Genomic DNA, 59,003 nt, shown 5'->3' on the forward strand with positions numbered 1-59,003 from the left:
TCTTGTCCATCACATCATTCTCCTAATGATGTGATCCCGTTATCAATGACATCCAATGTCCATGGTCAGGAAACCGTAACCATCTATTGATCAACGAGCTAGTCAACTAGAGGCTTACTAGGGACATGGTGTTGTCTATGTATCCACACATGTATCTGAGTTTCCTATCAATACAATTCTAGCATGGATAATAAACGATTATCATGAACAAGGAAATATAATAATAACTATTTATTATTGCCTCTAGGGCATATTTCCAACAGGTTCCCCCCGGCAGGGTGCCGAAACGGGTCTAGATCGGTTTTCGGTGGCTACGGAGGCTTCTGGCGGCGGAACTCCCGATCTATTGTGCTCCCCGAAGTTTTTAGGGTATATGGGTATATATGGGAGGAAGAAGTACGTCGGTGGACCTCTGGGCTATCCACGAGGCAGGGGGGCGCGCCCAGGGGGGTGGGCGTGCCCCCACCCTCGTGGGCAGCCCGGGACTTTCCTGGTCCAACTCCGATACTCCGTGGGCTTCTTCTGGTCCAAAAATAAGTTCCGTGAAGTTTCAGGTCAATTGGACTCTGTTTGATTTTCCTTTTCTGTGATACTCTCAGACAAGGAAAAAACAGAAACTGGCACTGGGCTCTGGGTTAATATGTTAGTCCCAAAAATCATATAAAATAGCATATAAATGCATATAAAACATCCAAGGTTGATAATATAATAGCATGGAACAATAAAAAATTATAGATACGTTGGAGACGTATCAGCATCCCCAAGCTTAATTCCTGCTCATGCTCGAGTAGGTAAATGATAAAAACAGAATTTCTGGTGTGGAATGCTACCTAACATATTTCTCTAAGTAATTCTCTTTATTGTGGCAAGAATATTCAGATCCATAAAATTCAAGACAAAATTTTAATATTGACATAAAAATAATAATACTTCAAGCATACTAACAAAGTAATCATGTCTTCTCAAAATAACATGGCCAAAGAAAGTTATCCCTACAAAATCATATAGTCTGGCTATGCTCCATCTTCACCACACAACGTATTTAAATCATGCACAACCCTGATGGTAAGCCAAGCAATTGTTTTCATACTTTTGATGTTCTCAAACTTTTTCAATCTTCACACAATACATGAGCGTGAGCCATGGACATAACACTATAGGTGGAATAGAATGATGGTTGTGGAGAAGACAAAAAGAAGAAGATAGCCTCACATCAACTAGGCGTATCAACGGGCTATGGAGATGCCCATTAATAGATATTAATGTGAGTGAGTAGGGATTGCCATGCAACAGATGCACTAGAGCTATAAATGTATGAAAGCTCAACAAAAGAAACTAAGTGGGTGTGCATCCAACTTGCTTGCTCACGAAGACCTAGGGCACTTGAGGAGGCCCATTGTTGGAATATACAAGCCAAGTTCTATAATAAAATTTCCCACTAGTATATGAAAGTGACAAAACAAGAGACTCTCTATCATGAAGATCATGGTGCTACTTTGAAGCACAAGTGTGGAAAAAAGGATAGTAGCATTGTCTCTTTTATTTTTTTATTTTTTTGGCCTTTCCCTTTTTTTATTTGGCCTTTCTCTTTTTTTGGCCCCCTTTTTTGGGACAATGCTCTATTAATGATGAGCATCACACTTCTATTTATTTACAACTCAATGATTACAACTCAATACTAGAACAAAGTATGACTCTATATGAATGCCTTCGGCGGTGTACCGGGATGTGCAATGACTCATGAGTGACATGTATGAAAGAATTATGAGCGGTGGCTTTGCCACAACTAAAATGTCAACTACATGATCATGCAAAGCAATATGACAATGATGGAACATGTCATAGTAAACGCAATAGTGGAAAGTTGCATGGCAATATATCTCGGAATGGCTATGGAAATGCCATGATAGGTAGGTATGGTGGCTGTTTTGAGGAAGGTATATGGTAGGTCTATGATACCGGTGAAAGGTGCACGGTATTAGAGAGGCTAGCAATGGTGGAAGGGTGAGAGTGCGTATAATCCATGGACTCAACATTAGTCATAAAGAACTCACATACTTATTGCAAAAATCTATTAGTTATCGAAACAAAGTACTACACGCATGCTCCTAGGGGGATAGATTGGTAGAAAAAGACCATTGCCCGTCCTCGACCGCCACTCATAAGGAAGACAATCAATAAATAAATCATGCTCCGACTTCATCACATAACGGTTCACCATACATGCATGCTACGGGAATCACAAACTTTAACACAAGTATTTCTCAAATTCACAACTACTCAACTAGCATGACTCTAATATCACCATCTCCATATCTCAAAACAATTATCAAGTATCAAACTTCTCTTAGTATTCAATGCACTTCATATGAAAGTTTTTATTATATCCCTCTTGGATGCCCATCATATTAGGACTAAATTCATAACCAAAGCAAATTACCATGATGTTCTAAAGATTCTCAAAATAATATAAGTGAAGCACGAGAGTTCAACTATTTCTTCAAAATAAAACCACCGTCGTGCTCTAAAAGGATATAAGTGAAGCACTAGAGCAAATGACAAACTACTCCGAAAGATATAAGTGAAGATCAATGAGTAGTCGAATAATCATGCAACTATGTGAAGACTCTCTAACATTTAAGAATTTCAGATCTTGGTATTTTATTCAAATATCAAGCAAAGCAAAATAAAATAAAATAACGCTCCAAGCAAAACACATATCATGTGGTAAATAAAAATATAGCTCCAAGTAAAGTTACCGATGAACGAAGACGAAATAGGGGATGCCTTCTGGGGCATCCCCAAGTTTAGGCTCTTGGTTGTCCTTGAATATTTCCTTGGGATGCCTTGGGCATCCCCTAGCTTAGGATCTTGCCACTCCTTATTCCATAATCAATCGAATCTTTACCCAAAACTTGAAAACTTCACAACACAAAACTCAAAATAGAAAATCTCGTGAGCTCCGTTAGCGAAAGAAAACGAAACACCACTTCAAGGTACTGTAATGAACTAATTCTTGATTTATATTTGTGTTAAACCTACTGTATTCCAACTTCTCTATGGTTTATAAACTCTTTTACTAGCCATAGATTCATCAAAATAAGTAAACAACACATAGAAAACAGAATCTGTCAAAAACAGAACAGCTGTAGTAATCTGGATCAAACATATACTTCTGGAACCCCAACAATTATAAAATAAATTTCTGGACCTGAGGAATTTATCTATTAATCATCTTCAAAAATAATTAACTAAATATCACTCTCCAATAAAAAATGGCAGCAATTCTCGTGAGTGCTAAAGTTTCTATTTTTTTACAGCATGATCGCAAAGACTTTCCCCAAGTCTTCCCAAAGGTTCTACTTGGCACAGACACTAATTAAAAGTATAAAACCACATCTAAACAGAGGCTAGATAAATTACTTACTACTAAACAGGAGCAAAAATCAAGGAACAAAAATAAAGTTGGACTGCCTCCCAACAAGCGCTATCGTTTGACGCCCCTAGCTAGGCATGATGATTTCAATGATACTCACATAAAAGATAAGAATTGAAACATAAAGAGAGCATCATGAAGAATATTACTAGCACATTTAAGTCTAACCCACTTCCTATGCATAGGGATTCTGTGAGCAAACAACTTATGGGAACAATAATCAACTAGCATATGAAGGCAAAACAAGCATAACTTCAAAACTTTAAGCACATAGAGAGGAAACTTGATATTATTGCAATTCCTACAAGCATATATTACTCCCTCATAATAATTTTCAGTAGAATCATGAATGAATTCAACAATATAACCAGCACCTAAAGCATTCTTTTCATGATCTACAAGCATAGAAAATTTTCTACTCTCCACATAAGCAAAAATCTTCTCATTCGGAATAGTGGGAGTATCATAAGAGACTCAAATACTATAAATTGTTTCCACATTAAAAGAGTAATGTTCAAAAAAAGGGTAATCATAATCATGACAATTTTTATAAATATAATCATCACTACTTTTTATAGCATATGTATCATCACAATAATTATCATAAGTAGCAACTTTGTTCTCATCATAATCGATTGAAACCTCTTCCAAGATAGTGGAATCATCACTAAATAAAGTCATGACCTCTCCAAATCCACTTTCATAATTATCATAATAAGATTCAACATCCTCCAAAATAGTGGGATCATTACTTCCTAAAGTTGACACTCTTACAAACCCACTTTCATCAGTATAATCATCATAAGCAGGAGGCATGCTATCATCATTATAAATTTGCATATCAAAATTTGGGAGACTAAAAATATCATCTTCATTAAACGTAGCATCCCCAAGCTCGGGACAAACATTAATTGCAGCAAATATTCTCAAAAACATCATCTTCATCAAACATAGCATCCCCAAGCTTGGGCCTTTTCATATCATAAGCATAATCACCCTCATCATTAATAGTATAGATAGCACCAATAGTATAGCAATTATCATATTCTTCCAAGCAAGTGCCAAAAAGATTTTCAAGATCATAAGAAGTATCATTATCTTCCCAATCATAATCATCACAACAAGCAATAGGCATAACGAGATCATCTTCAAGTGCATCATCTTCCACAATTATATTTTCATGAGGCACAACAGTAATAGGAGCAGCATTATTTGGGAGAGATATCTTTTTACCTCTCTTCCTTTTTCTTTTCTTCTTCTTCACCACATCATGTGTGGGTTCAATCCTCTTTTTGGAGCTCCTTATTAATGAGATTGGCTGAATAGAAGGCTCCTCCTCGTTACCTGATTCATCATAAGAAATAATAGGAGGATATTGGGAAGTCTCTTCCCTTTCATTAGTATTATCTTCATCTTTTATTTGTTTTCTTTTCTTTATGTAATTGGAAATATAGGGGTTTTCAATGCAATTCACCACACAATACATATAAATTTCCTCTAGATCAAAATCAAGAAATTTATCGAGATTAAATTTTGGAATACCCTCAGTTATACGTTTCATTTCTTCATAACCCAAAAGAAGACTAAGCTCTTTATGATGCTCAAGGGTAATCAAGTTATCACAATTTTTGGACACGGCTTGATCATGAAAAAAAATAGCATTGGAGCTTTAAATGACCATGTTCATTGCAAAGTTCAGAAGGATGGCGATAAATATTGAATCTTTCAGCACACACATCTAGACTTTCTTGCAACAATTTAGTTTCTAAAAGCTTATGCCTCTTGCAATATCTATCTTCCCTATTTGGTGTGTACTTGCAAACCCAATGCACTCCACAAAAATTGACATGTTTATAGGAGACATTTTCATCATAACTAGTGCAATCATCATTAGTACTATGAATATTCAAGGAGTTCATACTAACAACATTGCAATCATGCTCATCATTCAAAGATTTAGTGCCAAACATTTTAATGCATTCTTCTTCTAACACTTTGGCACAATTTTCCTTTCCATCATACTCACGAAAGATATTAAAAAGATGAAGCGTATGAGACAAACTTAAATCCATTTTTTGTAATTTTCTTTTATAAACTAAACTAGTGATAAAATAAGAAACTAAAAGACTCAATTGCAATATCTAAAGATATACCTTCAAGCGCTAACCTCCCCGGCAACGGAGCCAGAAAAGAGCTTGATGTCTACTACACAACCTTCTCTTGTAGACGTTGTTGGGCCTCCAAGTGCAGAGGTTTGTAGGACAGTAGCAAATTTCCCTCAAGTGGATGATCTAAGGCTTATCAATCCGTAGGAGGTGTAGGATGAAGATGGTCTCTCTCAAGCAACCCTGCAACCAAATAACAAAGAGTCTCTTGTGTCCCCAACAAACCCAATACAATGGTAAATTGTATAGGTGCACTAGTTCGGCGAAGAGATGGTGATACAAGTGGTATATGGATGGTAGATAAAGGTTTTTGAAATCTGAAAATATAAAAACAGCAAGGTAACTAATGATAAAAGTGAGCACAAACGGTATTACAATGCTAGGAAACAAGGCCTAGGGTTCATACTTTCACTAGTGCACGTTCTCTCAACAATAATAACATAATTGGATCACATAACTATCCCTCAACATGCAACAAAGAGTCACTCCAAAGTCACTAATAGCGGAGAACAAACGAAGAGATTATGGTAGGGTACGAAACCACCTCAAAGTTATTCTTTCCAATCAATCCGTTGGGCTATTCCTATAAGTGTCACAAACAACCCTAGAGTTCGTACTAGAATAACACCTTAAGACACAAATCAACCAAAACCCTAATATCACCTAGATACTCCAATGTCACCTCAAGTATCCGTGGGTATGATTATACGATATGCATCACACAATCTCAGATTCATCTATTCAACCAACACATAGAACCTCAAAGAGTGCCCCAAAGTTTTTACCGGAGAGTGAAGACGAAAACGTGTGCCAACCCCTATGCATAGGTTCATGGGAGGAACCCGCAAGTTGATCACCAAAACATACATCAAGTGGATCAATAGAATACCCCATTGTCACCACGGGTATCCCACGCAAGACATACATCAAGTGTTCTCAAATCCTTAAGGACTCAATCCGATAAGATAACTTCAAAGGGAAAACTCAATCCATTACAAGAGAGTAGAGGGGGAGAAACATCATAAGATCCAACTATAATAGCAAAGCTTACGATACATCAAGATCGTACCACCTCAAGAACACGAGAGAGAGAGAGAGAGAGAGATCAAACACATAGCTACTGGTACATACCCTCAGCCCCGAGGGAGAACTACTCCCTCCTCGTCATGGAGAGCGCCGGGATGATGAAGATGGCCACCGGAGAGGGATTCCCCCTCCGGCAGGGTGCCAGAATGGGTCTAGATTGGTTTTCAGTGGCTACAGAGGCTTTTGGCGGAGGAACTCCCGATCTATTGTGCTCCCCGAAGTTTTTAGGGTATATGGGTATATATGGGAGGAAGAAGTACGTCGGTGGACCTCCGGGCTGTCCACGAGGCAGGGGGCGCGCCCAGGGGGGTGGGCACGCCCCCACCCTCGTGGGTAGCCCGGGACTCTCCTGGTCCAACTCCGATACTCCATGGGCTTCTTCTGGTCCAAAAATAAGTTCCATGAAGTTTCAGGTCAATTGGACTCCGTTTGATTTTCCTTTTCTGCGATACTCTAAAACAAGGAAAAAAACAGAAACTGGCACTGGGCTCTGGGTTAATAGGTTAGTCCCCAAAATCATATAAAATAGCATATAAATGCATAAAACATCCAAGGTTGATAATATAATAGCATGGAACAATCAAAAATTATAGATACGTTGGAGACGTATCAAGGAACCAAGTGAATGTTGGAGATATGCCCTAGAGGCAATCATGTATGATGATAGTTCCGATGTGTTTATGAATAAAGATAGTCCTTGGACATTATCAATGATGTATATCAGCAAGTACGTGACTTGTTTGTGGGACTATGCATTGTATGATGACTGTCCTAAAAGGTCCCTATTCGAAAGGGCTGTGTGGACACGCAGCCAACTAGACTAGCATATGACACGGTCGATGACTTGGTCTCACTAGCCATGGAGCATTGGATGCTAACCGGATAATATGGACTTGGAAGGATCTGGTCGGATTCGACGTAGTCGGATCCGAGTCAAGATAAGGTCCGAGTCAGACAGACCCAACTATGAGACGCAGCGATGTGTCATCTATGAGTCTCTAGTACAACATATGTTCTATGTCTTAAGACCTGAGCTGACGCATGTACTCGGGATGGTGACAGACTTGCTTTGGGCCGACCAAACACTACTCCGTAACTGGGTAGTTATAAAGGTAGGTTTCGGGTTTGTCCAGAACCATGCTGCTATAGGATTTGGATTCAGTTTGCATGCATATTAGATCTGTGGAGGCGATATATGAGATCTATTGTCGTTGATGAGATTGGCTGTGTGTACGGTTGATGAGACCAACTGCACATGGGGATCGATGTGGCTATGTTTTCTGATGATCGGAATCGATGAGGTCATGACACAACCTACCCCTACCGGTCGGTATCCGCCATCGGGGTTAACAGTGAAACGTAAAACCGAATCGGGCTTGCGATGATCGATAAGATCGGTCAGATCAGAGAATTCGGCGTGATCGGAGTTCAGATGTGATCTGTGATTTCCAAAAACGTCGGGCGCTGCCCGCACCCGCGAGGGGCGCTGCCCCTTCGAACCCCGCCCGCTAACCGGCTAGTGGGACCGGCTTGTGCGTAGCGCCTTGTATTTCGTACACGATCACTCAAAACCGGTAGAATGCGATTATATGCATAACTTTATTTTGCAGGGTTTGATGTGAATAGTATGGCTCATGTGTATGTGATGCATGTATGTAAATTATACATGGCCTGCGTGTCATGTTTGTCAGCCGGCAGGAGCCAAAGTGCTATCATTATATTGTATAACAACCTGCGTGTCGACTTGTGACTCTATGTAAAATTCATTACTAGTTGTAGTATTTGGATAATAGAGATCAGGTTAGCGGCTTGGCGGCCTGGCGTGACAAACAATATGGAGTTTCTAGATGGTCATCGGAGTTGGAGCCGACCTGGAAGAACATCCATGAAGGAGCCATACTATTTCACAATATATGTTTTACTTGTGATTGTTATGCTTCTTTGTTTCTATGCATGTTAGAATGGTAGAAATATCTCTCATGAATATCAAGTAAATTGCCATTCCCGATGTTGCACCTTCGCACGCCAAGTACGGCTAGTAGTGGGCTCATAAAATTGGGGTGCTGCTAGGTGTCCTTGAACTGAAGGGTTCGTGTCGGACACGGACATGCACTTCATTAGGTTAACTTGACAAGGCTATCAAAACGGTTTTGGGCCTTGCGGCAAAAGAGGTCAGAAGCCGGGGTATGAGATACCTACCCGACCGACAGGAGTCGTATAGAGATACGATTAGTAAGGAGTTGCTTACCGGATAGGCATGTTATTTAGCAGTGATGCTAAAGCTAACTAGTCACATGTGCTAGTCGGATCCTGAATCACTGAGACTTCGCGGAGGGATGCTGACTTCAGTGGGAGTATTTCTGTTTAAGGCTAGAATTACTCTATATAAACACATTGCTTAGTGATTGCATATTTTTCTATTGTAGATCAATGGCACCACCTGCTCAACCTAACTTTGTATTGAAATCAATTCTGGAAAAGGATAAACTGAATGGAACAAACTTTACTACCTAGTATAGAAATTTGAGAATTGTTCTCAAGCATGATAAAAAGGAACATGTTCTAGAGGATCCGCTTCCAGAGGAACCTGCCGATAATGCTAGTACCACAACCAAGAATGCCTACCAGAAACTCGTTGATGAATCAAACGAGATCAGCTGCCTCATGCTGGCTTGTATGGAGCCCGATTTGCAGCAGCATTTCGAAAATGTTGGGGCTTTCGATATGATCGAGAGTCTCAAGAGTATGTTTCAGGTGCAGGCTAGGACCGAAAGGTTCAACGTCTGGCGATTCTTGATGGATTGTAAGCTGAAGGAAGGTGATCCACTGAGCCCGCATGTGATCAAGATATCGGATATGTGCAAGCTTTGGATCGGTTGGGCTTCCTGCTCTTGGATGAGCTGGCTACTGATGCAGTTCTGGGTTCTCTTCTGCCCAGCTATGGGACGTTCATCTCGAACTATCATATGCATGGCATGGATAAGAATCTCACTGAATTGCATGGGATGCTCAAAGTGGCAGAGCAGGATATTAAGAAAGGCACGCATCAAGTGTTGATGGTGCAGAAATCGGCTAAGTTCAAAAAGAGTTGGTCCAAGAAAAAGGCTAAGGCAAAAGGCACGGAGACGGTAACCTCCTCCGCTGCGCCGAAGTCTGGACAGGACTCAAAGACCATTTGCTATCATTGCAAGGAAACTGGTCACTGGAAAAGGAACTGTAGCAAGTGGCTTGCAGAGCATGGCAAGAAGGCCGGAAATGCTGCTTCAGGCAAAGGTACACTTGTTGCATATGTTATAGACATTTACCTTGCTGACATACCTAGCAGCTCTTGGGTATTTGATACCGGATCAGTTGTTCACATTTGCAACTCGATGCAGGGGCTGGTAAGAACTAGGCGTGTGGCGCAAGGGGAGATTGACATCAGGGTCGACAACAACGCAAGAGTTGCTGCGTTGGAGGTCGACACGATGCAGCTCCAGCTTCCTTCTGAATTTATTTTGGAATTGAATAATTTTTATTACATTCCTGCACTTAGTCGGAACATTATTTCTGCCTCATGCTTGATGAGTCAGGGTTATGAATTCAATTTAAAGGAAAATGGTTGTTTGATTTATTTGAATGGTATGTTCCACGGCTATGCACCCATTGTTGATGAGTTATTTATATTGAATCTAGAACATGAACCGGTCTATAATGTGAATGTCAAGAGGCATAAGCCTAATGAGATAAATCCGACATACTTCTGGCATTGCCGGCTTGGACACATTAGTCTGAAATGCATGAAGAAGCTCCATGATGATGGGCTCCTAACTTCGACCGGCTTTGGGTCGTTCGAGACATGCGAATCATGCTTGCTCGGCAAGATGACTAAGTCTCCTTTTACAAAGAGTTGTGATAGGGCATTCGAGCTGTTGAGGCTGGCTGCCAAGGAAGAATTACCATCGCTCGAGGCTGCAACAACTTCTCTGCCATCCGATTGATCTCAATCTTGCCCGGCTTCACAGTCGAACCAGCGAACGAACCGGTGGTCCGACCGAGCCGACGCACACGTAAAATAAAATGCTGAATAAAGAAAACTATACCTAAAAAGAATCACGTTTATGAGAGAGATAAATCAGTTCCATCCGCTATAATTCTCTTCCTCCCTTCTTTCCCAGATCTGCATACATCCATTTTACAAAATCCGCATATTAGCAAGTCAAAATCAGAGAGTAAGTGAGAAGCAAAGAGAGGAGCAGCTAATTCCTAACCTTCTACTTTACACTTCGTCGACCAGGTAAAACCTATAACAATCACACAGTAGATGGATGAAGTCAATCATGCTTGCAGACAAGGAACATTTGGCATCTCAAAAGAAACAAATCTAAAATTATTGATGGATATTTCATCGAACCCTAAATAATCTTTAGCGTTGCGAGACCACCAAAACTTGGATCGACCACCCTGCAACGAGCACCACCGCCATGCACGCGCTCATGGTGGAGCAGATTCTGCACAACCATGATCGCTATGACAATGACCGGCAAGGATGGGACGTGCATGCGACGAGTATTATATTATGGTGGATCCGAAGCTGTGTGCGCTCATGGTGGATCCGAAGCTGTGTGCGCGCCCATGTTGGGATGGGTTATGCACGACCCTGATCACATGCATGCCTGCCACCGCTAAGGTCACATACTATGATTGTTCGATGTCAACAAGAAGAACATTGGCATAAAACAAACCATGGACATGAGTTTAAAATGTAAAAAGAAGGTGATGCAATCTTCTATTTTTTTATCGTTTGAAGTCACCCCTAGAAATTATATTATGGTGAAATTGGACGATGCTTTCAGTAAGCTTCTTAGTTTTTCGTTCTGACTAGTCTTATTGAAGCTCAAATCATGTTTTGTCCTCGTCACTGTAGATTTTGTAGTAATAAACCTACTCGTGCTCTTGAGTCTTCTGATGTTGTCGTTGTTGGGGAACGTTGTAGAAAACAAAAAATTTTCCTACTCGTTTCATCAAGATCCATCTAGGAGTTCATCTAGCAATGAGTGATTAGATGCATCTACGTACCTTGTAGATCGCGAGCGGAAGCGTTCAAAGAACGGGGATGATGTAGTCGAACACGACGTGATTCAAATCACCGATGATCAAGCACCGAACGGACGGTGCCTCCGCGTTCAACACACGTACGGAACGGATGACGTCTCCTCCTTTCTTGATCCAGCAAGGGGGGAAGAGAGGTTGATGAAGATCCAGCAGCACGACGGCGTGGTGGTGGATGCAGGGCGTCACAGTAGCAGGGCTTCGCCTATACTACGAGAGAGAGACGTAACGGGGAGAGAGGAAGCACCAAAGGCTGAGGTATGAAATCCCTCCTCTCCCCCACTATATATAGGAGGGCCAAGGGGGGTTGGTGCGCAGCCTAGGAGATCCAATCTCCTAGGTGCGGCTGCCAAGGGGAGGTTTCCCTCCCCCCAAGGCACCTCGGGGTGCCTTCCACCACTTGGACTCCTCCGTGGTGAAACCCTAGGCGCATGGGCCTATAGGGGGTGGCGCCCCAGCCCACTATGGGCTGGGTTCCCTCCTATTTCAGCCCATGGGGCCCTCCGGGATAGGTGGCCCCACCCGGTGGGCCCCCGGGACCCCTCCGGTGGTCCCGGTACAATACCGATAACCCCGAAACTTGTCCCGATGGCCGAAACAGCACTTCCTATATATAATTCTTTACCTCCGGACCATTCCGGAACTCCTCGTGACGTCCGGGATCTCATCCGGGACTCCGAACAACATTCGGGTTACTGCATATTCATATCTTCATAACCCTAGCGTCACCGAACCTTAAGTGTGTAGACCCTACGGGTTCGGGAGACAAGCAGACATGACCGAGACGACTCTCCGGTCAATAACCAACAGCGGGATCTGGATACCCATGATGGCTCCCACATGCTCCACGATGATCTCATCGGATGAACCACGATGTCGAGGATTAATCAACCCGTATACAATTCCCTTTGTCAATCGGTATGTTACTTGCCCGAGACTCGATCGTCGGTATCCCAATACCTTGTTCAGTCTCGTTACCGGCAAGTCACTTTACTCGTACCGTAATGCATGATCCCGTGATCAACCACTTGGTCACCTTGAGCTCATAATGATGATGCATTACCGAGTGGGCCCAGTGATACCTCTCTGTTATCCAGAGTGACAAATCCCAGTCTCGATCCGTGTCAACCCAACAGACACTTTCGGAGATACCTGTAATGCACCTTTATAGTCACCCAGTTACGTTGTGACGTTTGATACACCCAAAGCACTCCTACGGTATCCGGGAGTTACACGATCTCATGGTCAAAGGAAAAGATACTTGACATTGGAAAAGCTCTAGCAAACGAACTACACGATCTTTGTACTATGCTTAGGATTGGGTCTTGTCCATCACATCATTCTCCTAATGATGTGATCCCGTTATCAATGACATCCAATGTCCATAGCCAGGAAATCATGACTATCTGTTGATCAACGAGCTAGTCAACTAGAGGCTTACTAGGGACATATTATGGTCTATGTATTCACACGTGTATTACGATTTCCGGATAATACAGTTATAGCATGAATAAAGACAATTATCATGAACAAAGAAATATAATAATAATGCTTTTATTATTGCCTCTAGGGCATATTTCCAACAGTATCCCACTTACACTAGAGTCAATAATCTAGTTACATTGTGATGAATCGAACACCCATGGAATTCTGGTGTTGATCATGTTTTGCCCTAGGGAGAGGTTTAGTCAACGGATCTGCTATATCCAGGTCCGTATGTACTTTACAAATCTCTATGTCTCCATCTTGAACATTTTCACGAATGGAGTTGAAGCGACGCTTGATGTGCCTTGTCTTCTTGTGAAACCTGGGCTCCTTGGCAAGTGCAATAGCTCCAGTGTTGTCACAAAAGAGTTTGATTGGCCCCGACGCATTGGGTATGACTCCTAGGTCGGTGATGAACTCCTTCATCCATATTGCTTCATGTGCTGCCTCCGAGGCTGCCATGTACTCCGCTTCACATGTAGATCCCGCCACGACGCTCTGTTTGCAGCTGCACCAGCTCACTGCTCCACCATTCAACATATACACGTATCCGGTTTGTGACTTAGAGTCATCCAGATCTGTGTCGAAGCTAGCGTCGACGTAACCCTTTACGACGAGCTCTTCGTCACCTCCATAAACGAGAAACATTTCCTTAGTCCTTTTCAGGTACTTCAGGATATTCTTGACCGCTGTCCAGTGTTCCTTGCCGGGATTACTTTGGTACCTTCCTACCAAACTTACGGCAAGGTTTACATCAGGTCTGGTACACAGCATGGCATACATAATAGAACCTATGGCTGAGGCATAGGGGATGACACTCATCTCTTCTATCTCTTCTGCCGTGGTCGGACATTGAGCTGAGCTCAATTTCATACCTTGCAAAACAGGCAAGAATCCTTTCTTGGACTGATCCATTTTGAACTTCTTCAAAATCTTATCAAGGTATGTGCTTTGTGAAAGACCTATGAGGCGTCTTGATCTATCTCTGTAGATCTTGATGCCTAATATATAAGCAGCTTCTCCAAGGTCCTTCATTGAAAAACTTTTATTCAAGTAGGCCTTGATGCTGTCCAAGAGTTCTATATCATTTCCCATCAAAAGTATGTCATCTACATATAGTATGAGAAATGCTACAGAGCTCCCACTCACTTTCTTGTAAACGCAGGCTTCTCCATAAGTCTGCGTAAACCCAAACGCTTTGATCATCTCATCAAAGCGAATGTTCCAACTCCGAGATGCTTGCACCAGCCCATAAATCGAGCGTTGGAGCTTGCACACCTTGTTAGCATTCTTAGGATCGACAAAACCTTCCGGCTGCATCATATACAATTCTTCCTTAAGGAAACCATTAAGGAATGCCGTTTTGACGTCCATTTGCCATATTTCATAATCATAGAATGCGGCAATCGCTAACATGATTCGGACGGACTTCAGCTTCGCTACCGGTGAGAAAGTCTCATCGTAGTCAACCCCTTGAACTTGTCGATAACCCTTAGCGACAAGCCTAGCTTTATAGATGGTCACATTACCATCCGCGTCTGTCTTCTTCTTAAAGATCCATTTATTTTCTATGGCTCGCCGTTCAACGGGCAAGTCAGTCAAAGTCCATACTTCGTTTTCATACATGGATCCTATCTCGGATTTCATGGCTTCTAGCCATTTGTCGGAATCCGGGCCTGCCATCGCTTCTTCATAGTTCGAAGGTTCACCGTTGTCTAACAACATGATTTCCAAGACAGGGTTGCCGTACCACTCTGGTGCGGAACGTGTCCTTGTGGACCTTCAAATTTCAGTAGGAGCTTGATCAGAAGTATCTTGATCATCATCAATAACTTCCTCTCTAGTCGGTGTAGGCACCTCAGGAACATTTTCTTGAGTTGCGCCATTTACCGGTTCAAGAGGCAATACTTCATCAAGTTCTACTTTCCTCCCACTTACTTCTTTCGAGAGAAACTCTTTCTCTAGAAAGAATCCATTCCTGGCAACAAAGATCTTGCCTTCGGATCTGAGGTAGAAGGTATACCCATAAGTTTCTTTAGGGTATCCTATGAAGACGCATTTTTCCGACTTGGGTTCAAGCTTTTCAGGTCGAAGTTTCCTGACATAAGCATCGCATCCCCAAACTTTTAGAAACGACAGCTTAGGTTTCTTCCCAAACCATAATTCATACGGTGTCGTCTCAACGGATTTCGACGGAGCCCTATTTAAAGTGAATGCGGCAGTCTCTAAAGCATAGCCCCAAAAAGATAACGGTAAATCGGTAAGAGACATCATAGATCGCACCATATCTAATAGAGTGCGATTACGACGTTCGGACACACCATTACGCTGAGGTGTTCCAGGCGGCGTTAGTTGTGAAACTATTCCACATTTTCTTAAGTGTGTGCCAAATTCGTGACTCAAGTATTCTCCTCCACGATCTGATCGTAGAAACTTGATTTTCCTGTCACGTTGATTCTCAACTTCACTCTGAAATTCCTTGAACTTTTCAAAGGTTTCAGACTTGTGTTTCATTAAGTAGACATACCCATATCTACTTAAGTCATCAGTGAGGGTGAGAACATAACGATAGCCACCGCGAGCCTCAACACTCATTGGACCGCACACATCAGTATGTATGATTTCCAATAAGTTGGTTGCTCGCTCCATTGTTCCTGAGAACGGAGTCTTGGTCATTTTACCCATGAGGCATGGTTCGCACGTGTCAAATGATTCATAATCAAGAGACTCTAAAAGTCCATCTGCATGGAGCTTCTTCATGCGTTTGACACCTATGTGACCAAGGCGGCAGTGCCACAAGTATGTGGGACTATCATTATCAACTTTACATCTTTTGGTATTCACACTATGAATATGTGTAGTAATACGCTCGAGATTCATTAAGAATAAACCATTGACTATCGGAGCATGACCATAAAACATATCTCTCATATAAATAGAACAACCATTATTCTCGGATTTAAATGAGTAGCCATCTGGTATTAAACGAGATCCTGATACAATGTTCATGCTCAGACATGGCACTAAATAACAATTATTGAGGTTTATAACTAATCCCGTAGGTAAATGTAGAGGTAGCGTGCCGACGGCGATCACATCGACCTTGGAACCATTCCCGACGCGCATCGTCACCTCGTCCTTCTCCAGTTTCCGTTTATTCCGCAGCTCCTGTGGTGAGTTACAAATATGAGCAACGGCACCGGTATCAAATACCCAGGAGTTACTACGAGTACTGGTAAGGTACACATCAATCACATGTATATCAAATATACCTTTGGTGTTGCCGGCCTTCTTATCCGCTAAGTATTTGGGGCAGTTCCGCTTCCAGTGACCCTTCCCTTTGCAATAAAAGCACTCTGTCTCAGGCTTGGGTCCATTCTTTGACTTCTTCCCGACAGCTTGCTTGTCGGGCGCAGCAACTTCCTTGCCGTCCTTCTTGAAGTTCTTTTTACCCTTGCCCTTCTTGAACTTAGTGGTTTTATTCATCATCAACACTTGATGTTCCTTCTTGACTTCTACCTCTGCTGATTTCAGCATAGCAAATACTTCAGGAATGGTTTTTACCATCCCCTGCATATTGAAGTTCATCACAAAGCTCTTGTAGCTTGGTGGAAGCGACTGGAGGATTCTGTCAATGACCGCGTCATCCGGGAGATTAACTCCCAGCTGAGTCAAGCGGTTATGCAACCCAGACATAGTGAGTATGTGCTCACTGACAGAACTATTTTCCTCCATCTTACAGCTGAAGAACTTATCGGAGACTTCGTATCTCTCGATCCGGGCATGAGCTTGAAAAACCATTTTTAGCTCTTCGAACATCTCATATGCTCCATGTCTCTCAAAACGCTTTTGGAGCCCCGGCTCTAAGCTATAAAGCATGCCGCACTGAACGAGGGAGTAGTCATCAGTACGTGTCTGCCAAGCGTTCATAGCGTCTTGGTTCTGTGGGACGGGTGGATCACCTAGCGGTGCTTGTAGGACATAATCTTTCTTGGCAGCTATGAGGATGATCCTCAGGTTCCGGACCCAGTCCGTATAGTTGCTGCCATCGTCTTTCAGCTTGGTTTTCTCTAGGAACGCATTGAAATTGAATACAACGTTGGCCATTTGATCTACAGGACATATTGTAAAGATTTTAGACTAAGTTCATGATAATTAAGTTCATCTAATCAAATTATTAATGAACTCCCACTCAGATTAGACATCCCTCTAGTCATCTAAGTGTTACACGATCCGAGTCAACTAAGCCGTGTCCGATTAACACGTGAGACGGACTAGTCATCGTCGGTGAACATCTCCATGTTGATCGTATCTTCCATACGACTCGTGTTCGACCTTTCGGTCTCTGTGTTCCGAGGCCATGTCTTCACATGCTTAGGCTCGTCAAGTTAACCCTAAGTGTTTTTGCATGTGTAAAACTTCTTACACCCGTTGTATGTGAACGAAAGGATCTATCACACCCGATTAACACGTGGTGCTTCGAAGCGACGAACTGTAGCAACGGTGCACAGTTAGGGGAGAACACTTCTTGAAATTTTTGTAAGGGATCATCTTATTTACTACCGTCGTTTTAAGTAAACAAGATGCAAAACATGATAAACATCACATGTAATCAAATAATAATAGTGACATGATATGGCCAATATCACATAGCTCCTTTGATCTCCATCTTGGGGCTCCATGATCATCCTTGTAGATCGTCATACTCATCGACATGTAAGTCGTGATTCCTTGTACAAGAACATGATCAATCTCATACATCACATATATCATTCATCACATCCTTTTGGCCATATCACATCACATAGCATACCTTGCAAAAACAAGTTAAACGTCCTCTAATTGTTGTTTGCATGTTTTACGTGGCTGCTATGGGTTTCTAGCAAGAACGTTTCTTACCTACGCAATGACCACAACGTGATATGCCAATTGCTATTTACCCTTCATAAGGACCCTTTTCATCGAATCCGATCCGACTAAAGTAGGAGAGACAGACACCCGCTAGCCACCTTATGCAACTAGTGCATGTCAGTCGGTGGAACCTGTCTCACGTAAGAGTACGTGTAAGGTCGGTCCGGGCCGCTTCATCCCACGATGCCGCCGAATCAAGATAAGACTAGTAACGGCAAGCATATTGAACAAAATCAACGCCCACAACTACTTTGTGTTCTACTCGTGCAAGAGAACTACGCATAGACCTAGCTCATGATGCCACTGTTGGGGAACGTTGCAGAAAACAAAAATTTTTCCTACTCGTTTCACCAAGATCCATCTAGGAGTTCATCTAGCAACGAGTGATTAGATGCATCTACGTACCTTGTAGATCGCGAGCGGAAGCGTTCAAAGAACGGGGATGATGTAGTCGAACACGACGTGATTCAAATCACCGATGATCAAGCACCGAACGGACGGTGCCTCCGCGTTCAACACACGTACGGAACGGATGACGTCTCCTCCTTTCTTGATCCAGCAAGGGGGGAAGAGAGGTTGATGAAGATCCAGCAGCACGACGGCGTGGTGGTGGATGCAGGGCGTCACAGTAGCAGGGCTTCGCCTATACTACGAGAGAGAGACGTAACGGGGAGAGAGGAAGCACCAAAGGCTGAGGTATGAAATCCCTCCTCTCCCCCACTATATATAGGAGGGCCAAGGGGGGTTGGTGCGCAGCCTAGGAGATCCAATCTCCTAGGTGCGGCTGCCAAGGGGAGGTTTCCCTCCCCCCAAGGCACCTCGGGGTGCCTTCCACCACTTGGACTCCTCCGTGGTGAAACCCTAGGCGCATGGGCCTATAGGGGGTGGCGCCCCAGCCCACTATGGGCTGGGTTCCCTCCTATTTCAGCCCATGGGGCCCTCCGGGATAGGTGGCCCCACCCGGTGGGCCCCCGGGACCCCTCCGGTGGTCCCGGTACAATACCGATAACCCCGAAACTTGTCCCGATGGCCGAAACAGCACTTCCTATATATAATTCTTTACCTCCGGACCATTCCGGAACTCCTCGTGACGTCCGGGATCTCATCCGGGACTCCGAACAACATTCGGGTTACTGCATATTCATATCTTCATAACCCTAGCGTCACCGAACCTTAAGTGTGTAGACCCTACGGGTTCGGGAGACAAGCAGACATGACCGAGACGACTCTCCGGTCAATAACCAACAGCGGGATCTGGATACCCATGATGGCTCCCACATGCTCCACGATGATCTCATCGGATGAACCACGATGTCGAGGATTAATCAACCCGTATACAATTCCCTTTGTCAATCGGTATGTTACTTGCCCGAGACTCGATCGTCGGTATCCCAATACCTTGTTCAGTCTCGTTACCGGCAAGTCACTTTACTCGTACCGTAATGCATGATCCCGTGATCAACCACTTGGTCACCTTGAGCTCATAATGATGATGCATTACCGAGTGGGCCCAGTGATACCTCTCTGTTATCCAGAGTGACAAATCCCAGTCTCGATCCGTGTCAACCCAACAGACACTTTCGGAGATACCTGTAATGCACCTTTATAGTCACCCAGTTACGTTGTGACGTTTGATACACCCAAAGCACTCCTACGGTATCCGGGAGTTACACGATCTCATGGTCAAAGGAAAAGATACTTGACATTGGAAAAGCTCTAGCAAACGAACTACACGATCTTTGTACTATGCTTAGGATTGGGTCTTGTCCATCACATCATTCTCCTAATGATGTGATCCCGTTATCAATGACATCCAATGTCCATAGCCAGGAAATCATGACTATCTGTTGATCAACGAGCTAGTCAACTAGAGGCTTACTAGGGACATATTATGGTCTATGTATTCACACGTGTATTACGATTTCCGGATAATACAGTTATAGCATGAATAAAGACAATTATCATGAACAAAGAAATATAATAGTAATGCTTTTATTATTGCCTCTAGGGCATATTTCCAACAGTCGTCGTCCAAGGAAGCCAGGCTATGTGGTTGATGAACATACGAGATTTTGTAGCCTATTCGGTGATCGGTGATTTTAGCCATGTCTTAATGTGGTGTATTTTTTTTGCGGGTGGTCTTAATGTGGTGTATGGTAAGAATTTTCTTCAATGTTTTTGGTGTCTAAACTAAGATTCCGGAGTGTTTGGCCACTGTTCCTAATTGTTGAAACTGGATTATGGTAGGGAGTGTGCATCCGATGAGATGAGATCCTATATATGACATGAGAAATATATAGTATTACTATACAGAACATAAAGGCGAAGATAGCAAAACATAACTGCCTGTAAAAGCGTACTCATGTGCTAAAATAATGCGGTGGATGAGTAGGGCACCTTCGTGTCACACACACTCAATCGATAAATACATTGCCATTTAGAGCCTCTCGGTGTCGATTCCTATTTCCTCTAGCAACGATGATCGAAGACCGTCTATAAATTCAATGATTATAAAGTGTGTGCCATTTTTATGTAAATTGTGTAGGCATAATAAGTATCACAAATTATTCTACAATAAAAATGAGTGATCGGTCGAAATAGTTTTATGTCCCTGACCTCCTCTACTAGAGGCAGCGGCAATTGGGCCGGATGGGGAGAGAGCTCAGCGATCTTGCGTGCGTGGGGTACGGGCACAATTGCCACTGGGCGGGGTCCCTCTACGAGCCGAGAGTCTCTCTGCTCATTTTCGAATAAACTACCCCCTCCGATCAATGTTCTTGTCGCGGTCATAGTATAACACATTGTACAAAAGTTGTCCTAAGACCGCAACAACTAACATGAATCGAAGGAAGTACAGCTGATCTTGTAAAAGAAAAATTACTCTGGCTGCCGAGGAAGAATTACCATCGCTCGAGGCTGCAACAACTTCTCTGCCGTCCGAGTTTGATCTCAATCTTGCCCGGCTTCACAGTTGAACCTGAACCTGCGAACGAACCGGTGGTCCGACCGAGCCGAGGCGCACACCGGTTCGGCCAGGTCCGCTCCACATGCGAGCCAGACGCCCCGTCTCGCCCAAACGATCCTGTCCGTCCATTCCGATCGGACGGCCGCTCGGCGACTAGAAGAACCCCCACCGCCGACCGCAGCCAAACCCTTCCTCCGCTTCCGCCTCGTCCCGTCTCCCCCCCTCCCCTCCCTCGGCGGCCGCCGCCGCCCCCATCGCGGCGAGTCCCCTCGCCCGCAGCCGACCTAAGGTTTGCCTCCCCCCTTCTGTTCTATCGATTGGAGTCCGCTCCCCCCTCTTTCTGACCCGCGGACGGTGTTCGTTTGCTCATCCGTCGATCAGCTGCTGCCGCCGCGTGCGCCCGGGGTCACCGAGGAGGCGGCGCCATGAGGTTGGAGAAGTGCTGGTTCTGCTCCTCCACCGTCTACCCCGGCCACGGCATCCAGTTCGTCCGCAACGACGCCAAGGTATCCACCTATCAATATCTGTTATTTCTGTCAGTAGCCTGTGCCTGTGGTGCCGTCCGTCCGTCCGTCCGTCCATGTGGTTGTGGTATCGGCATATGTTTGGGCGCCATGCTATTTTCGTGTATTATTAAGATCCTGGCGGCGAGGAATATTCGCACGGCATGAAAAAGTGAAAATAGGGCATTGTTTATGCGGTTCGGTTCATTGAAAGTATGTTTAGCTTCACTTCTGCTTGTATTTTTGTCACACCTGTAGTAGCCATACGAATTTTTTCAGAGAGAATCAATTTAACATGGGAGAAAGAAAGTGCACAGAATTGAAAAAAAGGTGAAAATAGAGCAATTCTCCTGTGATTCGGTTCATAAGTAATCTGTCTAGCTTCACTTGTGCTTGTATTTGGATTTGGCTGCACACCTGCAGCCTTATCAAAAGCTGAAGATGCAACAATTCTTGCGGGGTTCCTGCCTTGGAAGTAGCTTGTGTAGCTTCACTTCTGCCTGTATCTGGATTTGGTTGGGGGCATGGCATGTAACCAGGTCTTACATCTAATTTCTTAGGTCTTTCTCGTCGTATCAAGAACCTGATGGTGAACAGCTACGGTTCTCCCTCTGTAAGGAAATATAAGAGCGTTTATATTTCTTTACAGAGGGAGTACTTTGTTTCTGTACCTATGCCTTGCATCGCCTCTGAATTTTTTTAGAGAGATTAACATGGGAGAAAGCACACCGTATGAAAAAGTGAATGTAGAGCAATTGTATGGGATTCAATTCATAAATATAAACCGTTTAGCTTCACCTCTGCTTGTATTTGGTTCTGGCTGGACACCTGTAGCCTTACGAAAAGCTGAATATACAATAATTCTTGTGCCGTTCCTGCCTTGGTAGTAGCTTGTGTAGCTTCACTTCTGCCTGTATCTGGATTTGGTTGGGGGCATGGCATGTAACCAGGTCTTACATCTAATTTCTTAGGTCTTTCTCGTCGTATCAAGAACCTGATGGTGAACAGCTACGGTTCTCCCTCTGTAAGGAAATATAAGAGCGTTTATATTTCTTTACAGAGGGAGTACTTTGTTTCTGTACCTATGCCTTGCATCGCCTCTGAATTTTTTTAGAGAGATTAACATGGGAGAAAGCACACCGTATGAAAAAGTGAATGTAGAGCAATTGTATGGGATTCAATTCATAAATATAAACCGTTTAGCTTCACCTCTGCTTGTATTTGGTTCTGGCTGGACACCTGTAGCCTTACGAAAAGCTGAATATACAATAATTCTTGTGCCGTTCCTGCCTTGGTAGTAGCTTGTGTAGCTTCACTTCTGCCTCTGTGTGGATTTGGTTGATGGCATAGCATGTAACCAGGTCTTGCCTCTGCTTTGTTAGATCTTTCGGTTCTGCCGATCAAAATGCCACAAGAACTTCAAGATGAAGAGGAACCCTCGCAAGGTTAAGTGGACCAAGGCGTACAGGCGCCTGCGTGGAAAGGACATGACACAGGTAACGAGCTTTGCTATCTTCTATCAGTTTGTCTAATTCACATCTAGATGTTTTTTAAGGATGTCACATCTAACCTCCCACAAGTATATAATGCATCAACAAGAAACAAAAAAAACTAGGACAAAAAAAATAGACCACAAACAGAGTGAAAATCAGCTTAGATGTGACATAACTATGTCACATCTAGATGTGTCCTAGACAGACCCATCTTCTATATCCTGCCAGTAGCTAGATGGTGATGTGTGGGTCATAATCGAATCATTGTTTGAATCTTCCAGGATGCCACGTTTGAGTTCGAGAGGAAGAGGAACAGGCCGGAGCGCTACGACCGTAACGTCACTGAGCAGACTCTGAAGGCCATCCCGCTTATCACGAAGATCAGACATGAACGGCAGAAGAAACACATTACAGAGAGGTCGGTTGCTGTACCTTGATTATTCATTTTCTGCTTATTCTGGGAGTGGTTTCTTCGTCTAACACACACTGTTTTTCTCCTATAACAGACAGAAGGCTGGTAAGAGCATGGTGCGAAAGAGCGACGCCAAGGAGCTGGATCAGGATATCGGCATGGTTCCCAAGAAGGAGACCGAGAACTATGTAGCCAAGCAGAAGGTTCTAGTTTCTCAGCTGAAGACCGAAGAGAATCTTACGGAAGAGTAATGGAACCAAACAGTTTTGTGTGTGCGCGCATGTGATCCTTTTCTATATATGGAGTACTTTGTGTTTCATCAGATTGTAGACGACAGTGAACATTTGTTCTCTACTTACTATGAGCAAGTTATGCATGTGATGTTATTGCGTGGACGATGCTCTCCTGCCGTTTAATAGTATCATGAAATTAACCAGTCATTGTTATTTTGTGTTCATTTTTGTTTAGTAGTTAACCAGTCATTGTTATTTTGTGTTCATTTTTGTTTAGTAGTGTGTGCACTGTACTTTGGGTACTTGTGGTTTTGAGCAAACCCTGGCTTTCTCTGAATGGTGGTTTGAAATCTTGGTTCAAAATTCTGTGGCTATCGCAGGTTTCAAGCATGGTGAGTGTAAGCATATTACCAGAGATATGCCTATAGGTGCAAATTGTAGGGTTGACAGTGATTGAGCATATCAGCAAGCACAGACGGGCATGTATTTGAGAGTTATCTTAAAACTACCACTCTGTATCTTCGAGTCATCTTCAGATTTTCTTGCTATTCCTTAGACCTTGAAACCATTCCTTCGGTTACATGCTGACTAGGCGATGTCCTACATTTTGTCCAATTTTGTTGGGAGGTTATCAATCCTTTTCCTTTGTTTCAGAAATATATATCATCAGTCCCTGGTAGATTGGCAGCTTTGGCACATTATCTTGCCTGGTATCCTGGTTGCTTCCCCAGTGAGCTTCTCACTTCAGTTCTCATTTCTCAGCTTCCTGAACGGCTGCACTTGTCTTTCTGTCATAATCAGTTTTTGCATTGTTGTAAGTTTGTGACTGTTTATACCCATCAGAAATATTATCATCAGTTCCTGATGATGATGCAAATACTATATTTAATCACATAAAGAAAGCAACAAAGGAGACAAGGGCCAACTCGAACGAAAATCCATCTCTACACCCGCGCTCACGAAAAAAAAATCAAAACATACACTAGATTTTTTTTTAAAAAAATCCAATTTCTTTTTGTGCGGTACAAAATTTGATGCATGAGGTCCACTCCAATTTTCAAATCATACATCTGAACAGCTCTCGGCAAAAAAGACAAATTGGGGGTCTGTAAAAAAGTTTGTTGTTCATGTACTGATGTCCAAATGATTTGAAATGGAGCGGGCCTCACGCATCAAAGTTTCTACCGCACAAAAAAATGGTTTTTTATTTTCTTTTGAATTTTTTATGAATTTTTTTCTAACCGGGTGCAGATGAGCCTAGGCACCGAAACGCCGCGTCCCAACTGGAAATATTACTGTGTACTTCTCAAACTGTACACACACTGCCATTCATTTGTGGGCCTCATGGACAAGGCCCAATACGATGGGCCTGGGCCGCAGCAGCCCGCGCGACGCTCGCTCGCAGAAGGATCCTCTGTGTGTTGTATTCCCTCTCCCCCCACCACCGGCGCCGCCGCCCGACTCCGCCGAGCTCATTTCCCTCACCCCCTCTCTATCTTCGTCGCCGCCGCCGGCGCCGCCGGGACGCCGTACCCCGCCTCCCTGGACCCGATAGCTCCTCGCGTCCACTTCGTTCGACGAGGTTGGTTGGTCGGGCCCGAGGGATCTCTCAGGGCTCCGTAGGGTTCGCGTTCTTCTTGCCGTTTCGTGCGCGGCCGCGGCGTCGGCTCTAACCTCGCTCCGGGATTTCTCGTTTGCAGGAAATTCTTTGGGTGACTGCAGGAGATGGCGGCGTTCCTGAGGTCAAAGTGCTCGTCAGGTATACAATTTTTTCTCACTCGCATCACACTTTTCATCCCATGTATGGATAAGTCCTTGGGCAGTGAGAATTTTTCTTTCTATGACCCCCACTCGAGAGGTAGCAGCAGTAAAAAAGAATCACCAGTTCATATGAAGGATGCATGTTTCACCCGCTGTCATGTTGAAACCCCTGTGCCTATCGTCTTGCCTGATGAATCAGCTAAAGGACATATCTGTATCATTTTAAGTTCTTAACCTTGGACAAAATATCATGACTATGGTTCACATTGTTTGTTTGCTGGGTTAACAACCTTTGTACCGATAGGACGTGGCCAGGTGGATTGCGATTGGTTTCCTAATTCCTATCAATTAATTTGCTCACGGAACTAGAATAGCTGGTTCCTAAAGATGCGGCCGATTTACTCGCTGTGAGAAAAGATATCTTGGAAGCCTGTATCTAGTTGAAACCTTGTGCACCCTTGATTCCTTTCAAATATGTCTTGCTATTAATTTGTTTTTTTTTGGGCCTACCATGCTGCAATGTGATGCTCAGGCAATTGATTTACATCATGTAAATGCTTATTGATCCATGCAGTTGGGCGTACGTTGATGGGAAGCGTTGGAAACAATCTGTATGGGGGTATCAATTCGTCTGCTGAAACAGTGACAAGACCATCTCACTGTGACGCTATCAGCCAGGTACTACTGCTCTGTTCAAGTGTATATGTTTCATTTATCTCAACACATCCTCAAACTTTCTTCTCTTCTGATATTTTTCGTTAGCCAGAGAATTAAGACAGTATTCCTGTAAGAGATTTGTCAGCTTCTTATAGTGTGTTAGCGACTCAAAAGTTCCAAAGTGTCGACTGTTTGTCCCCCAATGACATACATGGCCCAGCTTGGTATTTAATTATGAAGTCGTTTGCTTGATATAGTTCAATAGCTTGTGTTTATAGTTGCTGTCAAGATCTGTGTCTTTCTGTCGATGCCAGCAATGCCATAAGGATTATAAACTAGATTCCTTTGACATACTGAACTCCATTTTTCATGGTTTCATTTATGAGGCAGTATTTTATTTACTCTTCAGTCTTCATGAGCATTTTTCTTATTATTTTCGGTTTTCTCAGAACCATCATAGAGATTAAGTGAATTACTTTTCTGAAAAAAAGAAAGAGAACCGTGTGACCTCGTGTGTGGTGCAAAAGCAATCAGTATTATTGCTAGAGTATGTAGTTCTCTTGAATTGCTTCTTGCTTTAAGCATGTATGCTTTCCAAGAGGTGAACTGTGTCCTCGTTCTGGTTTCAGCAAATCAGGACATTCATCCAGATGAGAACCAACCTCAAGGTGGTAGACAACTCTGGAGCCAAGCGGGTCATGTGCATACAGTCCTTGAGGGGGAAGAAAGGAGCTAGGCTTGGGGACATGATAATTGGTTCTGTGAAGGAAGCGCAACCTCGCGGCAAGGTCAAGAAAGGTGATGTGGTCTACGGTGTGGTTGTCCGTGCCGCTATGAAGAAAGGACGCAGTGACGGCAGCGAGGTCCAGTTTGATGACAACGCTATCGTCATCGTGAACAACAAAGGCGAGCTGATTGGCACTCGCGTCTTCGGTCCTGTTCCTCATGAGCTCAGGAAGAAGAAGCATCTCAAGATCTTGGCGTTGGCTGAACACATAGTTTGAGACCTTACCCTGCTTAGTCATATCTCTTTTATTTCCACATGGAGCGGAATTAACATTGCTCCAGAGATATTTTGGTTGCCCCTGTTGCCATTCCACCTTTCTTTTGGTAATTTTTGTTTGGAAGAATGATGTACCCTAAAAGGAGAATGTGTACCGAACTATAGGGAGCCCTCGGCAGATCAAGTTTTGTAGCACATTTAATCTGAATGTTTTGCTGCAACGGCGAAAATATGTTCCTTATTTGCTCTGTTTTACCTGGATCATCACGCGCTGCCTATAATTTTCTGCTTATTGATTTAGTGCATTTACAGAGTGTCCTATCATTACATTCCTGGAACATGAGGACAGACTTCCATTTTCACAACATATTACATTTGCTCCCTGCTTCACGATATATTTCTTGAATCCAATTTTAGCAGATATTAGGTCCTCACTTGTCACCTTTTTCAGCCGTTGTGTCATTCGGTGTCTATCATCTTTGCCGATGAACTAAAATGTCGAGCAATTGATGTGCAGCCGTGATCGGCACATAACTGTATCATCTTTAACCTTGGACAAAAAAACCATCACAACATGATCATGAAGGATGAGGGTGAATATGCTGCCGGAGATCTGAAATTTGAGAACATGGGTGATCCTATCCAACTTGCAAATCAGAATCTGGCCATATTTGATGATTTGTCCAAATACATCAACAAATTCAGCATCGACCAACTCATGAGCGGCTTAAGGAGATGATAGTGTGTTCATTTGGAGTTGGACTGTATTTGTCCAAATACATTACAATTCGAGGAATTGTAATGTATTTGGACAAACACAGTTCATATGAGCAACTCAATCAGATGCCGAATTTGCTGGTGGAGTTGGAGATGCCCTAACACAATTCATAGTGAATCTGTTTGTCTTCACAGTTGAACCAGCGAACGAACTAGTGGTCCAACCGAGCCGAGACGCTCACCGGTTCAGTCAGGTCCGCTCCTCCTAACCACGAGCTAGAGGCGGTGTCTTGCCTGACCCGTCCCGCCCATACGATCCTGTCCATCCATTTTGATCGGGCGGCCACCCTCTGACTAAAAGAACCCCAACTGTCGAAGATATCCCCAACACCTTGAATCGTTTGGCCTATGACTTTATTTATAGAGTAGGACGGAAGCCTGCATTAAGAAAGTAAGACAAAATTCAATGACAAAGCCATAGTCACCACGTGGTCCGACTAGCACTCGTCTCTTTGGCCCAGTTCCCCATAAGCTCAAGACGAAGAAGCATATGAAGATCTTTGTGTTGGCTGAGCACATTGTTTGCGACATCATCATGCTTAGTCATATCTCACAATTATTTCCCTGGTACGGAACAAAAATGTTGGGTCATTTGTCATTTCCAAGATTGCTCCGAGGAAGTTTTGGTTGCCCTTTTGTTGTTAATGTATTTCCCTTTTGCTTCTGTAATTTGTTATTGGATGGATGCACTCTAATAAGAGAATATGTACCCCGACAAAATTGAAATTTGTATCGCATTTAATGTGAATGTTTTGTTGGAATGGAGGAAATATATTCCTTATTTGCTCTCTTTTACCTGGATCATCATGATGTGATGTCTGTAATTTTCTGGCCACACAATGCTGAGTTCATATCTGAGTTCATACATTTACATGATATCCTATCATTACCTTCCGGATACATGCAGAGGATATTTTCGAAACCCAATTTTAGAAGATATTAGATTCTCCCTTTGCGCCTTAACCGCATTGAAAGATTTTGGGAGGGAGGCATGCAGAATTGTAGAGAGTTTCTTGCCAAGTTTGGTTGGTCAGGATTAGGCTTTTCCCTCCTATAACTAAGGGTATCCGTTGGAGTATTCATCTCGTTTCTCTCCTCTCATTTTCGCTCTCTCCTCATTGATGGCTACACAATCTTGTGGGTAAGCAAGACAAGAATTCGATTGGGGTGGCGGTGAGCGATTTGGTCCCATGGATCCGGAGGTGTGGACGCCGCGATCGGGAGGGCGGTCGAAGCCGACAAGCCGGAGCAGCAGCACCGGGAGCGGTGGGAGCCCAGGGTGTGGGAGCAACATCGAGTACACGAGCCTACGCGACATGATGTTGGAAGGAGGCGGTGGCGGTGACGGCGGCGGGGAGAACCATGGCAGTGGCGGCTGTGCGTTCCGCGCGGGGAGCTGGAGGGACTGCAACAACGACAACATCCATGAGTTCGACGCATCCAACATCGGTATCCGGAACCAGCTGCTGAAGCACGCGGCCTCAGCGTACCTACAGTCGGCGGTGGTGGTGGGTGGCAGCGGCGGCGGGGCGCGCGAGGGCCAGGGGTGCTGCCTGGTACGCCTTTGGCACCGCATTAGCGGCGGGCGTGGGCGCGGGCATGTGCTAGAGGAGGCGTGCTCATGGCAGGGGTGCGTCGATGACCCCGCCGAGATCTGCGCCGCTTTCGTCACCCAGTCCGCTCGTCGTGTCGCCGCCTTCTTCACGGGCATATGGACCTAGCTTAGCTAGTCATAGCATCGGCAGCCATCGGTAGGCCATTTATTGGTTGTGGTGCTTCAATCATTGTTATTGTTGTTGTTGTTGTTGTTGTTGTTGTTGTATCTATATTGTGAGATATATGCTGGCCTGGCTAAGGGGTTCTCTTGCCATGCTTGTTTAGTCAGAATCTTCAATAGTATTATGTCAAGCATATCTTTGGAGTCGTCGCAACAGTGCTTTGTGATATGAGGAACGGGTAGCAGACATTTGTTGTTGAATACTAGTCGTTGCATAAAGAGAGATGGCCACTGAAAATCTCACATGCTTCTTTCGTTCATAGGGGAAAATGGAGGGAACATGTAGAAATAGAAAAGTTTCTTTTGGCGACATTATTCATCGATGTAATTTACAGGAATGGGGCAAAATAAAAAAATAGAGAAAAAATGTTTGATCTTAGTATCAAAGGAAAAACACAACAAAAAAAATTACAACTCATCCAACCTCCTTTTAGATCTCCTACACAAGAACGGAAATGGGGTCTTCAACGACTTAAACGTAACAACATCTTAATTATACTTTGCATGTGGATTTTAACTTGATCATGTTATTAGGATTCCGGTGTTTTTCTGTTACTATGAACTTAAACACTTATGTTTTCAAAATTTATGTTTCTCTATTCTCGTGAGCTGAACACTTGCGTTTGTAATTTTCTATGTGTACCATTTCTTTGTTTTGCAGATATAGTACTATCATACTTCACTGTTTTTTCCTGTTCCTCTGTTTTAAAAATACTGTGAACTAAAGAGTTGCTTAATAATACTTTGAAATGTATAGGATCGTAAAACTATACTCCACATGAACAACAAAGGAGTAGAGTGCAAAATAATGCTTATGAAGGAATAGTTTTAAGGATCCTAATCATTAAAAACTATGCGGGAAAAACCGCTAATTGTAACGACTATGGATGCGGAGGTGTGGACGCCGTGGTCGGATGGGCGGTCAAAGACGATGAGTCGGAGCAGCAGCATTGGGAGCACGGGGAGCATGAGCGACATCAAACACACGAATCTCTGTGTAATGAAGTTGGAAGTAGGCGGTGGCAGGGAGAACGACGACGATGGGGGGAGTTGGCAGGAGTGCAACACTACAACATCGATAGTATTCATCAATTCGACACGTCCAACATCGGCATCCGGTACCAACGGCTGAAGCATGCGGCCTCGGCATTCCTACAATCAGCGATAGTGGCTGCCGGAGCTCCAGGGGCCCCACAAGTCTGGGAGGCGCGCCCGGCGGGGGAGGGGGGGGGGTAGGCGCGCCCCCAGAGCTTGTGGCTCCTGGGTGACCCCCCTCTGGTATCTTTTTTCACCAGTATTTTTTATATATTTCATAAAAAAATTTCGTAAATTTTCAGGTCAATCCGAGAATTTTGATTTCTGCACAAAAATAACACCATGATAACTCTGCTGAAAACAACGTCAGTCCGGGTTAGTTTCATTCAAATTATACAAATTAGAGTCGAAAACAAAGGCAAAGAGTTTGGAAAAGTAGATACGACGGAGACGTATCAGTGGCAGCGATGTTTGAGAGGGCCAGGGGTGCTACCTCGTGCGGGTGTTTTCAACCGAGCTCACAGTATGCTTCTGATGAGTATGTCCACACGACATCCACCTCTACGCCATCGCCTTTGCCGTCCTCCATTCGAGCTGCTCTTCGTGGCCCGCTCTGTATGGTTGCGATGCAAGAGGAGTTTGATGTCGTGCAGCTTGTTCCCCGCCCCCAGCACGCTAACGTGATTATCGGGAAGTGGGTCTTCAAACACAAACTCCGTCCCGATGGTACCCTTGACCGATATAAAGCGCGCTGGGTTGTTTGTGGCTTTCAGCAGCGTGCTGGCGTCGATTTCACTGACACTTTCGCTCCGGTGGTTAAGCTCCGGATGATCCGCACGGTTCTCCACCTTGCGGCCTCTCGCGCCTGGCCGGTGCACCAGATGGACGTCTCCAACGCCTTCCTTCACGGTCATCTCGAGGAGCAGGTCTTCTGTTAGCAACCCACGGGGTTCATTGATCCGACACATCCCGACCATGTGTGTCTGCTTTCGCGGTCCTTGTATGGGCTCAAGCAGGCCCCTCGCGCCTGGTACCAGCGCATCGCGGCGTTTCTTCACCAGCTTGGGTTCCGCTCTACCCGCTCTGATGCGTTGCTATTTGTCTATCATCGGGGCTCCGACACTCCATATCTGCTCCTCTACGTCGATGATATCATCCTGACGGCATGCACGACTGGCCTCCTCAGTCAGCTCACTGATCGTCTTCGCGCTGAGTTCGCCATCAAGGACTTGGGTCCTTTGCACTACTTCCTCGGTGTTGAGGTGGTGCGCCGTTTGGATGGCTTCTTCCTTCACCAGCGGAAGTACGCTCATGAGCTTCTTGACCGTGCTGGCATGCTTAATTGCAAGGCCGCCGTCACGCCTGTTGACACGAAGGCCAAGCTTTCTACCATGGATGGTTCTCCTGCTTCGGATGCTGTTTTTTACCGGTCCATCGTTGGGGCTCTTCAGTACCTCACCCTCACTCGACCGGAGCTCCAGTACGCAGTTCAGCATGTGTGCCTTCATATGCATGCACCTCGGGACATTCATTGGGCCACTGTGAAGCGGATTATCCGCTATATTTGTGGCACTATGGATCTTGGCATCACGTTCCACGCCTCCATCCACACCGTCCTCACCACATACTCCGATGCTAATTGGGCCGGCTGCCCCGACACCCGTTGCTCCACTTCGGGCTACTGTGTCTTTGTTGGACCATCACTTATCTCGTGGTCGTCCAAGCGGCAGCCTACGGTCTCCCGTTCCAGCGCTGAGGCTGAGTATCGCGTTGTGGCCAATGTCGTCGTCGAGTGCTCCTGGCTTCGTCAGCTGCTCCAGGAGTTTTCGTGTCCTGTCGACAGGGTAACGGTGGTCTACTGCGACAACGTCTCGGCCGTCTACCTCTCCGCCAACCCAGTTCATCATCGTCGTACCAAGCACATTGAGTTAGATATTCATTTTGTTCGGGATCAGGTGGCTCTTGGCCATATTCGTGTTCTACACGTTCCTACATCCCAACAATTTGCAGATATCATAACCAAGGGCTTGCCTACTACGCCATTCGAGAAGTTCCGGTCCAGTCTTTGTATCAGCAATGGCGCCGCTTCGACTGGGGGGGGGGGGGGGGTTGAGTATATGTGTTATGTGCATATTGTGTATCGGGCCCACCTCCTAGTTCTTTGTATAGTCGAGGTCGTGGTCCACCGTTGTACATCATATATACGTGCGATTGCACCCGATCAATACATCGTGCAATTCCATCATTATACAGCTGTGCCTGGAGCAGGGTATGCCAAGCCTGAAAATTGAAACCAATAACTCCATGATTCTAATACTTGCAGTGTTATCCCATTGTCCGCTGTGCAGCCACATTATTGGGTCAGCTATCTCCAGGGTCCTATCTTGAAGTGCATCCTCAACAAACTTATGAAGATCCAATGAATCTTTGAACATGCCTTCTGTTGGGCTCCTTCCAGTAAACACCGCAAGCAGCAATATGCCAAGGCTATAAATATCACCAGCTGTAGAGACCTCAGAGCCTTCTCCATACTCTGCAATTATGCAAAGTCTTGTGGTTAGCATGCCTTGATTGACCAAGGTTAAACATCCCGCCTCAAAACTCCTCGAATACCTTGATTGAACAAGAAGTAATGATCTTAATGAGACAACGCTCGAACGATTACTAATTGAATTGATACGTAATTTTATTATTATGTAGGATCATGTCTTGTACTCCCTCCGGTCCTTTTTACTCCGCACATTAGCTTTGTCTGAAGTCAAAGTTTGCTAAGTTAGACCAAATTTATATTAGAAAATATTAACATCTATAACATCTAATAAATATAATATGAAAATATATTCCGAGATGGATCTAATAGTAAATGTGTTGTTATGTGAATGTTAATAATTTTTGTATAAACTTGGTCAAAGTTGGATGAAATTGACTTCAGACAAACCTAAATATGCAGAGTAAAAAGGACCGGAGGGAGTACCAGCTTGTTCATTCAATGATGTTCTGAATCTCGAGTCGAGGCTTCTCTTTCTGCTCAATGCTCCCCTGTAAATTTCAGGTACGCATCTCTGATTGCGTGCATCTCCATTGCTGCATCTCTCGTCAGTGCTCGGTCTCGAGGTTGTTGCTTTGAGTAGAATATGCCAAGCCTGAAGACCAAGACCAAGCACTCCTGGATTCTAATACTTGCAGTGTTATCATGTTGTCCGCCGTGCAGCCACATTGTTGGGTCAGCTATCTCAAAGGTTCTATTTGGAAGTGCATCCTCGACAAATTTATGCAAATCCAAGGAATCTCTGAACGTGCATCCTCGACATCATCTGGAAGTGCATTCTCTGGTGGGCTCCTTCGTGTAAACATCTCAAGCAGCAATATGCCAAGACTATAAATATCACCAGCTGTTGAGACCGCAGAGCCATCTCCATACTCTGCATTATGCAAAGGTTTGTGGTTAACATGTCATATTTGATTGAAAAGGTAAAATATAAAGTTAGAAGAATTTTAGTCACCTGGAGCAATATAGCCTATCCAACCTCTAATTCCAGTTGAGCTATATGAAGTTTGCATCCCCTTGCTTGTATTTTCTTGATGGATCCTTGATATGCCAAAGTCTCCAACTCGTGCGCTCATGTCTTCAGCAAGAAGAATCTTGCTTGGCTAGTTGGCTTAAGATCACAATGAATCACCAATGGTTGGCAGTAGCAGTGCAAATATTCTACTCCTTCCACAATGCGTCCAATGGCCATGGCGTCCTCTCTCCTCCTCGGCCTCCACCCTCTCTCCAGATCCACCAAGGGCAGGGCAGGTATGGCTGTGTGGCCCAGAGAAATCAAAAGTTGATGTGAATCAATGCTAGATGGTTGGTCTGTAGTTGGGACAAAATGCTTGTGCTCTCAAATATACAGATTACCTGTTGCCTGCTGCCTACTGCCAAGTTCACATCCTGCTGATGCTCTGCTGCTTTTGGAGGTGAACTGTTCCCTGATTGATTGAAGGGAAAACTTTGTTTTTGCCACTCTAACTTTTGCCACTTTGCTTATGCCACTCTAGAATTTGACATTTCACTTTTGCCACTCTTATCTTTTGACAATATATCACTTTTGCCATTTCGTGGCAAAAGCAAAAATTTTAGAGTGGCAATTGTGATACATGTCAAAAGCTAAGAGTGGCAAAAATGAAATGAAAAATTATTGTTTTTGCCACGGAATGGCATTTGTGATGTATTGTCAAAAGCTAAGAGTGGCAAAAGTGAGATGTCAAATTCTAGAGTGGCATAAGCAAAGTGGGCAAAAACTAGAATGGCAAAAACAAAGTTTTCCAATGAATGACACCAATATGCATCAGGTACAACTCCTTTGCTGTTCGTTGTGCTGTAGAATGGTTTCTGTCTCGCGGCAAATTTCTTTTGCTGTAAAATGAACTACTTTATCCATGTTGCCAGCCTACTTCACTGAGGATGCGATTTTCCTGAATCTTTTAAATTACTTGCAAGCCATGTAGCAAATATACTGACAACTGCTATTGCTATGTTGCTATTGCACAACACTAGTATTTTACCTTTTTTACATCATGCTACATTTATTTGATACTTGTTCCAAAGAATAGCTGCATTAAAAATAAAGCTTACTGGAAAGATTGATTGTTGATAACGTCCTCCTAGCTAGTAAAGGTCCTCTGGACCTGCTGCTACAGTACTATTGCACAGCATTGGGATGGTTTTACTTTAAATTTGTTTTCTCATATGCGCTCCAGATTCACATCCTCCTAGGTACATATCTAGTACCTGTATTTCTTTTTACTAAGGGAATTAATAGAAGGCGGATGGTTAGTCTCTGGTTATAAGGATTACCCTGCTGCTGCTTCTGCAAGCTGTTCTCTGAATGAATGGTACTGATGCTTTCTAGTCCGTGATTCTGATTATCTTTTGGACAAATTGATTTATTTTTCTGAGAATCAGATTTTGGGCAGACAGCTTGTGCTCTAAATTCTAGTATCTGTTTCTGCACATGGAAAGTATATACTCTGTTAACAAGCAGCCTGGCTTTACTACCTCAAGACAGGATATGCTTTCTAACCTATGATTTCTGTTTATTTTATTGACAGATAGCTTTTTCCCCTATTGAGAATCAGATTTTAGACAGATTGCCTGTGCTCTCTAATGTGCATTAGTTTGTACCCCAAGTTTGTTTGTGCACATGGACGGTATGTACTCTTTAACAAAAAGTCTGATTGTACTACCTAAAGACAGGATGCACCAATTCTGAAGACAGAAACCAAGCGCTCTAGGTTCTACTACGTTATTACTACTTATTAATTAATGAAGGAAGAAAGCTTGTTCACAAAGGAAAATATGTTTGTGATTATTCTAGTGTTATTAATCTGATCCGATGCACTTTGTTTTGGATATAAACAAATACAATCGGATTGTTTTGCTTACAAAAGTGAGGAATAATAAAAATAAGAAAAAAAATGAAACTCTCTGCAACTTCAGGTCTACTGAAGCATCAAGCAATAATGTTGCCTCCATGTGTACAGTTTTGATAATGGGAAAACAATTACACTGCATGCTTTATGAATCAACCTACAAATTGCTGTTGGGCTATTATTGCACAACATGATGGTTTTGTATTTATTTGATACAGTTGTAAAGCAACATACATAGCTCTGAGAACAATTACTCACTGAAATGACACATGATCTTTTTAGTATGCAGGATCATGTCTTGTGCCAGCTTGTTTATGCAATGCTGCTCTGAATTTCTTGAGTCGAGGCTTCTGGTTCTGCTCCATGCTCCCCTATGAACTTGAGGTATGCATCTCTGATTGCATGCATCTCCGCTGTTGCATCACTTGTCAGTGCTCGGTCACGAGGATGTTGCTTTGAGCAGGATATGCCAAGGCTCAAGACTGAAACCAATAACTCCTGAATTCTAATACTTGTAGTGTTATTGTGTTGTCCGCTGTGCAACCACATTGTAGGGTCAGCTATCTCCAAGGTTCTATCTGGAAGAGCATCCTCGACAAACTTATGCAGACCCAATGAATCTCCGAACGTGCCTTCTGTTGGGCTTCTTCCCGTGAACATCTCAAGCAGCAATATGCCAAGGCTATAAATATCACCAGCTGTAGAGACCGCAGAGCCGTCTCCATACTCTGCAATTATGCAAAGTCTTGTGGTTAGACAATGTGCAAAACAGCACAATTTCACTTGTCTGAAACGACTTATAAAAGTGAACGGAGGGAGTAATAAAATTAGAAGTTTTAGTCACCTGGAGCAACATAGCCTATGGAACCTCTAATTCCAGTTGAGCCATATGAACTTTGCGTCCCCTCACTTGTATTTTCTTGAAGGATTCTTGATATGCCAAAGTCTCCAACTCGGGCGCTCATGTCTTCAGCAAGAAGAATGTTGCTTGGCTTAAGATCACAATGGATCACCAACGGTTGGCAGTAGTTGTGTAGATATTCTACTGCATCCACAATATTGATAGCAATATCAAACCTCTGGGCAAGGCTGAGCGTGTTGTTTGTAGTGGGATCTTTAGATGGTTGATGAAGCCAGCTATCCAAGTTACCATTGGGCATGAATTCAAAAACCAATGCCTTGAACTCTTGACCTTGGTGGTTGATGCTCGAACAAGAAGTAATGATCTTAATGAGACAACGGTGTCGTATCCTTCTCATAGCCTCACATTCAGCCTCAAAACTCTTCGAATACCTAGATTGACCAAGGTTAAACACCTTGACAGCCAATGTTCTTTCTTCGTTGTCCAAAACACACTTATAAACCGCACCATAACTTCCTCTCCCAAGCAAGTTGGCTTCTGAAAATTCGTTAGTTCCTTTCAGTAATGCAGGATAGGGGATTCTTCTGTAATGGCCATCAACAATTGAATCTTTTGCTACTGTCTTCTGGCTTGATTTGAGCTTCTTACAAAGTCTCCAAACAAGAACAATCACTGAAAGTGAGAACACGATTGCTCCAACTGCTGCTAGAGAAATTACAAGGGACTTTGGCATCTTTTTTCTCTTCTTGCTTAAGACCCTTGTGGGGCACGGAGCCAAATGAAGTTGAGGTGTACCACCACACAAATTGACATTCCCAGCAACCGCTAAGTGAGTGATGTTTCTGAAAACACCTTCATTTGGCACCTCGCCTTGCAAATTATTGTAGGATATATCCAATTCAGACAATGATGACAAATTCTGTAGAACTAATGGGATTGATCCTGACAAGTTGTTGTGTGCTACGTACAACTCTTGCAGGTTTCCAATATTGCCAAGGGCATCAGGAATATTACCAGAGAACTTATTCATGGTCAGGTTCAATATACTGAGCCCCTTTATATTTGTCAGTGACTGAGGTATGTTTCCCTCAAAGGAATTGTTGTCTAAGAATAGTTGTTCCAATACCATGCAGTTCTGTATACTGTCGGGTATCTTGCCAGACAACTGGTTTCCTGATAGAACTAGTAGGTTAAGGTTTGCCAAGCTACCAACTTCATTAGGAAGGGGTCCGGAAAGGGAATTGTATGACAAGTCCAAATACCAAGAAAGGCTGGGTAATCTGAAAATTTCTTTGGGTATTGAACCATTGAGACGGTAATTCATTTTTAGATCAAGTACAAAGAGGTTTTTCAACTTCCCCAGGCTTGCCGGAATTGGTCCCTCCAAGTTGCTATTACGTGCATAAAGCTTATTCAATTGTGAAAGGTTTCCTAGCGATGGCGGTATGAGCCCAGACAAGCTATTGTTGTACAAAGCTAGATCGATCAAGTTCTCTAGCTTACCAATGCTCTTTGGAATCACTCCGGACATGGAAGTGTTTGCTATCACAAGTGTTTGTAGACCAACTAAATTGCCTATATCTGCAGGAATACTCCCAGAGATCCTATTGTCACCTAAGTACAAGTATTGGAGAGTCGTTGACAGGTTCACAATTGAACCTGGTAGTTGTCCTTCAAAAGAATTGATGCCGAGTCCCAATAGCTGCAGTTGGCTGCAGTTTCCCAAAGACGTGATGAATTCCCACCCCTTGTTGTCATTCGCTTCAAGCTTATTGTTATTCAAGTTCAAATATTGAAGTGCTCCCAGCTTCCCAAATGTGGGAGGAAAGTACCCACTAAATCTGTTGCTATCAAAGCCAACTGATATGAGGGAAGATATGTTGGATATTGAGGACGGGATTGTTCCAGTGAAGTGATTACCAGACAAGCCAAGATATTCCAACTTGGGGAAATTGTTTCCGAAATCATCCAAAATGCCGTACAACATATTTGTCCCTACATCAAATAGTTCTAGCGAGGACCAATTGTAGAGAGAGGTTGGAATCATACCGCTGATGAGGTTTCTGGCGATGCTGAACTGTTGCATGCCGTGGATGCTTCCGAGCCCTGGTGGGATTGAGCCCACGAGCTGGTTGCGTGAGAGATCAAGGACTTCCAAATGGGACAGATTGGCCAGTGATGGAGGGATGAGCCCTGTGAAGCTGTTGTTACTCAGTGACATCCTTACTAGGGACGTGAGCTTCTCGCCGAGCTCAGCCGGGATGCGCCCGCCAAGCTTGTTGTTCAGCAGTCCCATTATGGCCATGCTGACACATGAGCTCAGGTTCACTGGTAATGTGCCAGAGAAGGAGTTGTCGCCCAAGTCGAGCCTATGCAGGCGGCGGAGGCGGCCAAGGCTCGCTGGTATCTCCCCGTGGAACCAGTTGAAGCTCAGGTTGAGCGTCCGCAGGAACGTGAGGTTCCCGATGGCTGGGGAGAGTTCTCCGGCGAGCGCCTTGTTGTTCAATCTCAGCGCCACCACCCGCGCTGGCCTGCGGTGGCTGCATGTCACACCTTCCCAGCTGCAAAAGCTGGCGCTGCTATTCCAGGAGGCCAGCGAGCCGCCATCGCTGACCTGCGCTTTGAAAGCGAGCAACGCAGCCTCGTCGCTAGCGGCCACGATCGCAATCGCAGTAGTCAGGACGGCCAGGAATGTGCATAGCGAACTCATGCCCCCCATTGCCATTGCTTTGGTTTGGTTGGCAAGTAGTAGTTGTTGTAGTAGTAGCAGCAGCTCATATACTTCTTGTGTTTGCGTGATTGTCTTGTGCATGTTGCTAGTGATGTACACAAATCCCTCTTGTGGGAGGTCAGACCTGGACAAGTTGCAGGATATGAGTTTCCATGTGTTCACGTGACAAGTTGTTCTCAAACTATTAGTGGGCAAATAATGCATCCACCTGCCTACTTGCATTTTATTGTTCCAAAAAAACTGCTTTCTTCTAGGCGAATTAAGAATGAGATAGATTGCAGGTATACTGCACATACTACATAACTCCATCTTCACATTTCAGTTTGATGTTTGTATGGCGACACGGGGGGCGATCTACAGCCGCCGGCCCTAGGCCTCCGCTCCTCTCTCCCTCCTCCTGCTGCCGCCCGAGGCCACGCCGGTGTAGCCTAGCCAGTGACGCGGCGGCGGGGCCCTCCCCCTCGCGCCGTGGTGGCGATCTCCTGTCGGCGGCGGCGGCTCATGGATCGGCAGTGCACCGGCGGCAAGGAGCAGCGGGCGCCCGGCAGCGAGTGTGACGGCAACGACAGCGCAAGCGCGTTCTCCCCACGGCTGACGAGCACCTGTGGCGGCGGCCCAGATCGCGGGCCTCGTCCGCAAGCCGGCAGATCTGGAGGGCGTCTACAAGCGGGCATGGTGGGCCTGACGGCGCCGGCTTAGGCACCGTGGTGGTTCCGTGGCCGGTCAGGCGGCGGCGGCTTGGATCCATTGTCCAGTCCCCGGCAGATATGGCGGCGATCCATGCACGAGATGCTTGATGGAGGTCCTTCGAACAGATCCGGGCGAAAACTTGCTTTCGGCTTAGTGCCAAAGCCGGCGGTGACGACGCTATTTTGCGACATTCCCTTCTTGAAGGCATCACCGAGGAGAGTTTCAAGGTCACTGTCTGCTACCTCCGGGGGAAACCCTAGATCAGTAGATCGGAAGACGGCGGCGTTCTTATGTTGTTTCCCCCTTGAGGGCGTCGTTCTTGGAGGTGTGCACGGACTCGAGGGACAAGTGGACCGCATCTTTGGTGGAGCGGTGCTTCATCCTATACATTAATGGTGACGGATCTCAACGGCGTGGCGCAATGCAGATTCGGCGCCTGATGTGCGAGGATTGACTCGTGCAGGAGGACGACGCTGTCTGGCGTCGTGGTGATGTTGATGGCAGAGAGACCTGGCACAGTAGATGCAACAATACATCTCTGAAGATGGATTGGTGGCAGATGGCTGCGGCGGCCTCATACCCGGCAGAAGTCCTGGTTGAGGAGTGCGCCGGACTGGTGGGTGCCCCATACGCGGCAGGCGTCCTGGTTGGGACCTCAGGTCTTAGATGTTAGGTTTGTCTGCGAGGTCTGTTTGGTATTAGGCCCAGACTATGAGCATCTCTACGTCAACTGGATAGGAATAGCGACAGATGTTGCTTAGACGGTGACTTTAGTCTTACTGATGTATAACTTTGTAAGGTTTTACGTGAATAATTAATAAAGTGGCTGCATGCATCGTCCAGATGCAGAGGCCGGGATCCTCCTCCATTAAAAAAATATTCACAGAAAATTTACAGTGTTGACATCTTGGGTGAAAGATTTGCAGCTCTGTTTCTCATCTGTTTTTCTGCAATTTGCTGAATGTTTCTAATGTACGTACATGCCATCTTAGAAGCTGCGGGTTTTGATTCGATATTGGCCTGCTAATCTTATCTGGTCTAACAATAATCAAGGCCCATTGTAAAGGCATTGTGTGACTTGCGACGCCGAAAATCGTGATGTGTGAATGCGTGACTTGTGGAAGCATGTTTGTCACCAATAAGAGATGTGTGTGCACGCATGTCCAGCCAAGTAAACGAGCCACAGACTTCTCCACCATTCGCCGTCGTTGATCATCAGTCGAGCCGTTCAATTCCCGTTCTCATACTAGTTTGAACTTTGTTTGGATCGTCTTTGAAGCAACATGTAAGTCATACGCATATGCACAACTTGTCACGAGTGTCTTTGTTTCTATTGACTAGCTTTATAGCTGCCGCATTATTATCGATGCAAAGTAGAGTAGCAAATTTGCCTGGCCATGATGATCAAGCATGTCCTTTCTAATTTTTTTAATTGTTTGGGATGCCTCGGCAAATAATTGAGTAGATCATACCACCAAGTTGCAATTGGCCCTACGTAATCCTATATATAGGTCCATGTGAACACGCTGCTTGATCCCATACACACCTCTTCACAAGAAATACGTGCGCATCTACTACATCATGAATATTTTAAAGAACAAACAATGGCGTTTCGATTTTGCATGTACAGTCCCCAATGATACTGTTTGGCGGTCAAGTTCATATGGCTAAGTAACTATAAACTTTGTAGCATGAATCCATCCTAATGGTAAAAAATCAATAGTGTTTTACTATTAATTATTGGTCGAAGGTACTTTTTTTTTTATGATTTATACGATCTGGGCTGAATGCAGCTATGCAGCCTTGGCTTAGGAATACAGTGTCTTGGAAGATGCTACCAGTGAAGAGACATATATAATTTTGGGTTTTTCTTGTTTGACAAGTAGTAGCATGCATATAATTATCTGAAAGTGCAACTGAGAGTGACATTGTAAAAAAGAACGAACAAATCGGTAGTGTCCATCGAGTTCCTGCTGACTTTTCTCGCTTAGAAACACTGTTTTCTTCACAAGATATAGGTTGTGTGACGTTGTGGAGGTATTGACGTGCAAGCAATGATAGTAGCCGCCGCTCCGATATCCCAAATCACAGTTTGGCTGGCTGTTCAATTCCAAATCATCGCAGTGGTAAGTGTATTCAGTGCAAGTGGCGGCGCTGCTGCATGTGCCAAGACCGACGATCAAAGTCTTGCCTTTTCACACCAATTTTTTCTTGTTAGTAGAACCCTCTTTCCAATTTAAAAAGGCGATGCATGCATTCACATTCATATAATCTCCATCATTTGACCCAACTGTCTACGTTTGTGTGATGTGTCCGCAGATTAAGAGTACTAGTCGTCAACGTGTGCATTCACACGGGTTAGACTCACATAAGTTATTCTAGTTGAATTTTATCTAATAATCATTTTAACTTTGTTCTGTGATCAAAGTTATGCAATGATATATTTACTTTCATTTTGCAACCTACTGGGATTGCTGGATTATTGTACTTACCAACATCGTCATGCAATAGCTTATGTGGTTATAAAAAGATGCAGTACTCCCTGCAAAAAAAAGATGCAGTACATAATTATCATCTTTTATTTGAGAAATTATTACACCAAATCAATCTGATGCTAATATGTATGCACAGATATAAACCGATGCTAACATTAAATTCTTGCAAAATTTAGCACTAAAAAAATGCATAACATGCTTGTGTACAATAATGTTGAACTTTACAAAGGTTGCAATCTTCTGATTAAATTATACTGCGACCAAAGTAATCTTCTATGATGATAGTAACCCACAAAAGCTCAAAAAATAGTGCTGCTACACAGATTTCTATATTATTATGTTTAGAGCATCTCCAACAGCCGCCCAACGCGCGGCGCGCTAAAAAAGCATTTGCAGCGCGCCAAACACCTGTTTTTGCGCAGCGCGGAGCGCTGGCTCCAGCAGCCGCTGCAAACTTTAGCGCGCGTAGTAGCTCCAACAGGCGCTGCAAAAATACTGCGCAACAACATATACACTCCAAAAAAACATATGCATAGATTAAAATAGATAAAAAACGATACATGCATATTTCACAATGCGTACATAGTTCATCATATCATAGATAGATAAAAACTATGGTGCAACTAGATTAAAATTACGGTGTAACTAGAACCTATTCCGAGTCGTCATCATCATTCTCGCTGGTGTCGTCCGAGGTAGAGAGCCACGCGTCTTCCCAACCAGGATCGTCTGAGTCGAAGAACAACTCCCCACCTGCGTTAACGAGATCGCACTGCGCCTCCGCGAGTGCCTTCCGCCAACGCCTGTCCACCTGCTCCGCATGGCGCCTTGCCGTCCTCTTCGCCCAAAAAGCGTTTTTGTCGGCGATGTCCTGCGGGTAGCGCCGGCGCCACTCCGCCATGGCTTGCTCGTCCTTCTCGGTGATGAGGAGGTGGCGCTGCCACCGACGGTGTTCCTCACGGTCCTGGTCTGTTACAAGACGAGGCGGAGGGGCGACGCGCTGCGTCTGCTCGCACGTCCAGACGTCATCGAAGTTCATCTACGCGCGAGGCCTCTAGAGGCGTCACGCCGTCGCGTCGTACGTGCAGGCGGCCTCGTGCGCGGTCTCGAACGTGCCGAGGCCGAGGCGGACGTCGCCGGACCGAATCTCGGCGTAGAAGGTGTCAGAGGGGCACTTGCGGACGCCGCGGTAGCCCGAAGATCCCTGGCGGCTCGGCAACATGATGGCGCGGTGGTGGCGCGTCGGTGGCAGGGCGAGGAAGCAGCAGAGGAAGCTGGGAGAGCGCGCGTGGCAGTGTGGATAGTGATGGGAGGCCGCATGGCGAGCGCTGCAATTTATAGGCGCGCCGTAAGCGGTGCGCCAAATCTAGCGCGCGACCGCCCGCTTTCTCCCCCGTACGCACTAGTTTCCCGCCACCGCTAGAGCGCGCAAAAATGTGCCGCACGCACTAGAATGGTAGTTTACCGCGCGCACGGGGTTTTTGCTGCCGCTGTTGGAGATGCTCTTATTTACGAATATAATATATCAAGAACTTGTTGATTACTAATATTGTGATATTTGGTGATTGTCAGTTATGTATACTCTATATTTACATAAGTACATATTTGCTGGAGAATTCGAAGGGTGGTTGTATATTCTCATATTAGTATAACCAAAATCATTCTTCAATAGCTTGTGTTGTGGAAAAATTCTTAAAATAATCATAACCTTAAATTTCCTTCGGCAAATTCGTGCTAAATTGATAAGTTATAATTTGATGCTAATATTTGAAATTTCATGAACAAATTAGCACCGACCAATTACATATAAAAAGAGATTTTTTGTCGAAACAGACCACTTGCCCATTGGAATTGCCAGAAAAGACCCCCTCCCGATGAAATTGACAAAAAGCCCCCCTGGGCCATGGCGGCAGGCGCGGCAGGTGACACGTGGCACCTGCCGCCACGCCAGGAGGCGGCGGCGCGGTGTATAACGTCCTTCGCATAGTTCCACGAGCCAGTACGGAACGGGGCGAGCCTGGTGGGCCCTGCCGCCACCGGGTGAGGCGGCCCCTCGTGCTCCTGCCGCTCGCAGGCAGACAGGCCCTGCTGCACGCGGCGACGTGACTGCGGGCCATGCCGCCACCGGGTGAGGCGGCCTCTCTGCTACAAGCGACAAAGGGGAAATTGACGGCTCTGATTCCCGTGTGCGACAGCGACGCTGACGGCGGTGATTCCCACGCGCGGGAAAATGCACGCTGATGCCCTGCTTTAGCTTCTTTCGCCCGGGAATCAGTCCTGCTTTAGCTTTTTTTGCCTCAGCGGATGGGAGGGCACTGTGAGAATTGCTCTGGCTATTGCTTGATGCGACAGCACTATGGGAATCAGTCACTCGTTGCGGGAATCCGATGCTGTGGGAAGCTGTTGTGCCGACACTACAGGGATCCTAAAATTTCCCGCTTTATTTTCTCGCCATCATTTATCGTATGAGCTTATAAAAGGAGACACCGAGGCTCTCGTCCAGCCATCCTCGAAATCACCACTGCGCAAAGTGTGTAACACATTTTTTCAGTCGGTATGAGTTTGCCTTGCTCGGATCAAAGCATTAGGCCGAGGAAAATGAAGAATGCAAGTTTGCCTCCGGGGGTGGCAGTCCTGCAGTGTTGGTGTGGCGATCTTTGCAAGGTGAAGGAGGTTACGGATTTTTTAGATTGGTTGGGCATGAAGTTTTTCATGTGCGCCAATTATGAGGAAGATCCACCCATAGCTATTTCAGAGTACGACAAGCCTCCGGTATGCTTTAACCATCACAAATAGATATTGTTGGTATTTTGATAGATTCTTTAATAACATTATTGTTTCTTGTTGTAGTCTCCTCCGCCTCTGTGCATGTACTATCGTTGGATTGACACGGAGATGCTGGCTTGGGCAGTGACTGAGATTCGTGAAAGAAGTCGCCGTGCGTGGAATAGTTTCTATGGGGAAGAGCGACGCGAGAAGGCGGAAGCTGAGGAGAAAGTAGAGCAAGATAGAGAGTTAAAAGAATATTATGCGGAGCAACACTGTTTTTTTTCCAGGATTTAGGAAAGAAAAACAGGGAAGAGGCTCGTCGCATGGAGGAGTGGGAACGACAGCGAAAGGAGGCTCGTGTGGCGGAGAGGCAGAGAAAGAAAGAAATGGCTCGTGAGGCCAAGGCAACAGAAGAAGCTGGCGCTGGAAAAGGAAAATATCCACGCTGGACTCAGTAGATTACTGTGGTAGTATTTTAAATTTCGCAATCATTTGTATCTTTATTTCTGCAGTTTAATGTAGCTTTATTTCAGTAGTTAAATGTAGCTTTATTTCAATTCTACGATGTATCTTATTTTCAGTTGTACCGTGTCGTAATGGAAAAAACATAAAGTTTTAGAATAAAGTAGTGGCATTTTCTTGCCCTCCACTAATATCGAACATCGTGCAACAACTACAGAATGAAATTAAGATAGAACATAATGCCCTACAATAAGAGGGTACAAACTAATAATGCAAGTACATCTGAATTAAAAAGTAGAACTGGAATACAGCTTAAAAACTACATGAAGGCATCATCGTCATCCTCCGTGGATGCAGAACTCTTGCCCTTCGAGGATGCAAAACTCTTACCCTTGGACGATGCAGAAATCTTGCCATTCGAGGATGCAATACTCTTGCCCTTAGATGATGCAGAACTCTTGCCCTTAGACGATGCAGAACTCTTGCCCTTTGACGATGCAGAACCCGGAAGCGGCGGCATGAAGATATCATCTTCGTCCTCGCTCTCCTCACTCCATAAAAATGGATGCTTTTCTGCAGTCCTTCTAAAAGTTTCGCTCTTCGGCTCCACTACCTTCTTCCACCTTCCATTCAACCTAAGAAGTTCTTTACGTACCTCCTCATAGGTCCTTTCAGGCCACCCAGACCTACGTAATTGGTGAGCCAACTCATTCATTATGGTGTCACTACCGGTGAGTTCGTCCCATGGAACTATCCTATTGTCCATCCTGAAATCGGTAGCTAGTCTAAGAAGAGTCCTGCTCATCTCAAGGTGAAAACTACGATCGAAAGGATAATGGGACATCTCGACTACACTATACTCGAATGCTTATCCACCTCCGTCTGAAGGGAGTTTTATAGGTAGAGAGGAGAAAATGGCGGGAAAGAACGACTGCAGTATGGCGGGAAAGAACGACTGTAGTATGGCGGGAAAGGGTTGGCGGGAACATATGGCGGGAAGGGGTTGGCGGGAAACGGGTGGTAGGAAGATATGGCGGGAAGGGGTTGGCGGGAAACGGGTGGCGGGAACATATGGAGGGAAAGCGTTGGCGGGAAAATATTGAGGGGAAAGGGTTGCCTGAAAATATATTTTTTCAATGTCTAAGATGGGCAATGGTTGCACAGTATTCATCAGCCAATTTTAAAAAAAATCATTTTGGCCTAACATAAGCCGAAGAGTGGAGCGGGATAGTATGGCAGGAGATATAGGCGGGAAAATTGTTCCTGACTGATGCATTTTTATTTCAGCATACATAGATGTTCAAATCAAAAATTATGATACTGACATATGTAGATACAATGGGTCGCGCACGTGGATAGATGAATCACCCTACTTTACGACGACCACCTGGCCTTTCCTTACGACCGGAAGGCGACAAACGATTAGGTGGCCGAGTTACACGAAGACCACGACCATACTCCAATTCGGCTTCATGTGTCTGCGAGTCCTGCGTAGGTGGTGGAGTCGCGAATCCTTGTTGCGAACCTGAAACGTAATTGTAGGCGTATGGTTGTGACTCCGCAGGGATAAAAGATGGGCCAATAACGTCCCCTCCGAAGAACTCTATAACTAATGATGTAACCGTGTCGCCATGATCATGTGATGCTCCCAGGACGCCTGTGTTGACGCCACGTTGGGTGTTCTCATCACCCCAATTAACATCAGGTATGTCTTGCACATAGAAACATTCTAAACAAACTGTTAGAGGATAATATATGATAACATTGTAAATGCATTAAAATGTAAACATGACTACCTGATCAGATCCCTCGCCCGTACTGTCTGGCCATGGTACGTGATGCTGGTTTAAATCTGGTACACGAGTCTCCTCGGGCATGGAGATCCCTCGCGTGGAGAGATACGACTGAGATCCCTCACCTTGGGTGTATGCATCATATCCTGTGTACGCATATGGGTTAGGGGAAAGAGTCTGCTCGGGCATCGAATCCAAACCCGTGCCATGGTCCTGAGATGTCTGCCCCTGACGAAGCTGCACCAAAGAAGAGCGACGCAGTGGCAGAGATGAGTCATGTCGTGGAAATGTCGTTCTAGTACTCGGACCCCTCACTGCCCATGGCTCGTATGCGCCTTGCTTGGTCTGGACGACGGCGCCGCACTCGGTCTGGCTGACCTCGCTACCGGCATGTTGTACGCTCCAGTGACAACGTCGTTGCCTCTACCGCATCTGAACTTTGTTTCCATGTATTGTTGAAAATGTTTCTGGAATGACGGGCGAGCTAGGCCCTGGGCCGGCATGCTATCCGTAGCCATCTGCCCTACTTCGTTGCAACTTTCAAGCTGAACAATATTTGGATGTTATTTAGTTCAAATGATTATGAAATGATGGACCTAAAAAAGTTACAAGTGATTACCATCTGGTCATGATAGTAAGCTGCATGCAGCTCAATATGTCTCCGCGTCTGCTCCTCCTGTGTGAGATGTGTTGGTTTAGTAGCTGGCTGACTGACCAGGCGAGCACGTGTGTTCATGCAGTACCACTGCTTGTACGCTTGATCTGTACTTCCATCGTACGGTCTGCAAAATCAAGAACTTTATCAAGGGCAAATTTTGGAATATCCTTAGTGATACGTTTCATTTCTTCATAACCCAAAAGAAGGCTAAGCTCTTTATGATGCTCAAGGGTAATCAAATTATCACAATATTTGGACACGACTTGATCATGAAACAAATAGCATTGGAGCTTTAAATGACCATGTTCGTTGCAAAGTTCACAAGGAGCACGAAAAATATTGAATCTTTCAGCACATTCATCTAGCTCTTCTTGCAACAATTTGGTTTCTAAGTACTTATGCCTCTTGCAATATCTATCTTCCCTATTTGGTGTGTAATTGCAAACCTAGTCTACTCCACAAAAATTGACATGTTTATAGGAGGCATTTTCATCATAACTAGTGCAATCATCATTAGTATTATGGATATTCAAAGAATTCATACTAACAACATTGCAATCATGCTCATCATTCAAATATTTAGTGCCAAACATTTTATAGATTTTTTCTTCTAGCAATTGAGAACAATTTTCCTTTCCATCATACTCACGAAAGATATTAAAAAGGTGAAGCGTATGAGACAAACTCAATTCCATTTTTTATAGTTTTCTTTTATAGACTAAACTAGTGATAAAACAAGAAACTAAAAGACTCGATTGCAAGATCTAAAGATATGCCTTCAAGCACTCACCTCCCCGGCAACAGCGCCAAAAAAGAGCTTGATGTCTACTACACAACCTTCTTCTTGTAGACGTTGTTGGGCCTCCAAGTGCAGAGGTTTGTAGGACAGTAGCAAATTTCCCTCAAGTGGATGACCTAATATTTATCAATCCGTAGGAGGCGTAGGATGAAGATGGTCTCTCTCAAGCAACCCTGCAACCAAATAACAAAGAGTCTCTTGTGTCCCCGACCCACTGCGCCGCCACCAGTCACCCCGCGCCGCACAGAGACGTCCAGGAGGACCGCCGTTGACTGCTTCTTCATCTACGGGGTCTCAATCAACCGGAGCTGCACTGTATTGTCGCCATCGTCGTCTTCCCCAACCTCGGCCTCCCTCGTCCACCTCGTCACATCGCTCCGCCCCGGTCACCCCCGACCTCCCGAGATCATCGTCGAGCACCTCGATGAGGCCCTTGACCGATTTCCCCCTTCCCCAGTCAGGTTCTTCGCCGTAGTCGTCATCGTCAAGCTCCTGCGTTGCCTCGCTGCTGCGCTGTCGCTACAGTCGGCCGCACCCGTCCACACACGCACTTGCGTGTTGCCGCCCACGGCCGCGCTCGCCCTCGCCTTGTTGCTGCTCCTCCCTCTTGCTTTACTCCTGCTGCTCCTCCTCTCAACGTCTTGCCGCTGCTCTTCTCTGAAACCTCAAAACTGCTGCTGCTCCTCCTCTCCACTTCCCTCCCGCTGCACTTCTCTGAATCTGAATCCTTGCTGTCTCCCTCTCTCTCTGTCATATTTCTATGAATTTGAGAAGTGTACTGTTCAGAATTGTGTAATGTTCAGATTTTATATATTCTTGCAACCTATTAATTGTTTAGTTTAGATTCGTGTTTGTCTAGTTTAGATTCGTGATATATATAAAAGGTACATTGATACACAACATGCAACTGCAGCCCCCATAGATACTTTTTTTTGTTTTGAAAAAGACGATATATGAAATGTGAGAATTCTTAAAATATGAATTACCGTGAAGTAGCTTCGCCGTGCCAAGAAAATGCTACATTTTTGGTACTTGAAAGGTTTATGCTGATTCAGCAAATCCATGTGGCCTATTGAAAATTTAGAACTTGTGATCAGGAGATGTTTGGGAAAAAGGAGTGTAGGTACTGTTCTTGTGTTGGGATAATTTTGTAGATTTTTAGGAGCTAGGGGAAATAGGGTTGTAGTTGTAAACTGAAAATGGATCAGAATGGAAAAGTGGGTGTTTCTCTCAAAAATTTCAAAAGAGTAGGATGGGTCTTTGTTCAAAAATGACTTATAGGAATTATAGGGTCTCCCAAGAATTTTGTGGCAATTTTATAAAAATTATTTGAATTAGTTTTAGTGCAACAGAGGCAACTCAAAGTTTGAAAATGGCATTAAAGGAATTTGTTTTTGGGGTAAATTCTATTATGAAATAATTCCTACTGTTATTTAAAATATAAATGAAATGATTTGGAACACCAAGCAAGAGTTACGTTTCAAGTTGCTGAACCTTTTCATATAAGCTTACAGAAGATTTAATTGATCATACAGAAAATGAAAAACGAAGGTCATACCGATCCTGGTTGGTATTATTTTTCATGGCTAGAAGATATATTGCTGTACCCCGAGTGAAGGGAAGGAGTTTGCTGGGTTTTGTCTCCGACCTTCGTGTCGTGATGATTTTGCAGGTACCCCGAGAGGCCCTTGAGTTTGCTGAAATGTCGATTAACTTCCGTTCCGGCAAATTCGGGTACTCCATATGTCCTATTTTTAGCAAAGGTCATGCTGGAATTTTTCATGAATTTTAGCATGACTTTGCTAAAAATAGGACATATGGGGTACTTGCGACAAATGCATGGGCTGGGGTATCTTAGTACTTAATTAAGTAGGATCAACTGCCTCTTGTGTTATACATATAGAAGTGTGATATCAACTCATAGTTATTACTAATGTCAGTTGCTCATCATCGATAAACCCTAATCTGGAAGAGGAACCACTCATCCTATGTAGTTTTGAATTATGAACGTAGGATATGTCGTCATCAGACGACAAAAGTCTCTCGGGGGAGTGCGGCTGGTGCCATGATGATCGAGGTCTGTGCGACATGCCTCACCTGGACGATGATCGACACTTCAGCATTAAGCTCGAGGAGACCTTCGAAGTTGAAACGATACGCAACGACGACAAGTGTTATTTTCATAATTAACCATGACTTCAACTATTTCAACGTGTAATTTTCATCTTTTACAATTCGAGTATAGCTTATCCCATGCCATGCAAGACGCTATGTCTTGGAAATGATGGATTTTGAAGACCATGAAATTTCTGAAACAAAGAAAATTCACCTAAGGACTCATCACGATGTGGATTTTGAAGTAAATCTGTATAATTCTGGGAGCGTAACCCATTTTGGTTGCAAAAATTGGGAAGCATTTTGCAAGATGTATGGTTTTGATGAGGGTATGCTTGTCACCATGGATCTTGGTGATCCTAAAATCAAGCAAGACAATATGGACATTTGGGTCCTTATTGATACGCCTCCAGTTCTACCGCTATGTGAGTTTCTCAAACATAGTTATTAGCTAATTTATATTGTTTATTTCAAAATAGTTGACAGCTTATTTCCATTGACAGCTTATTTTTATTGTTCAAAGAATGTGCAGGAGATGGTAGACAAAACCCACTACATCGATGGCTCCGAATTAACAACTTACAACGAGAAAAATCATCTGGTCGGATTTTGTACTGACATTGAGAATTACAATATCTACAATAAAACTCAACATTATGGTCAATACGTGCCACTAGTGCATGTGTTCAACTATAGTAACTACCATGGAGATACCCTGGTAAGATTTTTCTACTATTACGACATCCGTGCATCTTTTGCATACTTCTAAAACTAGTACATCATTGCTAACTATGAAGTTATTACTATGTTTTTCAACAGATAATCCAGAGAATTGTGTGCCTCATTTGATGTATCAGAAATGTAGCCTTAATGTTTTGAACATACAGCCATGTCATCCTACGAATCTCAACTGTCCATACCAGATTTCTGAAACAAGTGGAGGCATGCAAATCAAAGGATGGAAAAAATGTATGGATAGTCATAAGGAGGTTCTTGGAAGCAAAAGGAAGCGAAGCGTAAGAATTGGAGACAGGATGATCTCCATTATTCATAATGGAGAGTCAGGGTCTATATTGTTTTATGCTATTTTACCTTAAATAGGGTATTTAGGTCCTGCCTAATACTGATGATCATGTGCTAAGAACAATTAAGTAGGGTTGGTTCGATGACTATCAAGATGATGATCGTATGACTTGTTATTAATAACGAGTAGAAGTTGTATGATGATGATTAGTAGGACTTGTTACGATTAGTATTACTTCCGACAAACTCGCTACTCGCGGTCTCGAGACTTGTAATGTTCTATCTTTGTTCGATCTTTTGAATTCGGAGACTAATATGATGAATTGTATTCGTAGACTAATCTTCTATTGTATTCGATGAATCTGATGTTGCTGTGTGGTGCTGTCTATATTCTGTCCAATAATATATTTTGCAACCTGTGAAAATATCAGAAAAGAAAAAAAAATCCCTAATATTCATACTAGTGGCGCACCACTCAGAACACTAATGGCGCACTGCAAAAAGGACTCTAATGGCGCATCATGCACTAGTGCGCCGTTAGTATGCCAAAGCACATGGGTAAATATGGCCCCCTACGAGGCATACTAATGGCGCACTGCGTGGTGCGCCATTAGTATACCAGATACTAATGGCACGCGCCATTAGTATATCAGATATAATGGCGCACCAATGGTGCGCCATTAGTAAAAAATTCTAATGGCGTGGTGCTAGTGGCGCACCTATAGTGCGCCATTAGTAGGCAAAACAGGTGCGCCACTAGTAGGCCTTTTCCTAGTAGTGTGTGCTTTATACTTTTCTATATTCCCTTTAGAGTCATATTTAATTTTGTAGACCCATTTACAGCCTACTGTTTTGGCTCCTTTGGGAATTTCCTCTAAGTCCCAAACATCTTTGGAACTCATTAATTTCATCTCGTCTTCCATTGCCTTCATCCACTTTGATGAATGAGGGCTTCTCATGGCTTCTTCATATGAGGTGGGATCTTTTTCTGTATGAACTATTTCTGTGTTATAAACTTTAAAGTCAGTAGAAATAGCTGACTTTCTTGGTCTTGTAGACCTTCTAAGGGCCTCAGTTTCTGGCACATTCTGTGCCTCAACTTCTGGCACTTCTTCTAAATTTTTTTGTTGCACCTCCCTTTCATGCTCAACAACGGGTTCATTCGGCTCCTGACGGACAGGTTCCGGGTCTACCCCCATAGTTGTCATGGGTGGAGTTGCAACTGGTAGTGAGAAAAATGGCTCTTGAATCATCGGATTAGGTGCATGCACCCTCTTCTCCTCAAGATCAATTTTCCGAGCTACCAAGCCCCTCTCATCATTTCGTCCTCAAAGAAGACTGCATGTCTCGTTTCTACAAACTTTGTATATCTGTTTGGGCAGTAGAAACGAAAACCTTTTGATCTGTCTGGATAGCCAATGAAGTGGCAACTTACTGTTTTGGGATCTAACTTTGCAATGTTTGGATTAAACATTTTGGCCTCAGCAGGGCACCCCCACACCCTGAAGTGATGTAGGGAGGGCACCATTCCTGTCCATAGCTCGTACGGTGTTTTGGGCACCGACTTGCTTGGTACTCTATTGAGAATGTGAATGGCGGTTTTAAGCGCCTCCATCCATAATCCCAATGGCAAGTTGGAATAACTCATCATGCTGCGCACCATATCCATAAGTGTACGGTTGCGCCTTTTAGCTACTCCATTTTGCTGAGGTTCACCCGGCATGGAATACTGGTTAACTATGCTAGTCTCCTGTAAGAACTTTGCAAAAGGTCCAGGGACTTGGCCATATGGAGTGTGCCGACCGTAGTACTCTCCCCCACGGTCGGACCTTACTATCTTTATTCTTTTATCATGCTGATTTTCAACTTCAGCTTTGAATATTTTAAATTTATCCAACGTTTCAGATCTTTCTTTGATTGGATAAATATAACCATAGCGAGAGTAATCATCTGTGAATGTTATGAACGAGTCATATCCATCCACGCTTTTCACCGGAAATGGTCCACAAATGTCAGTGTGGATGATTTCTAGTGTGCTTGTGCTATGGATTGCACCTTTTTTGATTTGTTTTATATACTTTCCTTTAATGCAATCTACACATTGTTCTAAGTCTCAGAATTCTAACTGTGGAAGAATTTCACTTTTGAATAATCTTTCTATTCTCCCCTTCGAAATATGGCCCAAGCGACAGTGCCATAATTTCGATGAGTCGAATGTTCTCTTTCTTTTCTTTTGTTCTTTATTCGACACGGAAACATGTTCATTCACATTGCATAAAAATGCACTTTTTCATGAAGTGATAACAAATAAAGCTCATCATGTAGTAAAGCATTACCCACATAAGCATTATTATACCATATGGCACACTTGCCATGTCCAAAATAACACTCATAATTTTCTTTGTCCAAACATGAAATGCTAATTAAGTTTCTATTACATGAAGGAACATAAAGAACATCTCTAAGTAGAAGTTTGAATCCATCAGCTAACTCCAAGGAGATGTCGCCGATAGCTTCAACTTCTGCTTTAACTCCATTGGCTACTTCAATGCCTCCTTCTTTTCTTAGCGTAGTCCGGATCGAATGGAATCCCTGTAAACAATTTGCAACATGAACAGTTGCCCCTGAGTCAATCCACCAAGTAGATTTCGAAAACTGTGTGTACAAGGATTCATTAACTAAGGAAACAATGTTGTTACCTTGCTTTGCCATTAAGGACTTTAGCCAAACAGGGCAGTCTTTCTTGTAATATCTCGGTCTGCTTACAGTGGAGACATGTGTCTTTGTCCATTGGGAAAGGCTGTTGCTGACGCTGATGCTGATAGGGAGCTTTTCCTTGTGGCTTTGAAGGAGAACTTTTGTTGTTTTGATTGTAGTTCTTTTTCTTGTGATCCTTCACATAGTTGAGTGTACCACCATGTGGGGCTTTTAGTCTGTCCTCTTCTTGGACACATATCGCTATTGTCTTTTCAATGTCCCATGTTCCAGGTGACATATTGTAGTTCACAACAAAAGTTTCAAACTCCTTTGGCAGTGAAGCCATGACCAGATGGACCAGGAGCTTTGGTTTGATCTCCAGATCCTCATCCATGGGCTTTAACTTTGCTGCCACCTGTGTATTGTTCTGTCACCAGTGTATTGTTCTGTCACCAGTTGTTTTAACACCTGGGTGGCATATATCTTTGAAGAGCCAGTGAACTGGCTCTTTATCTTTGTGAGCAACTCCCCTACGGAAGTGCACTCTGCAATGGAGCCCACAATGGTGCTCTCAATTGTATCTTCTATATCTAAATAGGGGCACCCCACTAGCTGATTTTCTTGGCTCCTCATGAAGCCACGTCACCCAAATTGTTATAACCGTTGAAGTAGTATAGATGCGCAGTCTTCAGCCGCCCGATCTGAAATTGACGAAATTTACGGAGTGTTGCCACCCCTAAGTGAAAATAACCCTTCCCTCCTTCTCTCTCTTCCGTTATTTCTTTCCGACCGAACCGGACACAGCACAACACATATAAAAAAGACATCACTTTCAAAAACTCATCCGCATTGCTCCGGCGTGGCAGCACACAATCTATGAGGGCGCACCAGGCGGCCGCTGCCGCTCAATCCGCCCGGTGTCTGCCCATGGCCGGCCGCCGCTCCCTTGCGTGGTTCTCTTCACAGTGCGCCTGGTCGCTGACCATGGCCGGCCTAGCTTTTTCCCGATCTCCTTCAGTACTGGACAATACCTCCTACACTCAGGTGGAATGGGTTCACGACGAATAGGGAAATAAATTTTATGTTTAGAGTTGATGCAATCCATGGCCTAAATTGTTCAGTATGGTAGGATTTGGTGGTAGTTGTGCGTCTGTATTTGTTCATCCATGCCTGTGCCGAAGGTTAAAGATGACCCAAACTGGGCTAGATTTTTTTTTGAGAACTCCCAAACTGGGCTAGATGAGAGGCTGCGGCCGCACAAACGTATGTTTTTTTTTGAGAAATCGCACAAACGTATGTTGATTTATGCACGTCGGCTCCCAGCCCAGTAGTGTATTTTATAGAAGAAGCCCAACTGTTCTACTACGTGTGACATCTTCTGCCCCATTGGTTGTCCATGCTAGCCCATGTAAAAGGCAGGCCTGTAAGCTTATTTGGTCCTGTTGTTAGCCCATCTAACTCATCGTACTAGGTCTATGAGGCTTCTCTTTCTGTTCCGCTCGCTGCCGCCGCTCTGTCTTCTACTCCCGTCGCTGCCTTCTCTTCTACTCGCCACCATGAAACGGCAGCCACTACTGCACATGAAACAACAGCATTCAACGCTGATCATTACTCCGCCCTCCATTACCCCACCGCTCTCACTTCTGCTCGCTGTTGTCTTCCTCTTTAAAAAGACGTCCCCGAGCACGCACAATTCCTCTACTGTTCGGCTCTAGCCATCCTCTCTGGTAGGTGGATGCTCCCTCTTCTCAGTTCTCATCCATCGTCAGGTTTTCCTAACCATGACCTTATGCCTTTTGAATCTGTCAGCTTGCGCTCTGGATCGACAGGTGCTTGGCTCATCGAAGAAAAAAAAAATCACACAACCTCTCGTGGTCCCTATATTATTTTTGATATGTATGTGTTCCAAGTACGATTGATTGTATTCATTTCTAACAGGAATAATTTGTCAATGCTAGAGTTTAACCTCTCAAATATGTCACACTACACCACGGTTGCTATTAGGAGGCGTTTTAATAAGGGCATTGTTAAAAATGCCTCCAAATTGTATATAAGAAGGCATTTTTGGATTCCGCCTCAAATCCCTCTGCATAAGAAGGCGTTTTTTGGGTTCGCCTCGGATCCCCGCATATATGAAGGCGTCTTGGAAAAGTGCCTCCGATTGAAGAAGCTTTGAAGGCACTTTTCTAAATCGCCACTAATCGGACATGTATTGGAGGCGTTTTCTGAATCGCCTCAGCGGCGCCGGCGGCCGCGAGTAGAGGGCCAGTGCAGCGGATTTGAGGCAAGATAGTTGCAGCGGAGGCGGACTGTGACAGCGCCGCAGGACGCTCAGGCGACACCGACGAGCAGCTGCATAACTGGCCGGTACTGTGGCCGGTGCAGTGACAAGGTTAGCCGGTGGGCCGAGCTGCGCAGCCATGCATAAGAAAGGCACTGACGCGCGTGGTCCTGGCATCGTCGTTTTAATCCCATCGTTGAGGCCGCCGTGGATGCGTAGGTGATGCATGCCTCCGGTGGACGTTGACAGCTGTTCAGATGTTAACCACACAACCATAGCTTAGATGGTCTGGTGGTAGGCGTCCAGCTCTTCATCCAGTCGACGCTGTGTTCGAACTCTCTGACGGCCGATTTAAATAGTTTTTTTTCTCGTGCGCGAGCTCACGCTACAATCTGTTTAGTCCCATACTGCTTACCGAGGAAGACTCAGACGTAGTTAAAAGGAGGAAACACCTGCACTGTCTCAATGATTGCGACTGCCGATGTTGAGTTTAGGATTATATATGGTGTTTGGTTAATATATATATTGATATGATAGCCCACTGGGCCTTGCTCAAGTGTTAATTGCAAGAAGATATTGATGTGGCCTGACCTGCATATCCTATCCCAGAGAGTGAGAACTGCTGTGGGGTAGCCCGCTGGCCCCTTTCCAAGACGCTCATACTTTTACTCAGCTAGCAGCCTTCTTAATGCCGCTGAATCTTGGAGCTTTCGAGTCACTTTTCAGAACGCCGCGGTTCCTCTGATTTAGAGGCGCTACTGCAAAACGCCTTTATTTACCTTTCCCTTCGCTGCCATCTCTAGCCTTTTGAAGGAATGCCGCAAAAGACATGTACAGGCACTTCCATGGCCTTTGGAGGCATTTTAGAGTGCCTCGTAATGTTGTACGTGTTGTAGTGTCATATGCAGTTTTTTGAAGATGGGGAAGAGAGAATAGTAGTTCGTATTTTTTTTAACCTGAATTAGCACCTCTGCCGACCAGACTAACTGAGGTTTTTTGCATGCTATTGAAGAGTATCATGGAATTCAACATGGACTTTCCACAAGCTCTGGTAACTTAGATTAGCAAACCACGGAAACTGAATTTCCGCCCTTGCATGTTGTTCGAGAGACTATTTGACATTTCATGATAGAAACACAACCAAATATTATCCCCTTCCGGGTAAAAAATGATTATGCCCTTCAATTATTATTCCACTAGGTTAATGTTTCATGTAATCCATCACTTGGTGTTTCTGTTTATGGATCTGTCAGTATTTTACTATATTATGAGAAGAGGTATATATGGGCTGCTATGGTCAATCACGCATGCAACCGGTACCGAACTACATTCTATTTAATTTTTTTTATATTGTGGCTTAATTTGTAATCAGTTCTAACTCTCATTTGTACTACTTCATGATGATCATATGCATGTATAC

General features: G+C 44.3%; 6 protein-coding genes and 1 pseudogene across 6 annotated transcripts; 4 read left to right on the forward strand and 3 right to left on the reverse strand.

Moving 5' to 3' along the window:
* Window positions 1-21,276: 21,276 nt before the first annotated feature.
* LOC125507709 (Ribosomal protein L24e family protein) lies at window positions 21,277-23,987 on the forward strand. The gene is made up of 5 exons (XM_048672198.2): window positions 21,277-21,428; window positions 21,521-21,645; window positions 23,025-23,138; window positions 23,417-23,553; window positions 23,642-23,987. The coding sequence occupies exons 2-5, from the start codon at window positions 21,565-21,567 to the stop codon at window positions 23,796-23,798; spliced, it is 489 nt and encodes a 162-aa protein (XP_048528155.2). The 5' UTR covers window positions 21,277-21,428; window positions 21,521-21,564; the 3' UTR covers window positions 23,799-23,987.
* A 1,218-nt stretch (window positions 23,988-25,205) lies between these two features.
* On the forward strand, window positions 25,206-27,442 carry LOC125507708 (large ribosomal subunit protein uL14mz). Its single transcript, XM_048672197.2, has 4 exons — window positions 25,206-25,362; window positions 25,481-25,539; window positions 26,116-26,219; window positions 26,828-27,442. The coding sequence occupies exons 2-4, from the start codon at window positions 25,506-25,508 to the stop codon at window positions 27,200-27,202; spliced, it is 513 nt and encodes a 170-aa protein (XP_048528154.1). The 5' UTR covers window positions 25,206-25,362; window positions 25,481-25,505; the 3' UTR covers window positions 27,203-27,442.
* Window positions 27,443-28,962: 1,520 nt separating this feature from the next.
* On the forward strand, window positions 28,963-29,980 carry LOC147967801 (uncharacterized). Its single transcript, XM_087522552.1, has one exon. It carries the CDS (start codon window positions 29,169-29,171, stop codon window positions 29,697-29,699), a length of 531 nt encoding a protein of 176 aa, XP_087378678.1. The 5' UTR covers window positions 28,963-29,168; the 3' UTR covers window positions 29,700-29,980.
* A 2,925-nt stretch (window positions 29,981-32,905) lies between these two features.
* LOC125555521 (uncharacterized) lies at window positions 32,906-39,873 on the reverse strand. The gene is made up of 5 exons (XM_087525391.1): window positions 37,053-39,873; window positions 34,695-36,936; window positions 34,294-34,595; window positions 33,765-34,212; window positions 32,906-33,323 (listed from the first exon to the last, which is right to left on the reverse strand). Exons 1-2 carry the CDS (start codon window positions 39,793-39,795, stop codon window positions 36,521-36,523), a joined length of 3,159 nt encoding a protein of 1,052 aa, XP_087381517.1. The 5' UTR covers window positions 39,796-39,873; the 3' UTR covers window positions 32,906-33,323; window positions 33,765-34,212; window positions 34,294-34,595; window positions 34,695-36,520.
* A 3,765-nt stretch (window positions 39,874-43,638) lies between these two features.
* On the reverse strand, window positions 43,639-44,025 carry LOC147967802 (uncharacterized). Its single transcript, XM_087523255.1, has one exon. The coding sequence runs from the start codon at window positions 44,023-44,025 to the stop codon at window positions 43,639-43,641; it is 387 nt and encodes a 128-aa protein (XP_087379381.1).
* A 1,517-nt stretch (window positions 44,026-45,542) lies between these two features.
* On the forward strand, window positions 45,543-46,226 carry LOC147967803 (uncharacterized; annotated as a pseudogene).
* A 1,355-nt stretch (window positions 46,227-47,581) lies between these two features.
* Window positions 47,582-48,247, reverse strand: LOC147967804 (uncharacterized). The gene is made up of 2 exons (XM_087522553.1): window positions 48,024-48,247; window positions 47,582-47,939 (listed from the first exon to the last, which is right to left on the reverse strand). Exons 1-2 carry the CDS (start codon window positions 48,197-48,199, stop codon window positions 47,582-47,584), a joined length of 534 nt encoding a protein of 177 aa, XP_087378679.1. The 5' UTR covers window positions 48,200-48,247.
* Window positions 48,248-59,003: the final 10,756 nt, after the last annotated feature.

This window comes from Triticum urartu, chromosome 5A, assembly GCF_056163025.1.
Source record: "Triticum urartu cultivar PI428250 chromosome 5A, HENAU_Tu73, whole genome shotgun sequence".
Classification (NCBI taxonomy): domain Eukaryota; kingdom Viridiplantae; phylum Streptophyta; class Magnoliopsida; order Poales; family Poaceae; genus Triticum; species Triticum urartu.

What these genes read in the sequence shown, in the direction of transcription:
- LOC147967801 (XM_087522552.1), top strand. Translation starts at nt 29,169, where the DNA reads ATGGATCCGGAGGTGTGGACGCCGCGATCGGGAGGGCGGTCGAAGCCG.
- LOC125507708 (XM_048672197.2), top strand. Translation starts at nt 25,506, where the DNA reads ATGGCGGCGTTCCTGAGGTCAAAGTGCTCGTCAG. An exon ending in GAGGTCAAAGTGCTCGTCAG is followed by an intron (nt 25,540 to 26,115) that starts GTATACAATTTT and finishes TGATCCATGCAG; the next exon opens with TTGGGCGTACGTTGATGGGA. An exon ending in ACTGTGACGCTATCAGCCAG is followed by an intron (nt 26,220 to 26,827) that starts GTACTACTGCTC and finishes TTCTGGTTTCAG; the next exon opens with CAAATCAGGACATTCATCCA.
- LOC147967802 (XM_087523255.1), bottom strand. Translation starts at nt 44,025, where the DNA reads ATGAACTTCGATGACGTCTGGACGTGCGAGCAGACGCAGCGCGTCGCC.
- LOC125555521 (XM_087525391.1), bottom strand. Translation starts at nt 39,795, where the DNA reads ATGGCAATGGGGGGCATGAGTTCGCTATGCACATTCCTGGCCGTCCTG. An exon ending in CATAGGCTATGTTGCTCCAG is followed by an intron (nt 36,937 to 37,052) that starts GTGACTAAAACT and finishes GCATAATTGCAG; the next exon opens with AGTATGGAGACGGCTCTGCG.
- LOC125507709 (XM_048672198.2), top strand. Translation starts at nt 21,565, where the DNA reads ATGAGGTTGGAGAAGTGCTGGTTCTGCTCCTCCACCGTCTACCCCGGC. An exon ending in TCGTCCGCAACGACGCCAAG is followed by an intron (nt 21,646 to 23,024) that starts GTATCCACCTAT and finishes CTGCTTTGTTAG; the next exon opens with ATCTTTCGGTTCTGCCGATC. An exon ending in AAGAAACACATTACAGAGAG is followed by an intron (nt 23,554 to 23,641) that starts GTCGGTTGCTGT and finishes CTCCTATAACAG; the next exon opens with ACAGAAGGCTGGTAAGAGCA.
- LOC147967804 (XM_087522553.1), bottom strand. Translation starts at nt 48,199, where the DNA reads ATGCCCGAGCAGACTCTTTCCCCTAACCCATATGCGTACACAGGATAT. An exon ending in CCAGACAGTACGGGCGAGGG is followed by an intron (nt 47,940 to 48,023) that starts ATCTGATCAGGT and finishes TTTAGAATGTTT; the next exon opens with CTATGTGCAAGACATACCTG.